Source organism: Gossypium hirsutum, chromosome A07 (assembly GCF_007990345.1).
Source record: "Gossypium hirsutum isolate 1008001.06 chromosome A07, Gossypium_hirsutum_v2.1, whole genome shotgun sequence".
In the NCBI taxonomy this organism is placed as follows: domain Eukaryota; kingdom Viridiplantae; phylum Streptophyta; class Magnoliopsida; order Malvales; family Malvaceae; genus Gossypium; species Gossypium hirsutum.
In genome coordinates, this window is record NC_053430.1 from 27,402,594 (window position 1) to 27,460,206 (window position 57,613).

The window sequence follows — 57,613 nt, forward strand, 5'->3', positions numbered from 1 at the left end:
TAACCTGATTTTCCACAGCTTCAACAATACCCTAGTTCTAAAACCAAGTAGATAGCTTAATCGCTTCTGAACTAAAAAAGGCTCCATCATACAAACATTTACAGGTTTGATGTCTACTTCAAACCAAAAGAATTGCCATGACACCAAATTTACTTGAAAGAGAAATAAATAAAAACCTGGCAACTATCAAATACCTGGAGCATGGACAGTACAATGGTCCATGAATAACACATTGGATGCAAGTGAACCCCCCCCCCTTTTTTTTCAAATGATATGAAGGTTTAGTAAGAAATATAGTACAAAAACACAAAACAGAAAACTTGCTCATGCCGCCCTTTAAAATGTAGAGTCCACTACTTAATGCAAATCAACAATCATTCAGGACAAGGTTCATTTCCAAATATTACTACTCTAACTAAAAATCCAAAACTGCGTCTGATATTCTTCAATAAAGTTCTGGACAGAGCCAAATTATAATACTTGAATTTGGAACAAACTGCAATGAAAACATTAAAAGAGTAGTAGTAGTGTTCCCTTCTCAACTCTGATACAGAACCAACTTACTTACCTAGACTTGAGCTCACCAATCTTTTACTCCCTAACCGACCAAGATCTGATTGACCCTGAAAATTTTTGGAGCAAAGCTTTAAAGTAATTCAAAGAAGAAATAGAATCTAAAATAACCACAAATACAACTCCACTAACTGTCTTCCTACCAAAGTAGGACTCGGAATTAACAACCTAAACCCTCAAACATTCTTTCAACTGAGTACCAACGAAGAATGAAAATAATTGAATAATGTTTTCCATCCACACCCCAAGAGTATCTTATGTAGCAGAGACTTGCCACTTGCCAGAAATTCAGATAAGATTAAGAACAACGAAGGAATTGAGAAAGAAAAGAAATGAATGGAATCAATCATTTCCCATTATCATTAAAGCGTGCAATAACTCACCTAATCAAGCCTGTTATATTGATTTAGTACCGATTGTAAGCTTTCCCAAAATCGTCACGCCTCTGACGTTGAAACTCACCATAAGAGTCATGAAGCCTAGAGGAATAATTTTCCATAGGATTTGGGTACCTGCCCCTAGAATCCATAGGTAAACCAGCTCCAGCGTAATGAGCATGGACAGACGGGCCATCGTATTCAGAATAACCCTGCTGTTTATAAGCACCAAAGCTTGAAGCAGACATTTGTTGCCGTGCCTGTTGCTGACGCCTTTGGGCATCAAATTGAAGAAACTCTTCCCACTGTTTTGTATGTGTGTCCCTCAATATAGCTGATTTCTTGATGTAGTTCTCTCTCATCTCCTTGATAGTCTAAAATTTGTAAAACCATAAGTCAGAATCAGAATTTCCATGCTGATACAACAAACAGTGGAATGGCTCTCCTCTCCCTATATCATTCGATGATGAAGACCACACAACAGCAGTTCTTTCTTCTTGTCCCCCAGTGTAAAAGAGGTCAGATAATTCAATGTGACTGCACATTGACACTGATAGATACCTCACACACTCATCTCTAACATTCAACCCACACCATAAGATGCCCATAAACAATCTAAATGATGTATGGCTTTCCATAAACAGAGATAGTCTAAGGGTATACAGATTAGCCCCATAAGGATGAACAAGAGGGAAAAAGTCTACACAGCACTCCAGGAATATGTTCTACTAAGAAACAAAGTAAGAACAAAAACCTCTGTTTCCAGCTTTAGAGTTTTGAACTTCATGGTGTTCATTGTAGTTAATTAACAGTACAGAAAGTTACAATCCAACATTGATAACTAAGTTATAAAAAATTTTACCTTATCTCAGAAAGATATAGGCAGCACCAAAAGCACACACGATAGTCAAACAAGATAAACATCTTACCTCCCGATGCTTATAATTCTCTTCATCTTCTTCCTTATCACGAATTCTTCCAAGTTCCGTTGCCTCTCTCTTAAATTCCAACTCCAACTCATCTAACGTTTGAGGGAAGGCATGGTATTCAAACTGATTGCCAGATTGCAAATCAGATCCCCGTCTCTCAGTATCCCATCCCTCAGTTCTATAAGCTCCCATGTTTCGATTATGACCATCGTAGGAATTAAATGAGTTGCCACCATAAGGTAAACGGCCTGGGGATTTAGAGTGGCTCGAGCGACTTCTAGCTCCATCATTACCATAAGCTTCATGAAATGAAGAGTATGGTAAGCACTTGATTCAAATGCGCAAAGATCAGCTTTTAACTAGACACAATATCTTATATTCACAAAGTGCACCCATCCGTTGCAATCCACAAATGCTTTCAGTAAATAAATTTTGGAGACAATCCATTCAATTCGGACCAACTCTTGACATTACTTCAGAACCGTATACATAATGCTTGAACATAAGAACTTACCTCTTGCTGCAACAAATGATAAAATGTAAGCAGCATTATTAAAATTTACAATCAAATAATTTTTATAACATACAGGATAACCTAGACAGCAAACACGCCACGAGCATGGGATTACCAGCTTTATATTGATGCCGTAAACATATCCTATGCTGTCCCTACCTTGCGGAGAATCTCTAGAAATTTTCCGTAGATCCTCACGTACACGGTCTTCCACAGCCTTATCTTGCCTACCAAATCGCTGTTGGAAGTGTGGTGAGTTATGTGGTCCTGAATGAGCCCTTTGTGATTCAGGACGTCGCAACCGTGCACCAACAGGACTTCGCTCAGGTGACCTTGATCTGCTCATGCGAGAACTAGAAGAGCCCCTTTGATCACCTTCATCCTTTACTTTGTGTACAGCATCCACACCCTTTTTCAATATTAACCTATCCTTACCACTAACAATTATAAACTTCTCATCCATTTTGATTTTGCAACCAATATCTTTCTCGATCCTCTGAATAACTTTCTCGGTGAAAAGTGCTCTGGCATGTGGGTCTCTAGCAGGTACCCTTTCAAAAAAATCTTGAGACTTGCGATTTGCTCCAAGAGTGGAGGGGCAACCCTACAAATATATGAAACAGCATCACACCTAAGAAACAAGGGAATGAATCTTCTCTTCTCTAGGAAATTAAGAAATTCTACCATTACTTCTACCTAGCTCAAACAGGGATATCTGCCATTACTTCAATAAGAAATTGTGAGTGCAGAAAGAAAAGATAAAAGCAGAAAAAAGAAAGTGGGGGGGGGGTTACATATACAAGCAGGTAAATGTTTATCACATTATAAACAGGTTATTCATGATATCTGTGTTATCGAAGCAACTAATGGTACATTCGAACAGAAACACGAACCCATTGATAGTTAATACCTGAGTAAAGTGACCCGATTCTCCACATATTTGCAAATCATTTCTTCTTCTTTCCTCTTCTTCCAATTCCTCTCAGTAGCCTTGGATTTAGCCTCCCAGACCTTGGCTTCCCGGCTAGTGAAGTCAGTGGGGACAGCATTGGGGTCACGCTGTTCCTCTTCCTCATTTGAAGCAGCATGAGAACGTTTATTCTCTTTCACCCTATCTTGTGCCTTGGACACTGCGGACCCTAGCGGGCCAGTGTACTCCTTGTAAATTTCACTGAAATCATCATCGATATCTGGGTCTGGTCTGTTTGCCATCGATACTAAAACAAACTAACCATATAAAATTCCCTGCCCAACCGATTATATTCATCAATATCTATCATCTGGAAGCAACAATCAGAGAAAAAAAAACATATATGCAGGGAACATTTATAATTATTATAAACAAACAACCTCTTGCACTGTTTCTAGGTTTCGAATTGGATTCCCATCAAAATCTATTTATATAAAATTGCAATACAGAAAATCCGTTCGAAGGCAATAAGCAATATCGTAATATCATATAAGTATAATCAGTTCAGCGATCGAGAACGCAGAAAATAAAAGAGGAAAGGGAAATTATACCCGGAAAAAGAGAAGCTTTTGAGCGGCGAACAGTAACTTCGACGATGAATATAAAATCTTCTAGGGCTGTGGCTGTGGCTGTGGCTGTGACTGGGGCTGGGGCCTTTTACTTTGTTTTTGGGGACATGCTTTCGGGACTTTCCTCTTTAATAAATACTAGCTTACTTTACCTGTTTAATATTTAATTAATTTTTAAAAAATTATATTTTTCAATTTCAATAATTAAGTAAGATAATTTTTATTTAAAATATTGAATATAATTAAAAAATATTATTTTATTAATTCAAAAAAGTTTTCAAACCATAATTAAAACATTTTCAAATATAATTTTATTTAATCTGCAATATAATTTTATTTTATCTAATTAATTCAAATGACATTATTCAAAAATAATAGTTGATTAGCTTTATTAATTTTAATATATTAATTAAGTGTCTTTTACACAAATAAAATTAATATAACTTTTCTTAAATAAAATTTTTTAACTAATAATTGTCATTTAAATAATAATTATCACAAACTTCCCTGTTACATTATATGCTTAGAGTTCTATTTCAATAATAACTCTATTTTAAAATTAAATCAACATTTTTTAACTAATAATTATATTAAATTATAATATTTTAAATGTGTAATAATTATCACATCTTCTATTAAATTGTAATTATTTTTACTTCAATTTTTTATTTTAAATATGAATTTAGTAATATGATAGAAAATAAAAGGTATTCTCGTCAGTTCAAAAGTTTTTTCAAACTCGGACTTTTATATAGAAAGAGAGATATTTCATTTCTCACCCTCATTCTTGTATAATTTTCATTTTAACGCTCATATATTTGAAAATTTTATATTAAGTTCTACTTAAGCCCTATACTTTACTCAACTTCCGTAACTAATCTCTAAACTTTAATTTTAGTAAATCTATTCATTTATTTAATAATTTATAAATTCAGTTTAATAGTTAATACCCATGGGTCATTAAAATTAATGATATTATAATAAACAATCAATAAAAATATAACATGTGTACAAAATTTACATCAAATCCATGTCATAATAAATAGAATTTTTTAAAATAAATAATCCAAAAAATTTAAAAATTTAAATAAAAATCTTGAAAATATAAAAAAACTATAATAACATAAAAAATTACCTTTTCAAACACACAAAATTCAAAAAATCTAAAAATTCAACATGAGTGTATTGTTAAATTAACTTTGTGATTTGATGTGGTGGGATTACATGGTATGTTAATGGGTTAATGGTGATGTGATGGGGTTGTCCAACGAGGGATATGTATAAGAATTGCCTTCAGTCTAATGAAAGGTTTTAAAGTGACTTTACTTGAGATAAAATATATTTGTAAAACCTTTGTGTTGCGGGCAAAATCTATCTAAAAAATGTTCAGCATATTTATTTTCGAAAAATTGGAAAGAAATTTTCAAAATTTTTCTATGGTTTAGTTGTTATTGTGAAATTCTCATGAAGCTTCGAAGGTGTACGTTGTAGAGTTGAGCACTATTGAGATAGTGAGATTTGACGGAGTGCTTGTTTTTATCATTTTCGATAAATATATCTATTTTACATTGCGATTTCAAAAGAAATTACATGAGGCTTTGGGGACAAGGTTGAATTTCAATACAACTTTTTATCCATAGACCAATGGTTTGCCTTAGAGAGTGATTCAGATTTTGGAAGATATTTTACGATGTTGTGTGATTTGCCACGAATTATACTATTATTTACATCCTCTTTTACACATAATTGTAGATTGTTTAATAGTAAATCAAATCGTCTTAGTATATATTTATGTTTTTATTTTTGGAATAGTGATTTATGTTTTTTAGTAGTTTTTATTACATCTTAGATATCTAAATAAGGTTATATGGTCTTGTAGGACAAATCAGGAGCTAAAGATGCATATTCGAGCCGAGACTGTTGCTTATGTCGCACACCAAGACATCGATGTCGCAACACCGAATAAAGAAGCAAAAAGAAGTCCTGGAGCGAAACTGCCTACTATGTCGCAACATCGACCTATGTTGCAACACGACTTCTGCACTGCCCAAAAATCCCTACACTTAATAGCTGAGTTTTTTAAGGCAATTAAGAGTATTTTTTCCTAATTGAATTGTAAGTACTTCAAGGATAGTTTAGGCACTTTAATATTCCGAGTTTAGCCTATACAAAGGCCATTGTAACCAGATTAAACACACAATTGGAAGGAGACAAAAAAATTTCTTAGGTTTTTTTATTTCGTTCTTAGTTTTTACTTAGTTTATTTTATGTTCGTGTAATCAGAAAATCCTATTCTGACGTTAGACAATCGTGAGCGGAGATTGTTTTAGAGTTGCACTTTTACATTGATGAAATCCATGAGCATCTCTTTTCTTTATTCTATTCTTTATATCTCTTTCTTTAACATTGTTAATTGAATGTTTGTATAAAGATTATAATTAATTTATGTTTTATACATATTTCGCATGTTTCAACTATATTAACCTAATTAATTGGTTGACAGGTAGAGTTTAATTTGGATTGGTTGGATCTAGTTAAGTGTAATTAAACCCTAAGATTGACGACCTTAGGATGTCATTTAGGTAGGAATTCACCCAAAATCGGTATTGCCTACCAACCATCATTTAACATATCAATGGTTAGGGAAGGAAGAACTTTAACCCTAGGCTTGACGATTCTAGGAAATCATATTGGTGGGAATTAACCTGAAACTAGCATTGCTTACTCGTGAAAACCTTAACCTGCCTCGGTCTGAATTGTGTCATCAAGAGATGAGTAGTTCTTTCCGACTAGTTAGGTTAGTAGAAGGTTGAGAAGCCTTACTAAGATAATTAGTAGTCAAATTATTTAAAATCCTACATCAATAGTTAATAAGGTAAAATAATTGGATCTAGGCTAAAGGAACTCGCGTAGTTAAAACAAGGGATAGGAGAAGTCGATACATGAACTTAGAAGTAGATTTAGGTATAGTTCAATTCATTTAGTTTATTATTACTATTATTATCATCATGCTTCTAGATTAACACTACTAATTCGTGACCCAAGTAGACTAGTAGTTATTTTTGGTAATTGGCTCAATAACAGTTTTCCCCAAACTGCAATCCCTAGGGTACAATCCTCAGAATACTTACTAAGTGTTTCGTTGTAAATAAACTATATTACAACTGACCCATATACTTACAAACACTGCCTCGATTCCATATCTCTTGTAGCAATATTCACACTCTCGATGTTAGTACATCGGTAGGCGGTCAAGTTGTTGGCATCATTTCCGGGGATTGCGACGGTGATAGTTGTTATTGAATCAACTACTTTGTAGAATAATACTAGTCAAAAGACGAAAAAGTTAGATAGTGTGCTAATTTAATTAATTTATTATTTCAAATTTATTTTTGTTTTTATTATTTTTATTATTTCGTTATTTTTCTTGTTGATTAAGCAAATTTATCATAAGTGCAATTAATGATAATTACAATTGGTATGAAGACAAGACGTAAAATGATTTATACGATGACGTAGAATCAAGTGGTTGGATTGAGCCTCGATAGACCAATGGAGTTCGGATAATGAATATGGAAAAGAAGGGTATCCCTACAAACCTTTTTATGAGTTAAATGATAAAAAGGCTGATATGCCTATGTAATAGCCCGATCTTGGGCTCAGTAGGAGTGGTGGTTTAGGGAACACCAATCTGAAGTCAGAGAAATTATTTTATTATTATATTAGAATTATAGCATGTTTATATAGGTGCATGAAAAATTTGATGAATTAATTTTAGCGTTTGGAAGCTTAATTTTGAAAAAGGACTAAATCGCATAAAGGGTAAAAATTCTATTTTACTTGATAGATTTGCTAAATAGCTAGAGAGCCATAATTAGAGGCCTTTACAGTACAATTAGACCTTTAAAAGAAGCTTGGCCGACCATAGGGAGATTTGACCAAGTTGACTAGGTTAGGTGGGTTTTGTTGACTAAATTGGTTAAAAATAAAATTAAATAAGGAGAGAATGATATTTTCTTTTCTCTCATCTTCTTCCCACTGTTCATACCAGCAAAAGAGGGGTTTTTAAGCTTAAAAAATTTCAGCCAAGCTATCCTTTTGCAAGTAAGTCAATTTGAAGGTTATTTTTTATATTTTTTGTATTTCTGGAACCCTTGTAGCATGAGCTAGCTAATGGGGGGACCATTTTACAAAATGGTTAATAGTATAGGGTTTTGCCATGAAACGGTTTATGATGTTTGCTGAGTTTTTGTGGAAGAAAATGAATCTTAAGGGTGTAGTGAAGAACTTTTATGAAAAAACTTCTCATGAAAACCCTAAAGATGACCATTTTATAAAGTTTATAAAATGGATGGTAATGTTGTGAAAAAAAGGAAATTTTGGGTCACTATAAGAGTAATAAGGGTTCGACTAGGATTAATATTTGAAGAAATTCGATAAAAATCAATTTTCAAGCCTAGGGGTAAAATGGTTATTTTGTGAAAGTCTAAGGACAAAATGGTCATTTTGCCAAAAATGTGAACTTATGATTTCTTAAATTTTTTTAGAGGTTAAATGAGTGAATTTTTATTATTTTATATCAAGAAACACGAAAACCGGTCTTGGACCGGGAGAAGACCAAGTAAGTTGAATAAATCGTCTAGTCGCCTACATTTTGTAATCCAAGGTAAGTTGTATGTCAATAATGCAACTAGATATTTATAATGTGTATTTGAGTTGATATGGCATAAATCGTCTCGATTTTGAAATATGAGAATACATGTTGTGAAACCTACGTAGTAAAGACTTTCGTTAAACCTTTGGAATAGACTTGGATATTTGTACCGTGATAATGGGTAATATATGCGCTAGTGTAAGACATGTTTGGGACACGCATCAGCAACAGTATGAGAGCCAGTGTAAGACATGCTTGGGACATGCATCGGCCTCGAGATATTTAAGCCAGTGTAAGACATGTCTGGGACATGCATCAACATTGATACGAGAACTAATGTAAGAAATGTCTGGGACATGTATCGGCCTCGCGATACACAAGCTAATATAAGACCTGTCTGGGACATAGCGTCAGCTTGTAGTGTGTCAGTTGAATACCTGTCTGGGACATGGCATCGACACCGATAGATAAGAGCCAGTGTAAGACCTGTTTGGAACATGGCATCGGCCTCGCTATATGAAAGCCAGTGTTAGACTATATCTGGGACATAGCATCGGTATCTTAACTCATGTTAGGGTTATTGAGTATCCGTTAGCATTCCAAATGGTTCAATAAAAGGTTTATGATTTATATCGAAATGAGAAAAGTCATGATTATGTGATGAGTGGTACAGGTACCTAATTGAAATGTATGAAACATAGGTTCAATGTATGCAGTATGAGTTGTATTGGATGGTGATAAGTAAGTTGTACTTGCGTTTATTTATGGTATTCATGAATAATCTATGAAAGGTTATGAGCATACTGCCTTATGATAAGTATTTGTTGTTTATTTTCATGCAACTTACTAAGCTCTATGCTTACCTTATTTCCCTTTCTATTTTCTTATAATGCTGCCATAGTAGCTTAAGGATCATCTCTACATCGGAGAAGCCAGTCACACTATCATTCGAAGCACTTGGTGTAGTTAGATCTTTTATTTTGATTATGACATGTAAAGAACCTCGACTTTTGAGTTTTGTGTCATTGTTAATTTGCCAAATATGTTGGCTCACTTTAGCATTTGATTCATTTTGTATAACTAACATTGAAAGTTATTATGTGAATGCAAACTAGCCTTTCATGAATGTGAATTTGTTAGCATGGTTGATGTTAGATTTTGTTTCAGAGTGGTAAAAGCTTGGTAGATAGCCTTACATTGTCCACACGGGTAGACACACGGTCAGCTCCACAGACGTGTATCTTGGCCGTGTGCCCCAAATTTGGTGCTGACGTCAGAAATAGAATGTCAAGGTTTTTAGATACATGCTAAGACAAGGGCGTGTCATGGCCGTGTGAGGGACACGGGCTATAGACAAGGGCGTGTGTCAGGCCGTGTGAAAACCCCTGTAGGTTCTCATTTAGAATTTAATTCATACGGGCATGGGACACGAGTGTGTCCTTAGATGCTTAGGTCGTGTGTGGCATACAGGCCATTAACATGGCCATGTTATAATGACCACATGGGCGTGTTGCTCTTCCCCACGGGCGTGTGCCTTGTTTCAAGTGATATTTTTCAAAGTTTTCATAAGCGATCGAATTAATCTCAGACTGTTTCCAAAGCATAATTTGGGCCTCATAGACTCATATTAGAAATCAACGGACTATGAAAGGAAAGTTTTAATTTGACCTAGTTTTTACATTTCAGAAAAGATTGAATGCATGTGTTTAAGTCAGGTAATGCCTTGTGCCCAGCTCCGGTCTCGGACTTGGGTAAGGGGTGTTACAGCCCAAATACCCAATGGAGTCTTTTTGCAATCTATAAGAGATATTGTTATATGAAACAATTGAGCCCGACAAACCTTTAGCCTAGAACATAGACGCATAGATGGATAAATTTGATGATGATAACTGGTCTAAGTCAGTTTGGTATGACGATAGGTACAATAATGAAAGATAAATTTGGTTGAACGGAGCTTCGACAAACTAGTGGAGTGATAACAACGAATTCAATATACCCGAACATCTGGACGAGCTACCTTATAATATGTATGAGAATTATGATCACGAAGATAAAAGCAAGTATCCGGAGGAACCCTTACGTGTGCCACATAAACATCCATCTGAGTGTGATCAAATCTACCAAGCTAACAACGAAACATCCATCATATTATCAAACATGTCAAATAAGATGACACAAATGATGGCAATTGTCACACCCCGAATTTGACGGATCCGAGAAGAAGGTGTGTAGGTGTGAAGTTATCTATTTTGGCGTGATTTGGTAGTTAGTCCACCAATTTATAAGTTTCTGGTGAACTAATGTTTGACGCATAGAGTATCTGCTCATAAAAGTGTCTCAGGATTTAATTCTCGTAGTATTCTTCAATTGAAGAAAGAGTACGAAAAGCGAAGAGTACGCCTCGGAGTTTTGGTTGAGTATAACACGCCTATCAAGCATATGAAAAAGTTGTAGAGAATTAAAGTGTCTATAAGGTCACGCCATATATGAGTTATCGCCAATAGGTATAGTACACCCAAGTTTACTCATATGTTGTGTAAGTGGGTTTTGTAACACGGTTGGTTGGGAGTCAACTAAAGGGATTGACTGGTCAAATAGTACCAATATCATGTCATTTGATTTCAAGATGACTGAGGTGCATCTCATGTCTTATTATTTAGGCCTAGAAGTCAAACAAACGAAATACGACATATGTTAGATCTAGTGCCTTAAGTGTAGTATTTTCGTCAATGTACAATTGTAATTTTTTTAAACAAATTGGTTAATAAAATAAATTCATGAATTATATTAATATAATTTGTATAATTATCCTTATATGAGTTTTTCACGCAAAGTAAAATGGAAGCAAATGTTGCTCACTGGTTGTCTAATGTTTAACTAATACTAAGTAGTATTACATGGTCGAATCATAATACGAAAATACGCTTATATTTAGTAGGCAAATCTAAACATGTCCTTAGTCTAATCGAAATGAGAAAACCTAAACATATTATCTATCAAGTCCAATTGGGGAGCTGCACTATCTTAGGCATCAAAACAAATGACTCCCAAAAGATAGAGGCATAAATATGACTGACTAGACTAATAGTACATCAAACTGGACCCAAAAAAAACAAATCCTAAATCCATTTATGGGTTTATTCACTTGTGACGTTCATAGTGTGACATACCTAAATCCTGAGTAGATGACGGACTATGTATGCGTGACTTGTACACTTTGATGTAAGTAAAATCCTAAGTTCAAATAGATAACGAACCTAAAGTTGGTACATTGGGTGTACGACTTCTGCAGTATATAGTATCATTTACAATAATGGAATTCATAGCCCGAGACATGGGTAAATGATATCCTCTCATTGGCATTACATGGTTGATAAAAAGTAAACGTTGTCACGGGTCGTTCGCCTTTGTGATGAATGACTTGATTACTATTTGATAGTAATTGACTTTTCATGAAGGAAGATGTAATGGTTACCATGAGATAAAATATGATCATATTGGGAGAATGGATGTTATCCAAAGAGATTAAGGATATCCTATGAGAGTAACACACTTATGACAAGGTCATTGGATGAGCATTAATCAAGTTGCTTTCGTAATGATATGCTGTTAGGGAAAGCTCAATCACAATACTATAGTGGAATGACTTCGTGACTAAATGAGTTTATAATTAATAGGCGAAAAGTTGGAACTTAATTATAAATCATTTGAGCCTCAATTGCATATGTCAAATTCGCTAGCTCGTTGAAACTAGAAATGAATTGCATGATAAATCAAATGAATATAAATAGATAGAAATGATAAAGTTAGAGAAATAATGTTACATTCAGAAATCAATGTGGTTTTCTCACTAAGTATGAAAATGACCTGAGAATTAATTTATGATTTTTTGAATTATTAATTAATTAATTGAAGTTCAAAAATGGATTAAAATTAATTACTTAAAGTGATCCAATTAAATGTAGAATAAATAAATATATTTTCTCATAGATTCTTTTATGGTAAAATTGTCATGATTTTAATGGAATTAGAATTGGGTTGAGAAAATTATTTAATTGAAAAATTAATTAATTTAAATTAATTGAGCAAATAATATTTAATTTTAGAAATAGAAAAAAACATGTACTAAGTTGGAATAAATTATAAAGTGTTGGGTTGAAGTCTAGGAAGCACATATAATTGGACCAGTACAGGAGAGACTTATTCCCTTTATATGGAATACATGTGACGACAAACCCTAGTAATCCTATCTAGGACTACCACCCTTCTCTCTAAATAATAGGGAATTGGAGATTTTTTCTATCAAAATAATATTATTTTTATTCTACCACTCCAACCAGGATTCTACCAACTCTCCCTATAAATAGATGACACTGGTAGGTTTCAAATCACACCAAAAAAAAAAGAAAAACACAAGTTTCTATGAAGTTTTCAATATTTTTATTCTGGCAGAAAGTAGTGAAAATTTATTTTTAAGAATGAATTTTATTTTTTGAGATTGCAATTCTACCAGTTTCTATCTAAGAAAGATTTACTTTCCTATTGAAAGTAAAGAAAATATTTTTGGTTCTGTGTTTGATTCGATTTGTTCGAGCCCACACTTGAAGCAGTTCATGGTATGAGAATAGCGAAGAAGATCGTTTGGTTGAAAGTCGAGAATGACAATTATCCGTCTATCCAAAAACACAGGTACAATTTCGCTCTAGAGTTTATTGCTATAAATATCACAAATTGGGTCAGTTTTCAAAATTTTTATTTTCCGTTGTGTAAGAAAATCATTTTCAAACTAGATTTTTTCCAACAACATATTCATCACGTAAGAAGGCTATGCAAAGCAAGTGTTGAAGAAATTCAAAATGTTTGACTGCAATCATGTTAATACTCCAATGGAGTGTGGAGGGAAGTTTTCAAAGTTTGATGATGAAATAAAGAAAAATCTAACTCTTTTCAAAAGTCATGTAGGAAGTTTGAGATACTTGACATGTACAAGACCTAATGTCCTATTTGCAGTTAAAGTAGTGAGTCGTACATTGAAGCTTCTATGTTACCTCACATGAAGGTTGCTAAAAGGATTCTTTGTTACCTAAAAGGTACAATTGAATTTGGGTCATTCTACTCATCTTTAACTCATGGGATTTTGTGATAGTGATTTTTCTAATGACATTGATGATAGAAAAAACACCACTAGAAGCAACCCATTGTGACACTTTCAACTTGTGATGCTCAATATGTGGCAGCAACTTCTTGTACTTGTCATGCTATTTGGCTTAGAGGATTTTTGAAAGAACAAGAGAGAGCAACCAAAATTTGCATTGATAACAAGTTAGTACAAGCACTCACGAAAAATCTTGTGTTCCATAATCGAAGCAAACATATAGACACAATATACCATTTTATCAGGGAGCATATTATCAAGAAGGAAGTGAAGCTTAAGTTTGTGAATACTCAAGATCAAGTGGGAGATATTTTTACAAAACCTCTCAAGGTTGAAGATTTTTGAAGAATTCATGGAAAACTTGGCGTAATCAAGAAAAGTTCAAATTAAAGGAAGTGTTGGATATTATAATTTGAATATTCTAAAATATATTTGCTCATTTATGTACATGTATATGTATTTAATGAATGAATTTCGAGTGGACGAATATAGTGCTCATGCATGAATGTATTTAATTAGTATACATGAATGTATTGAAACCAATAATCACTTACAGCCTTCATATAAAGAGTTGTATGTGATGAAGCATAACAAGAGAGAGTGAAAGACACAAAAGTATAATACAAGGGAGTTCATTTTCAAATTCCTTCCCAAGGTTGTTTCTTCCTTCACAAGATAATTATTTCTCTTCCACCTCCTTCCAACAAAGGTTTAATACTTTGATTTCAATCCGCCCTGTGCTTGAGGACTCGTTGTTCTCTTTCTCCTCTTTGAAATAGCAAAGAGAACAACCTTTGATATTGGAAAAAAAGGTGTTGCCTCATTGTAATAGCAAGCTTTTGAACCTAACCAGAAGATACCTTAACAATTTATGGAATAGAGTGGGAGAGAGCAAAGAAGGTTCCAATATCATGTTATACTTGACTGTCATTTTTAAGTTTACATCAAGCTTTCAATTACTAAATTGATAGAAACTTAGATAAATTAATGATTTGACAATTTTTAAAGAAAAACTCATTTCTTCTGCTATAGAATTTCACACATTCACTCTCTTCTTCAATCATATAGTGTATTCAAAATAGAACTCAGAACTGCGGCTAACAATTCGATTCCTCATCGTGAGATTGTTGTTGCTGTCGTGAGAATCAACGGTCTGAGCCGACAGCCGAGGCACACCATGGCTCGAAGAAGATGAAACTGTTATGAGAGCAATCATACAGATCAGAAACATGATTCAGAGCACCCATATTTTTCTAATTTTTCTCTTTTGATACAAAAAAAAAAAAAGAAAGAAAGGAAAAGATGGTGGAAATAACACTAGAAGAGCTTCTCGTTCAGATTATAGGCAAGATAAAAACGTTGGATCTTTTAGACTAAAGAAGCCACTGATTCATTTTGTTTTTCTTTTAGACTGACTTTTTTTTTCCCTTTATTTAGTGAGAAGTTAAAACCTAACATGAAATGGGTTGACGATCAAAGCTGTTCACCGCTTCAAGTATAACTTGAGTTTAAGTCGCATTAATTGTATTGATTATTTGGACTTTGACATATTATTGTAATTCAAAAAAAAAAAACTTAACGATGTAAAATAAAACGAATTTAAACACGTGTCAACATATTATAAGTGGGGCATGGGGAGGGGCAGAATTTTTGCTCCAAACCGATCCTAACTATTATGTTCGGCTCGGCAAAAACGCTTATCTTGACTAATGACATTTTTAGTTAAATTAGAAATTCATATTTAATATTAAACTGAAAAAATAAAACCTTCCCTACTGTTTTGTGCATAATTGAAAGAAATTATGGTGAAGATATGCAATGTTTGACTAGTAAATACAATCCTGGTGAAATATGACAAAACAGAACACTTTAATGTGAGGGCTGGGGGCAAATCTAAGGGCATACCCACATTATAAACAGTGGGGGTTACTTGACTTAAAATTTGAAGTTCCATCCCATTTCTACTAAAATCTTTAATCCCTTTCAATCTCTTTGCAAAAAATTTGTCCTTGAATCTTGTTGGTGCATGATTTTCTTTTCTTCAAATGCATCACTAAACCCATGCACAAATGTCATCCATGCTGCGTTTTGGTTTTAAGAATAGTTGAAAGAATTTCTTTTTTGGAAGAAGATGAAATTTAATTATCTTTTTATGAAGGATATTCCAATCAAAGTTAAATATCACTTTTAAGTATTTAATTGGGAAAATTGCTATAATTTAAGAGCTAATTTTTTATTTAACCCAAAAGGCATCATTTCATTGACGTTATAAAATTAAAATTCCTTCATCCTCCAAAACGTGTGAAAAAAAAAAGTTCAAAGCTGAGCATTAATCAAAAAATTACATGCATGCTCCACAAAAGTGAATGGAGTCAAAGTCCCTTTAGTTTCCCTATTCTAATAAATGCAACCACTCATGGAATTTCTTAAATTAGTAACTGGTATACAGAGGAGCTTTAACATTTTGGTTGTGAGAAATGGGCTATTACACTCACTTGGTTCCCTTCAATGCCAAAATTATTGAAACAACCGTCACTGACGAGGCTTCTGTAGCAGAAATTTGGGTTCTCCAGGTTCGATCCAAGTTCATGTTCAATGGGCAAAAACTTACTATTGCAGGGCTAAACTGTAAATGGAAATCTCATCCAATAAGATCAATGAGCAACAAAATTGCCACTCTACAACTCTGTGTTGACACCATGTGCCTCGTTATTCAGCTCCTCCACATTAACCACATGCCTCAGTCCATCAAAACCTTTCTCAGTGACACGGACGTGGTTTTTGTGGGAATCGAAATTGAAGAGACTGTGTTTAAACTCCAGAATGAGTATGGACTGAGTTGCGGAAGGACTATTGATGTTCGTTCCTTGGTTAAGGCATGGTTCCCACTCAGCTACTATGGGAAGCCTGGTTTGAAAGTTCTTGCTAACAGATTGGTGGGGCTCCATAAATGGAGACCAAGTGATGATGAGTGCCTCAATAAACTAGGTTTCTTGACGAGGATCAGGTTAAGTTTGCATGTATTGATGCATATGCTTTGTACAGGATTGGTCACAAGCTTTTCAAGGAAGATGAAAGGGCTTCTCAAGCATGTGTGAGTGGATGAACAAGTATGGTGAAATTTGTGTTTTTCCAGAAGTGAATAGACATAGCCATTGCGTTTTTGTCAATTCTGAAATGAGTTTTTCTAAATGAAAATATATAAAATACATATTACTAACTCAAAAGTATAGGTGAATAATACAAATAAATAAGAAGGTGAAACACCCACGCGTCTGATTAAATTTTCAACTTTTGTTGTGCTAATATCACCATAATATCTTCTTCCTTTCCCCACTGAAATGCAACTTGTGCCTTCTGAATTCTATATTGAAAACCAGTTAACGACAATTATTACTTATATTATGCATTAAGCATAGGCATTCAACACCATTTTCACCTATAGGATGACGATAAACCGTGGGGGTATGGCACAAGCATACTACTTCGGCTTTTCATTTTTTTGTAGTCAAGTTATGGTAGAGTGCATCTATTTCAGCCTGTTCAAACATCATGTGAAGTAACTTGGTAAGTCACCTGGTAACTAACAAGAAGCATATATGAATGAAAAATCATGCACACATTACCTGATAATATTTGAGCAGATTGTTTCTTTTTTTCTTCAATGTTGCAGTCACTAGATCTCGCTCCATGTCGAAAGCCCGGGCTTCCAAAATCACTCCTTTGATATACTCAAAACCTCTCATCTGGTGTTCAAATATGCAAACAAAATGTTAATGGAAAAAAATGTAAAGAAAGATGTAGAGGAAGAAAACTAAAGTAGATGTTACCTTGTTTTTCTCAGCTGTGAATTTGAGCTCTGAGAGGACATAATTCTGAAGCTTACTCAGAGAACAGAGCTCAGAGAGTGAAACAGTGTAACCATTCAACTCAGCCCATTTTTTAGCATTTTCTTCATGTAGCACAACCACTGCAACTAGCATTGATTTGAAGCTGTTTCCATAGACCCATACCTAAAGAAATTTGTTTTTTAAATTTGATTAAAGGGCATTACTTTGTTGCGAAATCAATAAAGGAGTCGATCAATGGAGATTCTCACATCATCGATGATTGGAGTGACTCCGTAAACATTTTCCAAGTACTCTAGTGCGACATACTCTCCCTGGGAGAGCTTAATAAGATTTTTCTTCCTATCAATAACCTTAACAATTCCATTAGGAAGCATTTGGCCTATGTCTCCTGAGAATGTCAAGAATGTCAGAATTAGAATTGAAGATTGGTGATTAAAATTTCAGTTTGAGAATTTGACTGGAAATCGAACCGCCTAACCTGTATGAAACCATCCATCCTTGAAAGATTCTCTTGTCAGTTCAGGGTTTTTGTAGTACTCAGAGAAAATAGTCTTTCCTTTCACGCATATCTCACCACAGGGAGGATTTCCGAGTGGATCATAGCCCATGTCTGAAACCTCCTCTAAGCGCAAGTCGTTGTACACAGCTGGAGACCCGACAGTACCAACAAAGCACATCTCATCCGGAAAACCAATAGTGCAAGCTCCACATGTTTCAGTCAATCCTATAATTATCACAATACAAATTGTTCAATGTGCAGATTATCTGTATAAGAAAATTACAACTAAGGCAACATATGCACCTGACGGTAATAAGCACTAGTGCTAGGATCAGGGAACTTTATATATAACTAAGACATGCCCATTCTTTTCTTTTTCTTTTTTTTTCTATTCCCTTGTTTTAAATATGACATAGATAGCCTGCCGTTATTTTCCATACTCCAATAGACAGGAAATTACCATAGCCTTGGACAACAAAGGCACAACAAGTGACCCGCAGGAATTCTTCAACTTCAGAGCTCAATGGTGCACCTCCGGATAGTAACAACCGAAGCCGACCACCTAACTTAGCTTTGACCTTGTAGAAATGGAAAAAGAGATGATAACACATTAGATAGTCGAGAGGTTATTTTCCCCAAAGCTTAAGAGTACACACTACTCAAGGGAACGACAAAGGCATACACCGGGGAGAACTGGGCCGGTTTGGACCAGTCTTCAGAATACTAGAGCCAATGATAAGTTGGCACCGAAATTGTATATCCGTTTAGAATAATGCAAAGCCCAATGAACAAGTATTAATGTGATCTGGACCCGTTAATCGATGTTTCATATTGTTGGGTATATGTATGGAACCCATCAAGCTTCGAAATATGGCCAAATTTTCTGTTTAGAAGTTTGGTTTCTGAAGGAGATAAGACATTACCTTCCTGAAGGCCAACAAATCTGCTAAAGGAGATGCAAATTTTTGCTTATACCCTTTATTCATCCAAGAAAGTTTGCTGTAAACAAAACACGCATGCATCAGCCCCATGGTTATTCTATATGCACTTCTACTACAAGTAGGAGGAGTTGTGTTACTCTTTGTAGGGAGCATTGTCTTACTGTTTGTAGAGAGCATCAAAAATCCACTTCCTCAATGGACTTAGTTCTTGCAGTGCTTTTTGAATACCTAAAACACGGATTAACTTTGACGAACAAATCATTGTTACTTAAAAATTGATCAGAAGATAATGGTTTTCCAATCACTTGCCTTCATGAATCATATCATAAACTCGAGGTACACCTGCTAAAAATGTGGGTTTCAACTCCATTATGTCATCCCGCAGTTCCTTCAAGTTCTGTAAGAACCAACATATTTTTCACATTAAGTTACAATTAAGTTTTAAACAAAAAGAATAAGAAACCAAGCAAAATTTTAATGTAATATGGAAATCCAGAAGAGAAGTTCCAGTCATGGATCGAGATGACCACCTCCCGTCTTCTCTTTCCCCTCATCTGATCCTATGCTTATATGTATCTAAATAATTCCACCATCACCGTACCTGGCAGTGGCATAATAAGCACCATTCCCATGATTTTAACACCTTCTAATGACTAATAAACTTCATTGATGTTATTGATTACAAGTTCATAAGTTCTTTAACACCCCCTCTCGCCTAGGACTGATTTTACATTTCCTCAACTAAAGAGTTCCTTAAAGAAACAGAGCTCCAGTAGCAAACCCCATGGTAGTAGCCAACGGATGCTCCTCTATGGAAAAAATATTCTTCTATCATGCGGTCAAGGATATGAGCAAGGGGCAGGAAGGACAAATACACATCATCCACTGTCATCTGTTTAACAAACGATATATCAGGAAGGTGAACCAACATTATATGTTAAAACGAAAGGCACACTTGAAATTGATACTGAAGTAAATGTGAGCAAGAAAGGACACAGCAGTGTTACTTTGAACAAGAGGAGCAGATTGCTATTTTGAAGAGATTGTTTATATTAAGTTCCAGAATTAAGTATACCTTGTCCTCAAATTGATCCAAGAAAAGATCAACTCCACATACAAATGTTGCCATTGTTTCGTGTGTTAAAACAACGCCTTTAGGATCTCCGCTGGTTCCACTTGTATACATAATGGTGCAAATGCTAAATGGTTGAGGTGGTGAAATCTCCCAAGGGTTTTCCTTTCCCTGATGAAACAATAGGCACAGACAGGAAAATGAAAAAGAAAAAGTGGATTCAACATTTCTCTCACAACATTTAAAAAGGTGAACATGAGCATCGAGAGATCTTACTATGATAATTTTTTATGCAAAATCAATGTGAAATAGACGATTAGTTTTCAATCCCTCTCTCTCAGAGTATAGTTATTAAGAGTGAAACCTAACCATGTGGAGAAACTCAGTCCACGAGTATGTCTTAATCCCCATTTGAGATGCCTTAGCATTGTCTTCTTCAGCCAACGATGTGAAGCAAACAATTGCTGCCACCAGAGAAAAACTTAGCATAGAGCCTTCAAGCAGTTTCAGCAAACTAAAGTTTATTTACTCATTTTTCACCTTTCAGCCGTTGAGCCGATTTACAATTAGGATTCAAAAGCTGCAAAGGCATGGGAAACATTAGAATGTTGATTCTGAAATTGGAGAAGTGTATGGAAAAGGGCATAAGTCAAAACCTAAACCTTACTTCTTTTACTTTTATGTCTTGAACGAATACAAAATCAACCTCTGCATGGTCTATGATAAAATTTACAGCTCCAGACCCTGCACTCAAGTTAAAGGGAGATGAACCTTAAGCTTAATATTCTATACTATTCAAATCAACAGTGAGACCTATAGATAGCAGGCATCTTGATGGTCCAAAAACTATGTACAACATCATGTGTGGTAGAAACACCTTCCACGAAGATCAATAAGAAGCTCCTAGAGGTAAATTAACTTATTAGCTAGAAAAGGTTTCAGTATAATAGGATTTAAGAAGAGTGATGGCCATGGACACTTGGAACTGCTTTTGTAAAAGCTAGCCCCAAAGTTTCACTGCTGCAATGGCAATAGACAATGGGGGAAGGTAAGAATCTAAAATGTTAGGCATTAAATTAAGGGAAAAAAAGAAGCTTCTTGAGCAAAGAGAGATCATAGAATTTGCTTCAAAAGAAGGAAATTTCTCAAGAGGCAATTACCTAGTGTATCATAGAGAGGCACACAAACCAAACTGTGGGCACCGCAGGCCTACACGTTGGAAAAAGTTGTTAAAGGACCATTCTAACGAGTGCTGAAAGGGAACTTGAAAGGTCACTACTTTTAAAAGCATTATCATAATTGATACAATAGCCAAAATCTGAAAGCAGACCTCCATTGCCATAATCCACTGCGGGCAGTTTGCTCCATAAATCCCAACCCGACATCCCTGCAACAAATATGTGAGTAAAACTGTAGCGAGGAAAGATTCAGACTAAACAACAAAATCGCTTTGTCTCCAAGGCATCAGAAAATTGACATATGTTTATGCTTACAGGTTCAGCACCAGATGCTTGCAATGCAGAACCAACATGCAGAACTTCATCATAAACTTCCTTATATGTTTTCCAGATATAAGGACCCACCTAAATGATAAACAAAGTGAGAAACAGCTAGAACAAATCTGGTACAAATTATGAAATCTTGTATTGAACATAAATTTAACCTTGCCATTGACAAATTTTCGCCATCCAAGCATCCTGTTTCCAGGGTACTTCTCAACAGATGAACTGCAGAATATCTATCTTGTTGTCAAAATTCATGAATGCTAAGATATTTAGTTCGTGAAAGGATAATCTAGAACTGTATTAGTATAATCAGTTAAGCAATAAGGCCTTCCAGCAGGCATTTTCAATGCAAATTCCTACTCTAGTATGTTAATGATACTGCCTTTTGATCAACGTAAAAGCCTGTACTGTAACATCAAAAAGTAAAAATAAAAGTGCAACATATTAAGTTACCTGAAAAGAGTCCATGTGGTAGACATCTCAGGATCAGGTGGAGGGTATCCTTGCTTGGCGAGTAGGTTACGGTACACGGGACCAACTGATGGCTTCCCATCTCGTCCTTCCCTTCCATCCTCCACCTTAACTGAAAAAACCTTCATATTTTCCATCTTTAGAACCTGTGCAGGGAAAACAAAACTCTAGGCACTTAAAAGAGACTTACAAAAGTCCAAAAATAAAGAAAATTCAAGCATACACAGTTCAACAATACGGCAACAAATTCAATAAATAGCAATAACTAAAATATTAAAGGTCAACTACAATATTCTGAAAATTAAAAGCCATGGAAGTTTATTTCAAAAAAAGAAGAGAAGTCATGAAAGTTGCTAAGAAATGTGGACAAAACTGCAACTGGATTCAAACTAAACAAATGTTAAATCCACTTCTAATCAAATCAAAGACCAAAAAGTACAATTCAAACAAGTGAAATTCTGATAATTTCACCTGTTGACAGAGAACATAAAAAATCCTTAATTTCCAAAGCAAGTGAACACTTAAAACTAATACCCACAGCCCACCATATATTATACTATATATAAGGACTGCTAAAAGTGAAAACTAATACCCACAGCACCCCACCGTATTATATATAACCCAAAAGTTAAAGATAAAACCATTGGCAAAATGGCAACTTATAGAACAAAACGAAATTCAATATAAGAAAATAAACTCAGAAACAGGTGCTTACAAGAAAAGTAGAGAAACCCCAGAGTTAAGAAGAAACGAAGGTAAGGGGGGAGTTTGCTTACAAAGTGGAATCGTGAAAGGCTCCGAGGATTGTCATGAATTTAAGGGAAGAAAGGGCGATTGGGAAGCGAGTTTCATGGCCATCGTTAATGAGTTCGTTGAAACAGGCATACAGTGTGTTAAGTACTTCCATTAACTGCAAACATTAATTGCACTCTTTAGGCTTTAGCTTAAAATCTTTCACGGGAACTTTGACACTTTCTTTTTTTTCGCAGAATTTGTTCCGACCAATCAACAATTCCAAACTGGAAAGTTGTGGGTTATTATTACGCTATACTGTGTAGTGAAAGAGAGGGTGGAGGTTGTATAAAAAATAAAAAATAAAAAATAAAAGTGGGTGGAGGTGCCTTGCTGTAAATGTAATTGATTTTGATTAGTTTTTTCTTTGGATATAATTCTTTCCGACAAGCGTCAAAGACTTATAAAGCCAGTTTCTTTGTATTTTATTATATTTTTACTTAAAAATAAATAAATAAATTAAATGATAATGTGTGATTATCGGGTTGCTAATATTAGTCCCTTCACATAAAAACTTCTATCTATTTCATTTCCTGTCAACAGTTTCATACATCTCATTGGTTAAAAATTTTATTCATTTTACTTAAAATAGCCTCTTTATGGCAACATGTAATGTATTTGACATGCTATGTGTCTTACTTTAGTTTCAATTACGTCAATATTTTATAATAAAAGTAGATGATTTTTAATAAAAAAATTAATTATATCTTTCATCTAATATATTATTTATTTTTTAGTAGAGGTAAAATACAGTTCAACTCTTTATATAAAATTCTTTACGAAACATAATATTTGAGTAAAATATTTATAAATGAATAATTCCGAAAATAGATGATTCAGGATTATATTCGTATATTTTATTATTATTTAGAAAAATAATATTTGTATTTTAGAGTATCTATAAAATAGTTATATTTTAACTTTTGATAGGAAATTAATTTTTTTATAAAATTTAATTAATTAAAATATTTAAAATATTCATCAAAAACATTATATTGAGAAAGAAAAAATAATTTTTTAAAAATAAAAAAAATTAAAAAAAATTTTTGAATGAAATGAGTTGAATTTATTGATTTCAACCAACTTTGCCATCATTGTGCCCTTGGTTGATGGCAGAATGGTAAATTTACGTTAATTTTTCTAAAATGAAAAGGATACTTTTATATTTAAAAATAAAAATAGATTGTCGATTGAGTCTCAATTCAAGTATTTTGGACATTATTGTTGATATAAGAAGTGGGTTTGAGTACACTGAAATGTATTATCTTCCTATTTATGAGTTAAGAGGAGAAAGTTTAAAATAAATAAATTCATAATATAATAAAGTATTAATATTTCTTTAAAGATTTGAGAAAAAAAAAGATTTATCAGTTTTTGTAAGAAGTTATCAATTTTTTCCTTCTATTAATTATTACCTAAATACTTTTAATTTAACTAGTTATTATACTTTCGAATATTTTTATTTACTTTTTTCTTTGGAAAATTTATTTACTTTATTGCGTAGGAGACTGTCCTCAAATCTAGCGGCAACCAGTAAAGCTTCCAGCTAAAGTTCAGAATAGAAGAGAAAGAAACTTTGTTAGTTTTATAGATAAGGATGGGCAATCGACGTCGTACGAATATTTCGGTGCCCACAAAGCCGCCGCCCCCCATCTCCCCATTTGGCACAACATTTAATCACACTTGCCCTGTCTACTAGATTTTGTAATAAATTTATAAAATTTGAAATACAAATTAAAAAGTCATATAATAATTAAATTTCAACATAATTATTAGTGCTGTGGCATGTTTAGATAATTATTATAATTAGCTAATTTTATTGAATTTAGTATAAATTTTTAAAAAATATGAAAATTAAAGTAATTATGCAGGTAATTATAAATAATTATATTCAAGTTCAATTATCTTGAAGCTTTCAAAATATATTTGTATATAATAAAAATTACGATGTAATTATATTATATTACTCAAATTTGAATTCCTTGCAATTACAAGAGCTTAATTACACTTTCATTCACTTACTTTGTAGTGTCAAAACACATCTTAGATCAAACTTAGTTGAAATAATAAAGATTATAATGTATTGAGTTTAAATCATGTGATTCTCATTATGTGTATATAATTTTTTAGATTTATCAAAATATAAAAAGATATAAATACCATTTAAATAATATTTGCTTTTTGTATAAATATATATATTTGGCAATTTCATAATTAAGTTATGTTCAGGTTGATAAGTGACACCAACTCAATCAATTTTTTAATGTAATATAGATATATATATTATTTTGTAATTTGTTTGATGTATTTTATGTTCATGCAAAATTTAATAAATTGATAATACCAATTATAGAAAAAATGCATAATGATTTATTTGACTTCCAAAATTGCTATGTTTATCAAATCTCTTTAAAATGGATGAAAAATTAATGTTTATTAACTTTGCTAAGATTGCCACGTGGATGCTACATCAGTAATTAATTATTTTTAAAAATTTTAAAAAATATTTCTAAATACTTTTATTTTAAAAATTAATTAATTATTAACGTGGCATACACATGAATGTTACATACAATACAAATTTAAAGATTAAAAAAGATAAAAAATTAAATAGAGATCTAAAATATTTTTTATAAAATTAAATAAAAAATTAGTCAATATGAGATACTTATATTTCATAAACACCAATTTAATAAAAAATAATTATAGAAATGGTCATTGAATTTGGCGTTATAATTTACGGCTTCTGGAGCATTCTTTGGTATAGAATCCTAAGGAAAATCTGTTTGCATAGTTTTTATTCAAATAAAACAATTGTACGATGAAGGAATATTTAAGATCCATGAAAGAATCCTATGGAAAATCTGTTTGCGTACTGAATTCAGATTTGGTTCCACTGGGTCCTACTAAGTAGTTTAAATATTTAATTTTGATAGTAAGGTAAATTCTTATTTTTAATAATTATCGAATAAAATACTATTAAATATAAATTTTTTTATTAAAAATAAAGTTGGTGCGCTGAATTTCAATTCTTACAAGGATGGACTAAATTGAAACAAAAAAAGTAAAGAAAAAGACTTGATTGAAAGATTATAGATAATTGGATAAAGATTGAAGGATTTTTAATATTGCTTAAACTTTGTAATTAGTTTAAATTTAATCTCTAGTTTAAATTTGATTTTTAAATTATTTATTTATTTAGTGATAATATTAAAAAAATCTAGTAAAATTTTAGCACTAAAAATGTGTATAAATACCTAGTGGCTACAACCAATTAAACACACACCTGGCTTTCAATTTTTTTTCTTTTTACTTTCAACTTTTTGGTTTAATTACCTTCCAAGGCCCTACCCCTTTCCATCGTCCACAATTCCATTTAAACCATTTATTTTCTAGCATGATTCTTTCCATGATTAGCTAAACTTTTTTTAGCCTTAGCCCCATTATCGCTTCGACAAGGTAATCGTGAGATATGAACCCACATTAATTACTTTGCAATTTGGTATTCGTTATCTCTCCGGTATATGGGATAGTACAAATTCATCCCTTAAAGTTGATTCGATTTTAATTCAGAAAGTAAGCATTGGGTTGGAATCATTTGGCGTACAATTGGAAAGTTGAGTCGGCCATGCTATATTCAAAATCTCGCAAACAAATTGGTGTGTTCAATTGGAAAAAGCTAGTTGGATTATGTCAAGGGAGATAGTGATTGGATTTAAACGACCCATACGGTTGAGGCCGTTAATTCGAGTTGGGCTTTTTAGATTGCATGACTATCGAAGTATTAAATTACGGGTACGTGCCACGTGGTAGAAAATTTGACAATAGTCGATTTGCAAGTGATACCAGGATCGACTATAAGAGGAAGAGTTAGAGGTTTGAGTGATCCTTAATTGTCATAATCAGTTTATCGCTTGGAAGGGAAAATCCATTTCAAGGATTGATTCAAGGTTAGAGTACACCGAGACTAAGGCCAAGCTTAAAAATATTTTATTTACTAATTTACTTTATTTGCTTAAATTTATTTTTTCAATTTCAATTCTGTTTTTATTTTATTTTACTACACTTCGTATTTCCTTATTTTATTATCTTTATAAATTTAAACCCCCCATTTTTATTTTTTCAGCATTGCTACGCATAGGTCGTGGGCACAACTGTGACCGTAACAACAATTCTGGTCACGAAAAAAGGCGAAATTAGATAGCCAGTCTATGTGGATTCGACCCTACTGCTCTATACTGCTAATATTGTTATTTTGTTGTAAGAATTTATATTTGGTGGTTTCAACACCCATCAAATTTTAGCGCCGTTGCCGGGAATTGGTGAAATTTTCTAATTTTTGTTTGTTTTCTTTCTGACCAAGTCAGAATCGAGGACTCTAGCATTTGAACCGAAGATAGAAAAGTTAGCTCGAACACTTCAAAGAGAAGCTATTCGACGCAGTAAACAACCACAACCTAACTTTGAAGAAGGATCTTACACCGAAGATATTTACTTATCTGAAGATTCAGATGAAATGGAAGATTAAACTATATGCCAACTTGATGCTACACCAAATGAACAACAACCACTATGCATAACTTATCCAGCAAATGAAACACCGTTCGAGTTAAAGTCGAAATTAGTACATTTATTGCCTACTTTTCGCTGTTTGAAAAACTAGAACCTCCATACTCATTTGAAAGAGTTCCACATGGTTTGTCTAAACATGAAACCAGAAGTAGTAACTAAGGATCAAATAAAACTACATGCTTCTCCTTTTTCATTACCTGACTCTGCTAGAGAATGGTTGTTCTATATTCCTCTGGGATTTATTAATGCTTAGATTGATATGTCTCAATTTTTTCTTGACAGGTTTTTCCCAGCAGCTCGAGCAGCCGAATTAAGGAGGAGTATAGTTGTAATACAACAAAAAGAAGTAGAATCATTCTATGAATATTGGGAGCAATACAAGAAGTTGTGCGCAAGTTGCCCACAACATGGCATTCCTGAACAGTCACTCTTACAGTATTTCTACGAAGAGTTACTCTCAATGAAAATGAAGATGATTAATACCACTAGTGGAGGGGTTCTTGTGAACATGTCTCCCCAAAGAGTTAGAGAATTAATTTCGACTATTGCCGCAAATTCTCAACAGTATTGACCACCTATGAAACCTACGAGAAGGGTTCATGAGCTAAGTACTCATTCCATAGTAAATAAGATTGATGAACTTACTAATGTGGTTAAAAATATACTTATAGGATAGACAAAGCCAGCTTAGTTGTGTGGGATTTGTACTAAGCCTGATCATCTTACCAACTCGTGCCCGATTTTACTTAAGGATACAACTGCACAAGTAAATGTCGTTGGGAACTTCTTAGGGCCACCTCAAAGGCATTACAATCCATATTCAAATATGTACAATATGGGGTGGAGGGATCACTTAAACTTGAGCTATGGATCGGATTCACAATATAATCAACAATATCAACTAAGACCACCTCCGCCTCAACATTATCAACCTCCAAAGTCATTAATTGAAGCCATAGTAGAGAGGTTGGCCATTAACACCGAAAAATTCCAACAAAAGTTTGAGGCGCACTTCTAAGAAATTGACCAGCAAATAAGTAAGTTACCACTTACGGTTAGCTGTTTGGAGAACCAAGGAAAATTGCCATATCAAACCAAGCCAAACCCACGTCAAAATGAAAGTGCAGTGATTATAAAAGATGGAACAAAGTCAGAACTAGTGTCTGGCATGAGTCGTGACCACGACATTGAACAGGAAGCCGAACCAGTAACTCTCATTGAGTTGACGCCTCATAAACCATTTGTTGTACCTCTCCCATACCTTGGAAAGCTCGCCCAAGTTAAAAAGGAACGAGAGGAAAAAGAAATCCTTAAGACATTCCGGAAGGTAGAAATTAATATTCCTTTACTTGATGCAATTAAACAAGTTCTACACTATTCAAAATTTTTGAAAGAACTGTGCATCGATAAAAAAAAAGCTCCAAGGAAACGAATGGGTGAATGTAGGAGAAAATGTTTCTGTAATGCTACAAAGGAAAATCCTGCCTAAGTGTAAGGACCAAGGTATGTTTTCTATATCCTGCCAAATAAGTAATATTGACATAAATAAAGCCATGTGTGATTTGAGAGCATATATTAATGTAATTCCTTTATCTATTTTTAAATTGCTAAACATGGGTCCTTTGAAAAAAATAGGGGTGATTATTCAATTGGCAGACAGGTCATGCGTATATCTAGAAGAGGTGCTGGAAGATGTTCTTGTAAACGTAAATGAACTAATTTTTCCTGCAGACTTTTACATCTTTGAAATGGAGGACGACCACTCAAAAAATATTTCTGATATTCTACTCGAGAGACCATTCCTTAGTACCGCACGTACAAGGATTTATGTTTGAAGTGGAACCCTCACTATGGAATTAGACGGTGAGGTGGTAAAATTTAATGTTCATGAGGCAATGGGTCAATTCAATATAATGTTAAATATTTGTAGTGTTGATATTATTGGACCACTAACGAAATTTCATTTTGAGTATCATAAAGGGGATGGATTACAAGCTGTACTTTCCAAGAGTTTAGACTTCAATACGATGGATAAATTGGAGGAGATAATGACATTCAGAGAACCGATTAAAAAAACCGTTATTCTATTGGATACTCCTCAATTTCCTAGAAGCCAAGGTAAGTACTTTGAACTTTCTCCTTCTAAAACTAAATTGTTGCCTTCTATTTTGTAGGGCTTAGAGAAGAGCTTAAACCATTGCCAAAACACTTGAAGTATGCCTATTTAAGTAATGAAAACACTTTACCAGTAATAGTTTTCAGTAAAATTTTGGGATTGGAAGAGGAGAATTTAATTCGAGTCTTGAGAGATTACAAAGGGGCTATCAGATGGGCGATCGTCGATATAAAAGGGCTAAACCCCTCAACTTGTATGCATATAATATCGATAGAAGAAAACATAAGCCCAAAGAGAGAAGCTCAAAGACATATTAATCCACAAATTATGGAGGTTTTCAAAAATAAAGTTCAAAAGTTACTGGACGCTGGAATAATCTATCCAATTTCTGACAGTAATTGGGTCAGCCCAATTCATGTGGTACCCAAGAAAACAAGTATGACTGTAATAAAAAATGCAATAAGAGATCTAGTTCCAACTCCAGGCTAAAATGGGTAGAGAGTCTATATAAATTACAAGAAGTTGAACTCTTTAACTCGAAAAGACCACTTTCCACTTCCTTTTATTGATAAAATGTTAGAACGTTTAGCGGGAAAAACTTACTACTATTGTCTTGATGGTTATTTAGATTTTTTCCAAATTCCAGTGGCATCAAATGACAAAGAGAAAACAATGTTTACATGTCCCTTTAGCATGCTCGCCTATAGATGGATGTCGTTTGGACTTTGCAATGCACCAGCTACATTCCAGATGTGTATGGTAAGTATATTTTTTGACTATATCGAGAAAATAATTGAGGTATTTATGGACAATTTTACAGTTTATGGTAATTCTTTCAATAAATATCTTTCAAACCTCGTTAGAATTTTGAAGAGATGCCTAAAATTTAATCTAATTCTTAATTATGAAAAATGTCATTTTATGGTAGATAAGGGATTGATTTTAGGGCATATTGTTTGCACTGAAGGGATCATGGTCGATAAGGTCAAAACTGATGTTATTAACTCACTTCCATACCCCAAAACTGTAAGGGAAATTCATTTTTCTCTTGGTCATGCAGATTTTTACAGGCGTTTTATTAGGAACTTTTTTAATATTTCGCGACTGCTTTGCAATCTCTTGCAAAGAGATAAAGAGTTTGAATTTGATCAAACGTACAAAGACGCGTTCGACACTCTAAAAAAAAGCTTGTTTCAACTCTTATAGTACAACTGCCAAATTAGGACTACCCTTTCGAGCTCATGTGCGATGCAAATGAAAAAATTGTAGGAGCTGTCCTTGGGCAACAAAATTAGGAAGAAACCTCACATCATATCCAACGTCTCAAAAACATTAGATGTTTCCCAGAGCAATTACTCGACTACTGAAAAAATTATTAGCCATTGTATTTACTTTGGAAAAATTTAGATTGTATTTATTAGGCACTAAAGTTATTGTTTTTTTTACCATGCAGCGTTGAAATATTTGATCAGGAAAAAAGAGGCAAAACCTAGGCTGATTCAATAGATTCTTCTCTTACAAGATTTCAATCTCGAAATTAAGGACAAGAAAGGAAGTGAGAACTTATTAGCTGATAATTTGAGTTGAATTCCTTTCTTAAAAGATGACATACCTCTTAAAGATAACTTCCGGGATAAAAGTCTTCTATCAGCTCAGACAGTTTACCTATTGTTTGCAGATATGGTAAATTACCTCACTACAGGTATTGTTTATTTAAACTTATCACGTTCTAAAAAGGGCAAGCTCAAAAGAGACTCGCGATATTATATTTGGGACTATCCATACCTATGGAAACACTGCTTCGATCAGGTAATTCGACGATGTGTCGCAGAAACTGAGGTACAATCTATTCTTTCTTTTTGTCATTCTTATGCTTGTAGAGGGCATTCAGTTTTAAATGCACCGTACGTAAGGTACTTGAGTTTGGGTTATTTTGGCCACACATTTATCGTGATGCTTGTTTATTTTGCAAAACTTGCGAGAGATGTCAAAAAGTGGGGATTTAAGCCGAAAAAATGAGATGCCCCTAACACCTATACATGTATGCAAAATTTTTAATAAGTAAGGCGTCGATTTTATAGAACCGTTTGTTTCGTCATTTAATAATATTTACATTATTCTCACTGTAGATTACGTATCTAAATGGGTAGAAGCTAAAGCTACCCGACATGCTGATACTAAAATTGTAGTGAATTTTTTAACGAATTCTATTTTTTTCAGGTTTGGCACACCGAGAGCATTAATCAGTGATCGAGGAAGTCATTTCTACAATAAGGTACTTGATACCCTATTGAAAAAGTATGGGGTGACACAACATGTGGCCACGACTTATCACCCACAAACAAATGGTCTAGCAGAAGCTTCGAACCGCAAAATAAAGTCGATTCTAGAAAAGACCATGAAACCAAATAGGAAAGACTAGAGCTTACATTTAAACGATGCATTTTGAACGTACTGTTCTGCTTACAAGGGATCCATAGGAATGTCCCTTTACCGATTCATATTCGGTAAACCGTGCCACCTTTCAGTAGAGTTACAATATAAGGTATTTTGGGCAGTAAAAAGATGCAACATGGAGTTGGACGCCGCAGGTAAGTATCAAAAATTAGATATTTAAGAGCTTGAAAAGATCCGATGTGACATATTTAAAAATTCCCAAATTTATAAAGACAAAACCAAAGCGTTTCATGACCAAAGAATATCTTGCAAACAATTTTAAATTGGTCAAAAAATGTTATTTTATAATTCAACATTGAGGATTTTTGCAGGTAAACTTCGAACCAAATAGCTTGGTTCTTTTGTTGTTACTAAATTGTTTCCTCATGGTGCAATCGAAATAAAAAACAGGAATCCGGGAAACATTTGAAAGTCAATGGGCAAATGTTAAAACCCTTTTATAAGAATTTTCAAGTACATGTGGTAGAATAATTATTTTTTGAGGAGTCAAACGATTAATTTTTTCAGGTCGTTGAGCTAACGACGTTAAACAAAAACGCGTTATAAGAGGCAACCTACATTTGTTTTCATTTAGTAATTTATTTAATTTAATTTAATTTAATTTTGAATTCTAGTTTAGTTTGAAAATTAAATAAAATATTATTTTAATCCATTTGATTGTGATATTTCTAGAAGCATGGACGACGACTGTTATTTGTTTTGGACGTCGAAATTAAATTATTGTAGGGGCACATTCAAATTTGAGTTGTACATCTTTTTTAAGCAAATTCATGGCTAAGCAAACAAACAAACCAAGCCCAGAAGAAGGGAGGAAGACTCAGCCCAAGCGGCCAAAGAAAGAAACAGGCCAACTGGCTTGACACAACCCAAAAGAAGAAAAAGAGAAAGTGGGCCAAACGACCAAGAAAGAAAAAGAAGGAAAAAAGAGAAAAAGAAGAAAAAGGAAAGAAGGGCCCAACGACCAAGAAAAAAGAAGAAGAATAAAATAATAATTTTTTTCAAACCCCCACATTCCCCTTTCTTCTTCTTCTTCACTTATCTTTTTCACCAAAACTCTAACACCTCAAGTCGTTACCGTTTACCCCTTCACTGCCATCAATCCCTTGACCAATGACGACCTCTTCGCCACCACCACCGCCGGTAGCACCCACCATCGTCCAAAAAAAGAAAAAAAAACCACCTTAAAAACACCATCTCTCACCATCTACGCGCCACCACAATTCTCCACCTCCCTTCCGTCAAACACCTCCATTTGAAAGCCATCACTACAGCCGTTCACAGCCCCACTATTAGACCTACGCCAAATAACACCCCTTCCTTAAAACACCCTAAAAACTTTATCTTTGTTGACCCTAACCCAACCACCACTTCTACAAACCCCAAAACCTCACATTTTACCCCATAGCCACTGCTAGCATCATCCAAAATTTTGACAAAATTGAAACCACCATCCGTCGCCAACCTCCACCATCCGCCATTGATCTCTACTGTGGGCTACCACTAAACAGTCATCTCTGATTGTATTTTACCCGAAAAAAATCTCATGGTTTATACTAGATGCTAATTAGCCAACATTTGACTGGTTTAATTAAATCGAGGCCAAAGCTAATTTTTAGCGCCATCAGTCGTTGATCTTAACGACGAAGTTCCAAAACAACCACCACTGATAAATGTTGCTGGAACAAGTCAACATCGACAAAGAAGCCCGACACCGGTAATGATAGAAAGTTCACACGTTCGTCCTGACTAGTCTAGAAACACAAGGTATAATGTTCCAAACCTACAAATTGATTTACTATTATTAACGTTTCCTACAGGTTGTTTAGACGGAGCTAGAACGATGAACCCAAGTTAACAACCTACTCTTTGGCGAACAAGGGTCAGAGTCAACCCCGAATAGCAGTACTAAAGCTGCTGATATACCGAGCCTACTACAAATCCCAGTAAAAAATGAGTACCAACCTTCTTGTAATAATAGGCACGTCAGCAAGACCGAACTTATATAATGCCGCCAGAACAGAGACTTCGAAGATTTCTAAATTTTACAAAATTAGAACACCAAACAAGATATAAGGAAATTCAACATTGGCCAGTACCAGTTTGCAAATATATCTTTCTCTTTACTCTTGATGCACTTAACATGCGTGAGTCAATATTTAATTATTTTGCTACTATTGGTTGGATATCATATGCGAATATTTATTGTGTTGCGTACTATGAACTTGTGTTCGAATTTTATGTGACATTTAACTTTAATATGTTTGAAGTTGAAACTGTTGAAACCCTGGATGTAATTAAACTCAGATTGCTTGGTAATTCATTTTCTATGTCTATTTTTGATTTTAACATGGCCATGGGTTTCGTTGACCCTGACGATGTCCAATCTGATTCATACTATAGTGCTCTTCTTGAGATATCTAGTAATTTTGATGCCAATTTGCTTACTCGGTGTTAACAAACTCAGTATCCCAGACTTACAATTCTAAGACCTCTAAAGCTTTATTAGTGCATGAATCGGCCCTAAGGTACATTAATAGGTTTCTCACTTTTAATTATTCAGGTCGCAATGATTCTACGTCTATCTTAACTAGAACAGAGCTATTTTTCTTATGGTGCATGCATTTCGGTTTTAGGGTCAATTTGGGATATTGGTTTGTACGTAATTTTCATGTTGTAATTTGAACTCATTGATCTCTCATACTCGGACTTTACATCACACACCTAGCCAAAAATATGCTTTCATCTAAATTTGATTTTTCATCATTAACGTATGCTTATAATATGGATCCTTTGGATTAATATTGTTTGGATTCTATGGGTTTGCTTGCCGACACCCTTACTTCATTTTATTTTGTTTCCCCAGGTACACGAACTGCTTGAAGCAATAAAGTATTTTGACGAAGACGCGATCCGGCTACTAGAGAACAAGAGGAGCAACCACCTTCCACTATGGATGAACGACTTCATCCCATCGAGCCTCGCCTAGAAACAATGGAAGCTAACATCTCAAGCAGGCTCACCATCTTGCAAAGCGGTCACTTCCACAGCCCTCCGGCCTATTAAATATAAACGGGGAGTACACTTTTCTTCACTCTTATTATTCTTTTTTCACATTAGGGGCAATATAGGCTAAGTAGGGGATCATGCTATACTTTTTTTTTTGCATGTGTTTTGTTAAGAATAATTTCTTAATTTGTTTCAGAAATAAACCTCTAATTCTTATGTTTAGTTTACTTAAATAAGTGCGTAAATCATGAATAACTATTGCTTGCTTGATCAATGAATATTTTATAGAATTGAAAATGTTATGCCTTAGTCAATATTTTATGAAAATTGTTGGCTCTTTTGAACTTACCTAATAAATGTTAAGAGTGAAGATTTGGAAATGTGACCAAGTTGAGTAATTGGGATGAGCTGCTTGGGTTGTCATCTCATTTTACGTCAAAAGGTTTGGTGACGAGCCGAAGTTTGTAACACTCCGCTAACCGAGCTGCCTTGAGAAAGGAGAAATAAATCAATTAGGAGAATGTAAAATTGAGTAACCGGGATAAGGTGTTTGGGTTGTCATCTCCTTTTGTGTCAAAAGGTTTGATTATGTCTCGAACTCGTTAAAAATAAATAATTAAATAAAGAGAACGTGTCGAGTTAAGTAATCGGGGTGAAGTGCTTGGGTTGTAATTTCACTTCACGTCAAAAAACTTGACTACGTTTAAACAAAATAATTAAAAAATAATAAAAATATTGATAATATGATGGTTTTGCATGTTTGATTAAGTCTAAATTTAGTGAAATAGTTAAATTTGACACACTATTCAAGATTTTATAAAATGCTTATTGATTGAGTTTAGCAATTGTTTATTTTGTATTCACCTAATTGTTTGAAGTATGTTTGACTAGGAAAGGGGGTTTTTGATTTTAAAAAAGATTGACGAGTTATTTCTAGTGGATATCATGCTTGAGGACAAACATCGACTAAGTTGGAAGCATTTGATATCAAGATAAACTCGTATTTTTAATATATTTATTTTTGGCTAATTATCAAATAAAATGCTATTAAATTTAGGGATCGACTACGAGAGGAAGAGTTGGTTGTTTGAGAGATCCTCGATTGTTATAACCAGCTTATCGCTTAGAATAGAAAATCTATTTCAAGGATCAATTCAAAATTGGAGTACACTGAAGCTATGCTAAGCTTAAAAATATTTTATTTACTAATTTACTTTATTTGTTTAAAATTTTTTTCAATTTCGGTTATGTTTTTATTTTATTTTATTACACTTCGTGTTTCTTTATTTTATTATCTTTGTCAATTTAAACTCCCCATTTTTATTTTTTCAGCATTGCTACGCACAAGTCGTGGGCACGACTGTGACCGTGACAATGATTCTGGTCACGGAAAAAAGGTGAAATTAGATAGTCAGTCCCTGTGGATTCGACCCTACTGCTCTATACTGCTATTACTATTATTTTATCTTAGGAATTTATATTTGGTGGTTTCGACGCCTACCAAATTCCCACCCAAAATAAATTATAACTATTAAGTTGTAATTATAAAAAAAAATTCTAACCAGTAAAGATTTTTATGTCAATTTTAGTAGTATAAATTATTATTACATAATTAAAAAAATATTTTTTTGAAAGTAATTAAAATTAGGCATGAGGGTTTGATTGAATCAAGTAAAAGAATTTAAGTTAATTGAGTTGACAAGTCATATCTTGTCATTTTAATTTGATTTGAATTTTTTCGAATCAAGTAAAATTGTTAAAGTTAAATTAAAAAGTGAAACATGTCAAATTAAAATCTTATTACAATATAACAAATTTTATGTTAGAGTACATAAATTTAAAGCCATATATATTTGAAAATTTTTTCAAAGCAAAATAAGACAAAAAAAGATATTTTAATATGATACACTTGAATCGTTAATTAACTTATTTAGGGCTCTAAAATTGTTATTTTATAAAAAAATTAGTTTTTAACTTTCTTTACATATTCTTTATATATATATATTAAATTTGTATAAATTTTTTTAAAAAAAATTCAACTTTTGGAATTTTTATAAATATTTTAAATTTTAATATTTATTTTGAATTTTTTGTTGAGAGAGAAACCGGTTTGTTTATTTTCAAAACTAAAAGGAATCGAAGAGTATTTACACAATTTGTTATTTGAATTATTCAAATTGTAAAATTCAACTCGATTCGACTCAAACTCAAAACTCGAATTATTTATTCGAATTGACTTGAAAAAATGAAATAACTTAATTCAATTAACTTAAAATTGAAACTTATTTTTCAAATCGAATTTTGCAAACCCTTAATTTCTTTAATTCTCTAAACATATTAAGTGGAGTAGATCTATTATCTAAACATAAAATTAGATACAAATTCAATTATTGAAAACTTTTCGAATATTAAAATGACTGTGGATATATCATTTACTCAAAAAGAAAACAAAATAAATTGGATTAAAAGCTCCACCTAAAAGTTATTGCTATTATTAGCTATTAATATAGAGGGGGTTGTAACCGCCACCTAAGATCAAAGTCGGATGTAAAAGCTAATTAAGGCATTAACAGCCTAAAATCATCCCAGACCTTTCTTTAATGGCCTATCAACTCCCCTCTATGCAATGAAGATGGTTTCTGGTAGGCAGGATGATTTTTGTACCAAATAAACAAAACAAATTAACTCCATGTTTGGATGAATTCATGTGCAAGGTGATTCCAACCACCACCTTTAATGTGGTAGTGTCCCTTTTGATGTTACTTGGGAAAAAAATTAAATAAGACATCCAACCTTGTGAGAAACCGAACACCTGCACCGCTATCCTTGACCATCCCCTAAGAAAAGGAAAATAAGATTGGAGAAAATCAGACGATTGTTGCTGACTAGGTAAACCCCAACCGTGTCTCGATTCTAAGATTCTGTGACCGTACGAGCTACGCTACACCTTTCAAGAAAGAGGCATTTTTATAAAAATAACCTAAAAATTTAATTAATTATTAAAATTATTTATTTTTTTAATTAAACACGAAAATAACTTAAAATCTATAGTAAAAGTTGGTGGAGCCAAACATGTCACGTCAGTAACAGGAAAAAAAAATTAATTTTTTAGTGGAGGCTTGTAGAATGGCATCACCTGTATAAATATTAGAAAAATACTGTAATTTCTAAAAATATAACACCATGTTTGGTTGGGTTAGCCATTACACCCCGATTCGGTGGCCCCACCCAATACACCGTTTGGTTCACCGTTTACTGATTCGGAGGTTTTGCTATTCCTTGCCTATTCCCTCAACAGTTGTAATAAGTATTCCGGGCTTTTAGTTTGTAATAGCTATTCACCGTTTTCTTTTTTAATTTTGAGACCAAAATAGCCTGTTTCTTCTCCCCAAAAATTTCCCATCGATTTCATATCCTCAAATCAAGCCAAATCGATTCGCCTTCACATTTTCACATATTCTTCCAGCCAAATCGATTCGCCTTCATCTTCTTCCAGCCAAAGGTATGCTGGCAGCCAAAGGGCTTCACCATTCTTCCGCTTCTTGCAGCGACTGGGAAACAGTAGCGGGAAGGGAGGTAATCTTTTTCTGCCCTCATCAAGCTTCATCCTCTCCGACTTTTCCCTTCCATTGATTGCAGAGGTAATCTGTTTACTTCTTTTCTTCATTGATTTTTCCTTCTTACGTTTGAAAACTTAAAACCGATTTCTGCCCTCAGCTCCATCTTCTCCTACGTTTTTGCTCTTCATTTTATCAGGAACGAAAAATGTCATCACTTTCACATATTTGAACTTCCAGCACCGCCGCCTGCGCCTCTACTACCAGTGAGAATAGCTTGTCTCCTTTCCTTTAATTTCTAGGCTTCAGATCTTTATCTATGTTTCCGATTATCCTAAATTTTAGTGTTTTTAATTTATTTAGTTTAAAATTTTGATTTAGCTCCAATCTTTTCTTTTTCTATCTGTGTTTATTTCGTTGTAATATTAATAAATTTTATAATATTTTCTGTTAATGCCACTATGCAGTATCAATTAAGCATTTTTTTACATTTATTTCTAATTATAAATTTAGCGAAGCATTTAATTTTGTTTAGAACTTTCGAGAAGGATTTTGATGAGGTGAAGAAACTATGGCAAGCAATTCAGGAAGAGGATACCCTACAAATGGTTCCATCTATGTTTGTAATTTACCTGAGGGAACTGATGAAAGTATGTTAGCTGAGTATTTTCGAACCATTGGCTTCAGAACTTGAACTTCTCCAGAAGTGCATAATTAAAAGTTTAGAGTTTATGCAGTAGTTAACATTTACTTTGCAGTAATTGTAGAAGTTTGGGGTTTTACTTGATCTCTTTAGTCAAATAAGATAATGGACAAGAGGAGAAATAGTAAGTTTCATTATCTTTTTTCAAGTTCTCATAGATTTCCAACATCATAAAGCTGTCATTGCTATCTTTGCTTTTTCCTGAAAACATCAAATCAGAAGCTTGTAAGCAATATGAACCTGCAATTGTAATTTGTGTTTTTAGATGTATCTTGATGGTGTTTCATGTTTTCAGTAGGAAAAATAATGAAATTTCGTTTTCAAATATTGCTTCTATACTGCGGCTAGCATCCGAATCCTATGTTTTTGATTAATGTGATAAGTGATAATTATGTTTATTATATGTATATCTAGAGGGAGATTTGTTAATGTTTGCCATGAAATTATATGATAATATGGTAAGAAGGAAATTTTGTGAAAATATGTTGAAAACCAATGCTAGTTGTTTGAATGAATGAAGTCAAACAGTTATGCATTGAATATATATATATATATATATATGCATATAGCAGAGTTATGCATATGCATTGGATATATGGTTTTTCTTGTATTGCGCAGATTCTTGGTTGCTTGACTGTTGTTACATTTTTCGGTGCAAGCAACTCGGATGAGACTGAATCAGTAATGAAGTTACTTTGGGACTTAATTAATCCTGGAACTGACTCTAGTGTATGAATTTTAACTGATATTTTTATCTATATATTCTGTAATTTAAATTGGAGCCTAAAAGGATAGGTTTCCTTCTATGTCTCATCAGATTGAAAGGAAAGATTCACTAGCCATTTTAACTGTCATGATATCCGCTTGGTCCTTTCTTCTTTTTACCATTGATGGGTGGAGGCTAAGTCACAAAAATTGGCAAGGGTGAGCCTTTTAATTAAAAAGTCTCATTTATTGTAAATTTTTAACAATTACAACCTCTAGATAGTTATCGTCTTTCTTTTTGTTTTCCATCTACAAACAAATTTGAAATGTCATTGATAGATCTGCAAATTTGGATGCAGGGCAATTACATACTTCTCCAACATATTAGACAGTAACGATGAAGCACTATGTGCAACAGCATGTGAGGCTCTTGCTTTAGTATTTGAATCCAACTGTCTGGAGAAATTCTCAAGTAAAACCAAGGATTCAAACAAAGAACTTAAGGACAACATTATAAAGCAACTCAGAAGCCGGTTGTCAGAAACAGGAAATGAAAGAATTTCTAGTCAAGATCCAAGAACAGGGTTCAATTCTGCCTCGGCTACTTTAGATTTCCTAGAGGTACTGATTTGACTTTGTTTTATGCATATATTTAATATATTGTATCTTGAGCTGTCATAATAGTCTTAATAACTTTCAGGATGAGAAATGTGCAATCTCATGGATATTTTCATTGAAAAATTCATCTTTTGTCTTTATATTGTTGATTTACTTTTCTGGGCTGGCTTTGTGTAGCTGATCATTTACCTTAATTCCAGCAGTAAACAGGCTGATTTTCCAATGTTTCTATTTCATATAAATGCACTTTTTAGGACTTATTTGGCACATGAATGACCATATTAATTCTTTTTCATGGATTTTTCTCTCAAACCTTTCTAATTATTGTTGTTGTTGATATTTTGATAGACATTATTACTATTTACATTTTTTAAGCAAACCAATGTCAAGTATTGATTTTGAGTTTAGAAAAGCAAAGATACTCCACATCTATAACTGGATGTAATTGATGAGCGTTAGATATAGGTATGTACTTGACATACCCTTGAGTGAATTCACCAATTTTATATTCTGATTTTGCTCGAGTAAATGTCATTAAGTTACCTTGTGCAAAAGATGAATTTGCCTCACCAACATTTGTCAAAGTCCTTGTGCATATTTGAGATGGTCTTAATTTGACAGAAAATGAAGTATAGTTTAACTCTCCTTGCGGTTTACTTGGCTTTTCTTAGCACTTGGCTGATCTATATGCAGGCATCCCAATATATAATATAGAATTCACCATGAGGCTTTATTCTAACAGCCATCCTGTCTGTGGGAAATCTCTCTCAAGTTATAATGAACAAAAAATAGAAGAAGAAATTCGTTCATATGATCATTTCTGCAAAAGAAATTATAATCCAAATGTTGCACATCAAAGTTACCAAAAAACAACCTTCCAATTCTCCATTTGATAAGTTGCACAGTAATAGGTCTCTGTTCTATGCTAAAAGCAATCCAATTCCTTGAAACAAATGAACTTCAAGAGGCTTACATTGACAGATATCACAATTGACATTCCACGCGTTCCCAAGAACAAATGGGTTGATCGAAGCTATGGAGAAGGCTGGTAAGGACGACGACAGCTTTCACCAGCATTTGTAATGTTGTTTCTTGAAGATATGTTTTCTTTCTTATCACTCTTATGTTAACTTACAGATGTTAAGAACAAATGGGAAAGTAGCTCGTGGGGTAGAAAGTTGATTGTCCAGAAGAGAAGAGCATCTCTCAACGACTTTGATAGGTTCAAGCTTATGTTGGCTAAGATCAAGGTCAGTTTCCGATACACCCCCTATTGTGTCTACCCGTTTTATACCAGAGTTCTTTTCTTGAAAGCACTTCCTCAAAACTTCAATCGAAGCTTGACGAGCTGTAATACGGTTTTGCAGAGGTCTGGAGTCATCAAGCAAGAACTTGCTAAGCTGAAAAAGGAGAATGCATCTTGAATTTGATATTGAATCATGGATTTTTGTTAGTTTTTGTCATCAAACATTCTGCAGGTTGTTCTTTTTTGTAATTTTTTCTTTTATTTACAAATGATTAAAAAGATTAAAGATCAGTTGAGAGATCTTTGTTTGCTATATTACATATTTTATAGTGAGTTTAATAGCAGGATATTGCTTTGCTTGCTACAATTTTTCGTATCAAAATTCTGGTATTTATTTATATTCCCTTTATAGCATAATGAAAAATAAGACACTTAAGCTGTTTAAGTTTATAAGCTTCAAAATAAAAAGTTTTGATGTATTGTTTAGACAAACTCGAGCTGCTCAAGCTAGATATCGAGTTAATTATCTTACCTTAATTTATGTGTGTATATACTAAGTTTTGCTGATAATAAATATTAACCATTCATTCAGATAATTTTCCTATACATATGTATTTGTGTATATAAAATCATGCATTTATAAAGTAATAAAACACTGTCCAATACAACCAAGCATTTGGTTTAAATGATTGATACATGATCAAAACAAAAAGAATAAGAAACAAAGAATGAGTAACAAACAGTTACATGTTAATTTTAATATTAATTATTTCAAATGATCTTTTATTAAATTCATATAAGAATTTGAGTAAATTATAGTATCATATATTATGATTTGAGTAAATTCATATAAGAATATTGATTATTAAGAATTTTATTAAATTATATATTTTAATTATAATATATTTAATAATAATTATGTTAATTTATATTTTATAGTATCATATATTATGATTTGAGTAAATTCATATAAGAATATTGATTATTAAGAATTTTATTAAATTATATATTTTAATTATAATATATTTAATAATAATTATGTTTAAATATGATTAAATTATTTATTATTGATATTAATAATCTTATTAAAATTTAAATAACAATAAAAATAATCATTTACCAAAACAAATTTATGCTAAGGGTATTCTAGTCATTTTAGTTTTTTCCATTATGCTATTACACCTCTATTCCATTCAACCAAACACAAGATTACTATTACGCCTCTATTCCATTACATTCAACCAAACAGTTGATTTGCTATTACACCTCTATTCCAATACACCTCTAATCCATTACACCTCTAATCCAATACACTTCTAATCCAATACAGCGAACCAAACGTGCCCTAAGAGATTTTAAAAAAAAAATTCATTTTTTGGTGGAGTCAATTCATTTGGCGCCACCAGCCTAACACCTTGTTATTTTTTTTTAAACTTTTAACTTTTATCTTTATCCTTGTTTATTTTATTTATTATTAATTTTGAAAAATTTGAAATGTATATTTGAAATGTTTTATAATATATATTTAAAATATTATAAAACAAATAATAAATTTGAAAGGTGATATCTTTAAAAATAATATATTTTAAATAATTGAAAAAACATAATTTCAAATATTATAAAATAAATTAAAAAATATTTAAATTTTAAAATAAACATTTAAAATATTATAAAACTAATAATGGATTTGAAAGATCATATATTTAAAATATTTAAATATTTTATATTATTAAAAATATATTTAATATTTAAAAAGTAATATTTAAAATTTTAAAAAATAATTTCAAAAATATATATTTAGAATTTTAAAAAAATATATATTATAAAAAATTTTAAATATACATTTTAAATTTTTTAAAATTAATAATAAAAAATAAATAAAATAAATAAGGATAAAGACAAAACTTAATAAAAGTTAAAAAAAAGAAAGAAAGGACAAAAGTTAAAAAAAGTTTTTTAAAAAAAATAATAGGGTATCAGGTAATTTGGTGGCCCAAATGAATTGGTTCTACCAAAAAATAGAAATTTTTTTAAAGTCCCTATATTTTTAAAAATTATAATATTTCACTGGTATTTATACAAGTAGTGCCATTTTACATAGCTCCATCAAAAAATTAATTTTTTTCCTTGTTATTGACGTGTCATGTTGGTGAAGCCAAATTTTTTGGCTTCATCAACTTTTAGATCATTTTCGTGTTTAATTAAAAAAATAAATTATTTTAATAATTAATTAATTTTTTTGAGTTATTTTTTATAAAAAAGCCAACGAAAGAGCAATAAATTATGTCCACATACCATTTCCGTGTGCTGTCTGGCTTGTTTAGGAATCACATGTCTGCGCTGGTAGAGTTAAGTATGACATCAAAGAACTTCATGTTAACTTCAGTTAGCCACCCTCCAGGGTAGAGGTGGTCCAAGGTTCTTTGGTGCCCACGCCGCGTTCAATGCTAGCTGCCACTGTCTGTCAAAAGCCTCTAAAATGGAGGATTGGACAAATATGGGACTTGAAAAAAGGGGATTAGGTAAATTTTAAGACATTTTTTTATATGGCCAAGCCTTGGGCAAGAATTTTTGACTCCAGTTCATCTCGAATATATTATGTTACAAAAATACTTTATTAATTATATATGTTAAATAACAATTATATATATTTATATTAAATTAATAATTTAATAATAATTAAACTTATTATCCAAAATTAAACGTTTGATCGAATCGAGTGAAAAAATTTTAAGTTAATCGAGTTCACGGGTCCTATTTTATTATCTTAATTCAATTTAAATTTTTTTTCGAATAGAGTCGAGTGAAATTAAATTTAACTCGAGTCGAATCGAGTAAAATTATTCAAGTTAAATTAAAAAAATAAACATGTTAAATAAAAATATTGTTATAGTATAACTAATTCCATATTAGAGCATATAAATTTAAAATAATATATATTTAAAAAAAATTTCAAAGCAAAAAAAATGATACTTGATTATTTTAGAAATTTTTAAATTTTTTTAACTTTTTAGAATTTTTTTAAAAAATTATAATTTTTTAAAATATAAATTTTAAAATTTTTATGAATATTTTGAATTTTAAAATTTTTTTTGAAATTTTGGAAATTATTTTAAATTATTTTTTTTAATTTTTGTTGTGAGAGGCCAATTTGCTCATTTTTAAAGTTGACAACGATAAAAAAAGTATTTATTAGGGGTGAGCATTCAATTGAATCGGATCGAATCGAATGAAAAAATTTCGAGTTAATCGAGTTGACGAATCATATTTTATCATCCCAATTTGATTTGAAATTTTCTCGAATCGAGTTGAGTGAGATGAAATTCTAATCGTATCGAATATATTTGTTCGAGTTAAATTTTAAAAAATAATTTTGGGTCCTTGTAACCATTGTCACCCATTGTAATAAAATTTGTCCACCTTAATCAAAATTTTTATTAATTTTCATCACCTCATAATTTATTTAATAAACTTTTATATACAGGTTAGTTTCTTTGCTTGCTTAGTTGTTTCAATTATCTTCAGATTCTTGTCACTACGTATTTTGGAATTAAAAAATATATTAAATGTAAAAATGTGATTTTTTAATAAAAGTTATTTTAAAGATAAAATGTGAAATTGATACAAATATAAAATTTTAACATGAATATTTAATGGCATAATTAATAATTCAATTTTAATATAAATATTCAATATGACTAAACAATTCAATAATGTAAATAATATAAAATGCGAAATTTAATTTAATAATATAAATAGTAGATATAAATAAAATTATTACTATTTATGTTTAGTGATTTTTTTAGATAATTTTGATTTTTTATTTGAGAATAAAGGGTGAGAAGTAAAAGTTTAGGGGGAAAATAAAAAGTTTTGGGGATTAAAAGTTTGAGGGAAAGTAAATAAATAGGGGGAGTAAAATTTTAGAGGAAAAATATTTAAAAAAATTGAGGGGGGATGAGTTTGGGAGTAAAATTTTGAGAAAAAATAAATATGATAGGAAAATTTTGGTAGGAAATAGATTTTGGATAGATTGGGGGGTTAGGATAGAAAATGAGTAAAAGTTTTGGGAGAAAGTAGAAAGGAATAAAAGTTTTGAGGAAAAAATAAAAAGGTTTGGAAGTTTGGGATAAAAATATAAAATATTATAGTTTGATATTTGAATTATTCGAATTATTCGAGTTATTCGAATTCGAAAACTCAACTTGATTCGAACTCGAAATTCGAAAAAAATTCGATTAACTCAAATAACTCGATTAACTCAAATAACTCGATTCATTTAACTCAAAACTCGAATTTTTTTCGATTTTTTCGAGTCGAATCGAGTTGTGCTCACCCTAGTATTTACAGCAATTTTTTATTCAAATTATTCAGAGTTCCTAGAGCTCCTTGTAAAGCTTGTTGGAAAACCCGTTGTCGGACTTGATTAATCGCTCTTTGTTGTTCAAAATAAATGGTTTCATTTTTGTAATTTTCTAATTGTTCCAAAATCTTATAAGTTGAATTAATCAAATTCAATTTTTCTCGTTCTATCTCAGAGTATCCATTCACTCGAAACTGATCCAATTTGAAACCCAAAAAGAGTTATCCGAGTTGACTCAAATAATTTAAATAACTCGAAATTTATTTTTTTCCGATTTTTTCGAATTAAATTGAGTTTTGATCACCCCTACCCAAAACCTAAAAAAAAAGCTTACCCAACTAAAATTTAAAATTTTAAAAAATATATTTAATGCAATAAAATATTTATTATATTTCTTTGTGTTTTTTAATATAACAAAAAATTACTATATTTATAATAGTGTTTTTTTAATATAAATACTTTTTAATATGTTAGAAAAATTTTATTTTAGCGTTTTTAATGCATTTAGTGTATTATATTTTTTTAAAAATATTTTAAATAAAAAATAATTTAAGAAATCAAATACGAGTAGACTAGATTTACTTTTCTTAAATTTAACCAACACATGAATACATTTATGCAATGCAGAACAATAAACAATAAGTAACATAATTTTAATTTTTTTTTGAAATAACACAACTGGAGTATATTAATTAATAAATAAATAACAATCTAACAACAGTAGTAAATGGAAAACTGAAACCCCTTAAACAGTCAAACTGCATGTCGTAAAAATAAAAACTATACCCTAACCTAATTAATGAACTCTGTCATTTGAAAAGACATATCACAATCAAAATTCATGGCTCTTAGAATCAGAAGCATTCAACAATGGCCTGAAATCCCCACTACCTATTTTCTCCTCCTGACTCTTACTTTCCTTCACTACTGTTTTCCCCAATCGGTGAGCAACCTAACAATACCTTGAACCTGATTTTCATTTTACAATACTAGAGATGCTCCCCCAACCATTCCTCGTGGATTTTTCTCCACTGCCTCTTTTGCAAAATCCGGCACCCCGTCAAGCAGATAAGTCTTCCCTTCAACCCTTAATCCTTCAATGGCCAAAAGATGAGCCACTTGGTTCCCCTGCCTCTGAATATGCGAGAATCCACAGTTTTTAAATCTCTTCCTCAAAGAGTATGTAAGCACTGGTGCATGAACCATCATTCTTGTTTGCTACTTGTTTCTTTATCACCGTAAGCGAATCGCCTTCGATCACCACATCTTGAAACCCCAAATTAATTCTCAATTGGATTGCTTGGAGACATGCAATAGCGTCCGTAGCAAACCCTGTTGGTATGTGATTATTAATAATTATTGTTGACCCCAGAACAACCCCTTTTGATTTTTGATAACAATCCCCGAGCATGATTTCAGGGAATGAGCTTGAAAAGCCCCATCAAAACTTACCTTGATGAAAGTTTCTCTGGAGGCCTCCATCTTACAATCTCAACTCTCATAGCGTGTGACAGTTTGTTTAAGGCATCTAATTTTTTTAATTGAGCTTTAATCCTTTCTACTATTGCTTGAGCCTGATTTTTAATCCCATCCTGCATATATTTATTTCTTTCAGTCCATAACACCTAAAAAGTACACCCCACCATCTTGCAAATCTAGTTAGATGAGGTAGAAAATAAATTATCAAGTCAATCCTGAAAGATAAGACTAGTGAACTCCATATGCCAGTAAATGTTTAATCTATTTCACATTTCTACTGTAGTGATATAATCATGAAACGAGTGCTCTATAGTTTCCGGGCCATTCAGACACCTTGGGCAGCCTAGAGACCCCACTAATCTTCTATTGTAGAGGTTGTAGAAATTAGCAATATAATTTTGAAAAATCCTCTAGACTGTAATTTTTATCTTCTTTGGCAAGTTAAGTTTCCACAACTTCTTGAAAAAATTTGTATAATTTATTTAATTCTAGTAAATCCTAGATAAAAATGAATTTTGTATAAGAATGTTGTACCCATTACGAACCGAGAATACCCCAGATGCTTCACCTCACCAACCAATTGAATCCTTCTGAAGTGTTTGTGCTAAAGGAATACACAGAATTTTCCTTGCTTCCTCAATACTAAACATACTAGTAATCAACTGAAAATTCCACTACCCAGTTTGTTGATAAATTAAATTAGAGAAATTTGTTATATTTTGGCCAGTAGATCTTCTCTGACTTTTGTGACCCTTCAATCCAAGAACCCACGCCTTTGTCCAAACATTAATTTTGGAACCAGTACCCACACACCAGCATAAACCCTCTCGGAGTAATCCCTTTACAGACCATATACTCTTCCAAGTATAAGATATGTAAGCTCCCAAGTTTGAATTCATGAAACTCGACTCCGGGTAATACTTTGTTTTTAGCAATCTTTCCAATAACGTGTTTGTATTAGTCATTAAATGCCAACCTTGCTTTGCCAGAAGCGCCAAATTAAACTTTGTTAAACTTCAAAAATCCATTCCTCTATTATCCTTGAGATCACATAAATTCAACCACTCACACTAATGAATCTCTTTCAACAAATACCTCATTCAACAAATTAAAAGCTTGTTTCTTTTTTCATCCAACCATTTTAGGAAAGCCTAAATATTTTTTTGGGTCTGATGAAAAATGTACCTCTAATTCTTCAGAGATCATTCTTCTTTGTTATTATTGTATGTTTGAACTGTAAAAAATAATTGATTTATCAAAGTTAACACATTAGCCTAAACTTCTCTCATACTGTTGTAAAATCTGCTTAAGACCAAGGCTCCTTCCCTTGTGGCTTCACCAAAAAAAAAAAAAACAATTATTGGAAAATAATAAATGAGATATTTCTTGCACTCCACGATAGATTTTTTCCCTTTTTAATAAACTATTTTTTCCCTTTTTAATAAACTATCCCTCATCGCTAATCTCATAAGGGTTGAAAGACCCTCACTACATATTAGAAAAAGATAAGGGCTAAGTGGATTACCTTGTGTAAGGCCCCTAGTTGGTGTAACGACCTCTCTTGTTTCCCTATTAAACATTACGAAATAAGAAACCGTACTAATGCATTCCATAATGAAATAAACCCAACCAGTTGAAAATTTAATTTTTAGCATTACTTCCCTCGAGAACATCTACTTCACTCTATCGTACGCTTTACTCATATCAAGTTTCAATACCAAAAAGTCTCCTTCCGATTCTTCTCTGTTTGAAGGCATTCAAAACCTCATAAGCTAAAAGAACATTATCCATGATTTGTCGACCCAGAACAAAAGCATTTTGTGCCTCATTGATACAATCATTCAACACTTTCTCGAATCAGTTTACCACTATTTTCTAGATAATTTTATAAAGAACCAAATATAGACTAATAGGTCGAAAATGCGCTAACATGGTCGGATTCATAATTTTTGGAATAAGAACAATGTGAGTACGATTGATCTCTGATAAAGAAGTGCCTCCATTAAGAATATCTAGACAAAAGGAACCAACATCTTGGCCTACAATATGCCAATACTTCTAATAGAACAAAGCGAGTATACTATTAAGACTCAAAGCTTTAGTTGGACCAATCTTTTTTAGCGCAACAAGAATCTTCTCCCATTCATATTTTGATGATAAGATCCTGTTTTGCTCCTCCGTTATACACTGTCTCATCCCTTCTAAAATATGATCCAAGTTGTTAGAACCTTGAGATGAGAAATGATCAAAGAGATAAGTATTTGCTATATTTAACATACCTCATTGCTTCGTTATAGTCCTTCCGTCCTCACCTTGTAACCCCTTAATCTAATTTTTTCGAGGACGTTGAAATGCAAATCGATGAAAAAATGTCGTATTTTAGTCCCCTAATTTCAGCCAATTAGCTTTCTCCATTTGCTCCTAATAACATTTTACCTTGTCTATTTCCAAATTAAGTGTCACTTTTGTATCCAAAAGCTCCGTAATATTCATATCATCTCCGATCCCCAAATTCAAATTACCTAATTTTCTCCGAAGTGTTTCTAAATTACCCCTCTTTCTCTTTTTCAACGAATCAGCCCAGTTCTGCAAATCTAAACATAAAAATTCCAGACGCTCAGGAACAGTCCCCCATTGGCACTCCATAATCTATGAATCTTAAGCTCACAAAACTTCTCTAAAGTCCACCATGATTCAAAGCGAAATTTCTACCGTGGTTTCTCCGTATCCTATTGTTTAGTAGTTAAAAGCAATGGACAATGGTCAAAAAACAAATGTGTCAAATGGAAAAGAAAAAAGTCAGGAAATTTCAACCACCAAGTCGAGTTCGCCACTCCTCTATCCAACCTTTCTCTAATGTTGTTTTCTGCAAAGTTCCATTTTTCCCATGTAAACCATAATCCTTCATATCCCAAGTCTTCAAGCTGACACGCAATCAAAATATCTCGGAACTCCTTCATACGCTCTTCCTCCCATGGTAACCTACCATTCTTCTCATAGGAATAAATAATCTCATTAAAATCTTCCTATACTATCCAAGGAAAACTTTGATCTTAACCCAACATTTCAAGAGATTCTAAACCTCTAACCGCCCTTACCTCAGGAGAGCCATAGAAACTCGTCATTATTCATTTTCCCCATCTGATTTTTCTTGAATCTCCACATTTATGTGATGCTTTGAAAAACTCTTTAAACTTACAGATACATCTCCATTCTATCCCAAACAAATCCCACCTTTCGTACCTTCAACTGGTCCATTAATTTCATTGTAAAACCCACATTTTGTATGAACACCCTCCATCTTTTGTGAATCCAACTTCGTCTCCATATAGAAGACAATTTGGGGATAAGTAAGTTTCAGCATATTTTGAAGCCTTCTAATTACTCGCGGACTCCCCAACTTGCGAACATTCCAGCATAAGAGTTTCATTGCTGCCAATCAGCTTGCCCTATGGCAACCATCGATAATTCTAAGAGAAGAGTCTGCATACTCTCTTCAGCTACCATCAATGCATCTGAACTACCAGAACCATTAGTAGTAGAAATCATTTGTTTAATTCACGTTTTGCCATTGAGACCTGCTGTTGGATTTTCCTCTAAATTGTGTATCGTCAAATCCTGTCCGTGCCCAATTGACTAACCTAATCGCTCTCTACTTTCCATATTCAGATTACCTTTCAAATTTATACCTAAGACTAGGTTAACTTGATTTTTATAATCCGATAGTATAGTACCCAGAGAACCTTCTGACTTACCATCCTCCCTCAGCCAAATACTCAGCGCCATAACCGCCCTCATTGTCTGAGCCCATAATGAAATATCCCATCCCATATCTCTCTCTTGGAAATTGTTATTCAATTGAACTAGACAGAAGTTATCCCCATGCCCCGACGGCCACATAAGAAACAAAATAATATGAGTTTCTCATATTGGAATTTCACATAAATAAATTTACTAGGAGAAAGCTGAAGTTACTTTTTTCGTTTTAGTGGCAAACGTACATCAATCTTTACCCGAATACGCATATATTGTTTTACCCCTCTAATAAATTGCCTTGAATCATACTCTTCAAACACCCTAATAAAATTACCAAACTATTTTGCAACCACTTCAGAGAAGAATCTCGACGAAAGATAGTGGATTTGAACCCAAAAAAATGAATAAATTAACGCAATTTACATCGGATCTTCATTCCTTTCCATATTCTGAAAAACCAACAAATGATTATTAAACATCCACGGCGCACCATTAACTACTTGATCGTTATCCACCCTATTATAAAATCGAAACAAATAGCGTTTCTCCCTCAAATCTGAGATCTACACCCCCAAAGAGTGCCATAGATTTGCCAACGTATTCCTCATTTTCAGGAAGTGAACAACATTAGCCGTAAGAAAGCATCTAACAAAAAAAAAATATTTGGGCCTGCACCTTAACTCTAGCTTGAATCTGCCATACTTCATCTTCTTCATTGTTGATATTCAAACCCTTCATTGCGTTTTCCATTGATCAAAGCCCTTAAGAATTCAACGTTAAATCCAACAATTTGTTACTTTTTCATTTTTTTAAAAAGATAAAATAAAATAAAAGAACTCTAAAATTAAAACTTAGAAACCAAGAAACGTGCCACAATAGAGCAAAAGAAAAAACATAGAAAATGTGTCATATTGGCTAATTGAATTTACACAAATTTAATTTAGACATCCTATTTTTTTTTAGGCGTAAGCCAAAATTAGCCTATAACGTTTGGTTATCTGGTCACTTTGGCCCTCTATATTTTTTTTGGAGCACTTTGGCCCCTAACGTTTTAGTGGTCAATTTGGTCTATTTTTAACAGACATGCTGACGTGGCCATTAGTTGATTAACGACATTGATTTAAATTTTTTTATTCCACCAAGGCGCCAACACATTTCATACCTAATTAAAATTAAAAATAATTAAAAAAAACAATTGAACCAGATCTTCTAAAAAAGCCCAATCCTAAAAACAAAAAAACTCTTGAACTAGTTAATCAAAAGAGAGAGAGAGAGAGAGAAGACAATGAACACTAACTCGAGAAATTAAAAAATTTGTGTAAAAAAAGATTACCCAAAGGCTGTTGCAGAATCGCATTTGATTTTGGATGATATTTTAGGGTATGTTTTTAAAAGTTTTCACTTTGAAAATGTTATGTATGTTATTTCGATTCATGTTTAGGGTTTTTGAGTTTGAGGATTTAGGGTTTTAGGTTGTCGAATTTGGAGATTTTGATTTAAGGTTGTCGAATTTGAGGATTTGGGTTAGGGGTTCTAATTTTAGGGATTTTGTTTAGGGTTTTTTTATTTTCGAATTTTCGTTCAAGGTTTTTGAATTTTGGGATTTCTGTTTATTATTTTCAATTTTTGAGACATTGGTTTAGGCTTATCAATTTGGCTACTAATTGAAAGAGGAATTTTTGTGTATTTTAGTTTTTTTTTGTTTATGGTTTTTTATTTGGGGACTAAAAATAAGAAAACTTTTTGGTTTTGGGGTTTATTGGTTAAGGGATTTTGATTTCGATAGTGATAGTGATAGTGGTCGACCCCAACATTTGACAAATTTGAATGTTTGATTATACCTTTTTGTTCAGTGCACGATTTTTATGTGGGGTTATAATGTTGGTTGGTGAGGACATTAATTCTAGGCATAGTTTGTAGGTGAACTTATTGAAGTGGTCCCTCCATATTTTGTTGTTTTTGTTCTGTGATTATATATGTAAACTTTATCAGATTTGATAATATAATTATTAAATCATTTAACTTTATATGCATTTTGTATTGTTCATATTATTTAATGTTTTTTTTTGTCTATACCTTTTTTTTGTTGCACTTTGTTTGTCTGTTAGTATGGAATCTTATTGTTTTCTAACTTTTGTAATATGTTTTTTATTGCTTAAACTGAAGATGTATGTGGAGGAGGAATGCTACATAAACTTGTATGTTAGGGGGTAAATTTGTATGTAATCCCCGTATTAGGTATTCAAGAGGTGAGATGGTGAGGCTGAAAGAGGATCCAAATACAATATCATATTTTGAGTTGTATAAAATAGTTAAAAAAAGGGTTAGGGTTTAATCTATTGCATGTAATACCCCCTACCCGTATTCATTGCCGGAATAGGGTACGAGGTATTACCAGAGTTTACGATTTTTTTTATATTCAATATAGCCCCTTTATAAATATCTAACCTTCCCTGCAATATTAAATTGAGGCCGATCCATATCAACCAAACCAATTCAACATATTTTCAAGATAAATTCATACATATTTACAAGATAACGTCATCACATACCCAAAACCAGGTTTGTTAACCACACTAATGGCTAACTTTACATTCATTTCACGTTAACATTTACTTTATTAGCTTATACATGCCATTGATTTCCAAAATAAAGTTTCTTTATATACCGAAATCTTGAGATTGATAGTGTGATGTGTCTCCGACCAAATCCGACCTCCGAGCTCTTAACACTACAAAACAGGGGAAAATGAAACAGGGTAAGCACTTTGTGCTTAGTAAGCTCATGTAACAAGAATTATACTTACCTAATATCTTCAATACAATACAATAAACATTCCTATATCCATTCAATGCATTATTACCTTAACATGCACAAACTCAACATTCAAGTTAGTACAATAATTTCCATGTACCAATAATATATACTATGATTGTTGAGTTCATCAATACCATGATTTCCATTTCCTTGTTATTTTTCCATATTTATCCCATTGAATTTCTTGGAATTTTCGATGGATTTTTAGAGGTACACTTTTAGTGTACATTTCCGGGTCCGTCAATTCATATTCATGTGCACACATTTCCATTTCAGAGAGCACACTCCCGCGAACCTCATCCTTACAGCGGGATTACCAGTCCAGGCTAAATCCCCTGCAACGACAATTACCTAACGAGCTTGGATCTGAATTACTAGTACAGGCTAAATTCAGACCCTAATTCGGATTACCCGTCCGGGCTAAATCTATTTTCCACATATTCTTCGAGAGGGCTATATCAGGATAGGATCACCCGTCCGGGCTAGATCTTTTTTACCGTCAATTCCTTTTCAGAGATCCATCGAAATTTCCTTTCATTCAACCAGGATTTCTTCCCCTTTTTATCAAATATATCAATGTTTCATAAATTTTCATACAATGAACTTTCAAATCATATTCACATCAATAACATACATTTCAAGCATTTAAGAATATAATTCAAGTTACACAAACTTACCTTGATACTTGTTCGTGTACAAAAATCTACTAATCCTGAACTTTTTCCTTTCCTCAGTTTAGCTTCATATTTGAATCTTTTGGATTAAATAAATAAATTTAATTATCAATTTAATACATTTCATGTTCATATGCAACAATTCCTATAATTTCATTATTATTATTTATAGTTTATTCAAAGCTGTCTATTTGAGTCATAGTCACTAAATTATTTATAACTTGAGCTACGGAACTCCAAATTAAGATCAATTAATTTTCCCTGAAACTAGACTCATATATCTTCTTACCATAAAATTTTCAGAATTTTTGGTTTAGCCAATAAGTACATTTTATTCTTTAAAGTCACCCATATTCTGCTGTCTGATAGCTCTGACCCTTCTTCACTAAAAATTAATTATCTCTTCATACAGAATTCAGATGATGTTCTCGTTTGTTTCTATTGAAAATAGACTCATTCAGGATTCTAGGAATATAAATTTAAGCCCCTAATTATTTTTATTAAATTTTTTATGATCTTTCAAATTCAGAACAGGGGAACTCGAATTCATTCTAACCTTGTCTCACAAAATTCATTATATCTCATGATTTACAAATCCATTGCTTACATCGTTTCTTCTATGAGAAACTAGACTTAATAAGCTTTAATTTAATATTTTTTCATCTTCTAATTCGATTCCTAAAATTTATGGTGATTTTTCAAAGTTAGTCTACTGCTGCTGTCCAATGTTGTTTTAGTGCAAGCTGTTTATTACCATTTTCCCCTAAGCTTTTAATAAATAACAATTTCATCCCTACTCAATTATCCTCTCAATTAAGCTGATTTTTCTCAATTAACACTTTATTCTATCACCTTAAACTAGTTTACAACCTTTAGGAATCAAAATTTTAGCAATAGACTTTAATTCCAAACATTTTCACAATTAAGTCCTAAAAATCAATTTCTATTGAAATTACCTAATAAAATCATCTCATAAACAAATTAAAGCTTTAATTTCATTCTATTTCATCATAAACTTACAGCACTGAACCATGGTAACTTTCAATTTCATCCATGAAATCAAAAACTAATGAATTTAATAGTAGGACCTAGTTGTAAAAGTCTTAGAAACACAAAAATTACAAGAAAATGGAAATGATTAACTCACTTGGTTCAAAAATTATGGAATACCAGCTTAGAGAACCCTCCTATGGCATTTTTTGCTGCTGGAATTGAAGAGAAAAGAAGAGAAATCTAGATATTTCCTATTTAGTCCTAGTTTTATTTAGTTAATTTTGCAATATTCCAATTTTTCCCTTAATTTATCAATTTTCCTTTTGATTTCATGTCCTTGCCGTCCAGCCCAAATAAATTTTGGGTCTAATTTCCTTTTAAATCCTCTCTCATTAGACACTTAAGCTATTTAATCATCTCATCCACTTTTACACCTTTTACAATTTAGTCCTTTTCATTTAATTAACTATCCAAACATTAAAATTTCCTAACGAAATTTTAATACCACATTACTAACATTTTATAAATATTTATAAAATTATTTTCGACTCGGTTTTACGAGATAAAGGTCCCGATACCTTATTTTACCCAATTTCTTCAATAATTTCTTTTTCTAACTAACCACTAAATCGGTAAAATTTTTTCTATCAATATTTTCATACGATTTTCCTATCATATCAATTTTCATGCAAAAATATTGAAATAAATTTCTCTTTAAATCGGATTTGTGGTTACGAAACCACTATTCTGATAACCTTGAATTTAGGCCATTACACTGCAACTAATTTATTTCCATGTACCTAGCAGTAGGACTTTGTAAGATAACATTAGGGTTGTGTGGAATGATAGTAGCACTATTGACATATTGAACTTCTGGGTTAAGCATAAGGAGGATGAGAATGTTTACTTGATGAAGATGATGTACTCTTCAGATGGTGATGATGATGAGAAGCTTCAAAAAGCTAAAAAAAAGTTAAGGGAAGTGGAAAGGGAAACCAGTGGGAAAGTTAAAGAAACAGGAGTTGATGAGACTGAAATTGGAAGCTCTGGAGAGCAGTTTCGGACTGAGGACCCTGAAGAAGTCGATGGTGAAAAACTAAATTATAGAGTTGGCAGGGAATAAGAAAGAAATGAGACTGAATATTTTGATAGTGATGATCATGAGAGCATACTTGGGTCAAATGATGATGACAATACTGATGCTTATAGAAGAAGAAGTGGGCTCCCCACTTACAATCCAAACTTAACAAGTCCACACTTCTGTACTAAGATGTTGTTTAAAGATGGAAATCAATTTAAATTTGAAATTCGTAAGTACTCACTGTGTTGTAAAAGAGAACTTAAGATAATCAAGAATAAACCAAATAGGGTTAGAGTTAAATGCATTGCATCTAAAAAGTGTAAAAGGGGATTATTTGCAAGTTACAGTAACATGTCCAAGTGCATGCAAGTGAAAAGTTTTCGTGATGAGCACAATTGTTATATTTGTTTTAGAAACAAAATTGTTAATGTGAAAGTAATTGTAGAAATTTTGAAGCTACTATTAGGGACCACCTAAAAATGAAACTAAGGGAGATACAAAGAAAGCTAGCTTCAGAAACACAAAGAAAGCTAGCTTCAGAAATGCATGTAAATGTTAATATGACAAGGTGTATGAGGGCCAAGAAAATGGTGAAGGA

The 57,613-nt window shown here is 32.6% G+C and overlaps 2 protein-coding genes, 3 long non-coding RNA genes and 1 other non-coding gene across 13 annotated transcripts; 4 read left to right on the plus strand and 2 right to left on the minus strand.

Moving 5' to 3' along the window:
- Positions 1-335: 335 nt before the first annotated feature.
- On the minus strand, positions 336-4,042 carry LOC107910004 (uncharacterized). The gene is made up of 6 exons (XR_005930595.1): positions 3,915-4,042; positions 3,304-3,638; positions 2,553-2,997; positions 1,880-2,178; positions 957-1,324; positions 336-623 (listed from the first exon to the last, which is right to left on the minus strand). It is a non-coding gene; the product is annotated as an uncharacterized protein (transcript).
- Positions 4,043-16,218: 12,176 nt separating this feature from the next.
- LOC107910007 (uncharacterized) lies at positions 16,219-16,839 on the plus strand. Its single transcript, XM_016837740.2, has one exon. It carries the CDS (start codon positions 16,219-16,221, stop codon positions 16,837-16,839), a length of 621 nt encoding a protein of 206 aa, XP_016693229.2.
- An 84-nt stretch (positions 16,840-16,923) lies between these two features.
- LOC107910005 (long chain acyl-CoA synthetase 1) lies at positions 16,924-22,993 on the minus strand. 8 transcript variants are annotated; one of them, XR_005930596.1, is made up of 21 exons: positions 22,857-22,993; positions 22,063-22,226; positions 21,768-21,831; positions 21,598-21,687; positions 21,435-21,491; positions 21,265-21,313; positions 20,772-20,848; positions 20,645-20,684; positions 20,474-20,568; positions 20,108-20,275; positions 19,814-19,924; positions 19,342-19,429; positions 19,194-19,260; positions 19,015-19,090; positions 18,552-18,669; positions 18,071-18,316; positions 17,841-17,980; positions 17,572-17,754; positions 17,368-17,487; positions 17,181-17,280; positions 16,924-17,105 (listed from the first exon to the last, which is right to left on the minus strand). XR_005930596.1 is itself a non-coding variant. In XM_016837739.2 (20 exons), the coding sequence occupies exons 2-20, from the start codon at positions 22,215-22,217 to the stop codon at positions 17,236-17,238; spliced, it is 1,989 nt and encodes a 662-aa protein (XP_016693228.1). In that variant the 5' UTR covers positions 22,218-22,226; positions 22,857-22,993; the 3' UTR covers positions 16,924-17,235. The 8 variants fall into 8 exon arrangements, 6 of the variants coding, with proteins under 6 accessions (XP_016693228.1, XP_040973820.1, XP_016693227.1 ...); XR_001687428.2 differs by having other exon boundaries at positions 22,796-22,932; XM_016837739.2 differs by having other exon boundaries at positions 16,924-17,280.
- A 15,566-nt stretch (positions 22,994-38,559) lies between these two features.
- On the plus strand, positions 38,560-39,731 carry LOC121232248 (uncharacterized). The gene is made up of 3 exons (XR_005930597.1): positions 38,560-38,664; positions 38,780-38,846; positions 39,116-39,731. It is a non-coding gene; the product is annotated as an uncharacterized lncRNA (long non-coding RNA).
- Positions 39,732-41,556: 1,825 nt separating this feature from the next.
- LOC121232249 (uncharacterized) lies at positions 41,557-42,215 on the plus strand. Its single transcript, XR_005930598.1, has 3 exons — positions 41,557-41,654; positions 41,744-41,856; positions 41,974-42,215. It is a non-coding gene; the product is annotated as an uncharacterized lncRNA (long non-coding RNA).
- Positions 42,216-46,881: 4,666 nt separating this feature from the next.
- On the plus strand, positions 46,882-47,779 carry LOC107910009 (uncharacterized). Its single transcript, XR_001687430.2, has 2 exons — positions 46,882-47,553; positions 47,635-47,779. It is a non-coding gene; the product is annotated as an uncharacterized lncRNA (long non-coding RNA).
- The last annotated feature ends 9,834 nt before the right edge of the window (positions 47,780-57,613 follow it).

Excerpts from the sequence above, each read along its gene's own strand:
- LOC107910007 (XM_016837740.2), top strand. The coding sequence starts at position 16,219 with ATGGGCTATTACACTCACTTGGTTCCCTTCAATGCCAAAATTATTGAA.
- LOC107910005 (XM_016837739.2), bottom strand. The coding sequence starts at position 22,217 with ATGGAAAATATGAAGGTTTTTTCAGTTAAGGTGGAGGATGGAAGGGAA. Across the intron at positions 21,492-21,597 it reads AAGCATCTGGTGCTGAACCT|GGATGTCGGGTTGGGATTTA; the intron begins GTAAGCATAAAC and ends TATTTGTTGCAG. Across the intron at positions 18,317-18,551 it reads CTTTGTTGTCCAAGGCTATG|GATTGACTGAAACATGTGGA; the intron begins GTAATTTCCTGT and ends TGATAATTATAG.